General features: G+C 38.2%; 1 protein-coding gene and 1 long non-coding RNA gene across 2 annotated transcripts; one reads left to right on the top strand and one right to left on the bottom strand.

Annotated features, from left to right (window-relative positions):
• Positions 1–8,885: 8,885 nt before the first annotated feature.
• snap25a (synaptosome associated protein 25a) lies at positions 8,886–55,443 on the top strand. The gene is made up of 8 exons (XM_059355746.1): positions 8,886–9,046; positions 29,735–29,878; positions 33,785–33,826; positions 39,645–39,693; positions 43,572–43,689; positions 50,492–50,611; positions 52,187–52,331; positions 53,855–55,443. The coding sequence occupies exons 2-8, from the start codon at positions 29,807–29,809 to the stop codon at positions 53,921–53,923; spliced, it is 615 nt and encodes a 204-aa protein (XP_059211729.1). The 5' UTR covers positions 8,886–9,046; positions 29,735–29,806; the 3' UTR covers positions 53,924–55,443.
• LOC131990663 (uncharacterized) lies at positions 37,069–39,635 on the bottom strand. Its single transcript, XR_009396076.1, has 2 exons — positions 38,361–39,635; positions 37,069–37,836 (listed from the first exon to the last, which is right to left on the bottom strand). It is a non-coding gene; the product is annotated as an uncharacterized LOC131990663 (long non-coding RNA).
• Positions 55,444–69,528: the final 14,085 nt, after the last annotated feature.

The raw sequence follows: 69,528 nt of genomic DNA, 5'->3' as shown, positions 1-69,528 counted from the left end.
GCTAGTGGGTGACGGTTTATACTTGATCCTGAGCGGTGTACCACATTTCATGACGAGATGTTTCACAAAAAATTCACAATCTATATATATATATATATATATATATATATATATATATATATATATATATATATATATATTTTTTTTTTTTTTTTTTTTGGGGGGGGGGGGGTCCTCTTTCTAAGAAATTAAAAATGCAAAAATCACTTTTAAAGCTCTCTCAGGCATCGCAAACCAACAGGCAACAGTGTTGGATAGCAGCTGTCTCATAGCCAGAGCTATCTACACAGCACTGTGTCAGCTCGGCTGCACCCATTATCATTCTGCTCTATGATAAATGTATCCAGCTTGTTTGTATTTCTTTAAACTGATCACAGTCAATCGACATTGCCTCTGTAAAACAAATATCCAAGATAGCAAAAGGGGATGAATATACAGGTGCATCTCAATAAATTAGAATATCATGGAAAAGTCCATTTCCAGTAGTTCAAGTCAAATAGCCCCAACCAAGTATTGAGTGCATATAGATGGACATACTTCGGAGGCCAACATTTAAAATTTACAGGAAGCCTATACTCCAACTAACTATCAAACTAAACTTGTGGCACCTTAACCTAACCAAACTGCAGCCATTGAGAGGATGTGTCATATAGTAAGCATGTCCTGTAGTACTGTGCACCTACAGATACATCTACTTGAGTACATGCACAGAATGGATGTAGAAGTGGGACCATAATGTACAAAATGATGTTTTGAAGAAGACTTGAAACTAGTGATTAAGACCATAAAGTCGTTATGAGAATATTTGCTGAGGTAATAAATCATATTTAGTCATTTAGCAGACACTTTTTTTCCAAAGCGACTTACAGAAAAAGGAAAACAATCAAGGTATAGTGTGATAAGAGCCGTTAGCACAGCAGTAAGTGCCAGTGACAATTCTTTAAGGAGTAGAATTGTCGTGTAGTGCTAAGAGAGAGTAGTAGGGTCATTTTCCTTTGGACTTTTTTTGTAACCAGTGAAGTCGCCCCTTGCTGGCCATTAGAAAGAATGCAGATTTAAGATACTTCTGCATCTTCTGATTCACTTTTTAGGCCTGGAGGTTGGGGATGCAGCCACAAACTGTGTTTACTAAAACAGTGATTAGAAGTGATCCTGGGCCCGCATAGTAATTTCCAATTTACAAGTAACTAGTGACTTATGCTGTTAAATAAATGTAGTGAATTGAATCTACTTAGTTACGACCACTAGAGAAAAACAAAAACAGAAACCAAGCTGCATTACATATGTTCAATCAGCCCTGAGAAATACTGGTAAGCTTAATCCGATGGAACATTTCAACATGACAGCCAAATCACATGAGATGCACTGTCGTGACAAGCTCTCCAAAGACTGATGAGAACGAGGCCTAATAGTGTGTTTGGTACGATGACTAAGGACTGATATTTGAGGGAGAGAGAGAGGCAGATTTTAGTGCTGAGTCACAGCAAGGCTGCTGCTGCAGCACCCTCCCCCACACGAACCACACAGCCTGGCTGACTGGCTTCATCTCTCATCCTGCCCTGTTTCTCTTCATACACACACAAATACATGCACACACAATCCCCTCTCTGTACAGCCAATGGAGCGTGTTCTATCTCTGCCTCCTCATCTTTAATGTTCTGTCTCGGTCAGTTTTGTCCTTTCCGTATCTTTCACACCTCTAATTCTGTTTTTAGCCTGCGCCTATTGTTTTTTTTTCGCCTCGTCACTCTTTCACAGCTTACCCCCCATCCTCTTCACCTCCCTCCGTTCCTCCAGCCTCCCCCCTTTCCTGTGAAGTTTAATTAAGAATGAAATCAGTCAGAGAGGGAGATCAGAGTGCGCGAGCTTGTCTGCTACAGGGTTGATAATGGTGCGGCTAATCTTCTCCTCCACTTGCTGTGTTTTGCTCTTTGACCGTGAGACGAAGCACTGCTAAAGCCAAGCTCTCCATCCCCCCCGAGTTCCCCAGACACTTCATTCACACACACACACACACGCACGCACGCACGCACGCACGCACGCAGGCACACACACACGCACGCAGGCACACACACACACACACACACTACACACACACACACACACACACACGCACACACACACACACACACACACACACACACACACACCCTTCACCCTGTGAATACCAGTTTGACTTCAAAGGCCTCTTCTGAAAAGTTAGTAATTCTCTTTAATCTCTGCAAAAAAGCAAAAATAAGCAAGCTTTAATGGATGAAAAGAAAAAGTAAGTGAAGAAAATATGAGTTTCATTATCTTTAGTTCATTTATACTCTATATAGCATCACAATCTACAATCTTAAGGCATCATATACTCAATTACTGTAACCAACTCACTCCAAAATCCATAAGCCAGAGAACTAAGCAGTTTCAAGACTTCATCGAGTTGTTTAATCTGGAGACGCTCTGTGGAGAATAAAATGTCACCGATAAGCAGCAGCACTGCCACGGGGATGTTTCCTGCAATAAGCCGACAATGTCTGGTTCAGACGACTGATAACCCTGTTAGACAAGAAATAATATTAATTTAAGACTCTCATAGTATTAATAGAATAGCATTTAAAATGGGATTAACCTGAATCAAGTCTGAGTAATATTCTCTCACAAATCTGGTGAAGAAAAGGAGATTTGTTTTAAAGAATATGCTGAGTCATTCAAAGGCATTCTGTTGAACTCTGTTGTAAAATTAAAAAGAGGTGCATCACCAGATGAATAAATAAAATAAATATACTCCATTCCAGAATACAAAAAAATAGTTAGAATTTGAGTTAGACATGGCTCCAGGTTTTCTGCAGCTCAGGGGCTTTTGGTACTTTGATTAACTGCAAAGTTGAATAAGTGTGTTGTTAACACCTCAGTTATTTTAGTTTCTACTGCACGCAGATACATCTTATTTCCAAAAGTTGTTTTAATCAAATTACCGCATTATAACTGACACACAGTGGAGGTCTCCGAGTAGGTTAATCCGGCCATATGGGCAGACTTAAAATATTTGTTTTTGAATACTGAAAGTTATGATGAAAAGAGTAATGTCAAAGAAATTGACCACATGAAGATCAAAAGACTACTCCACCACAATTTATGAAAACAGTCTGCAAAACATTTGTTTGATTATGTTTTTTTCAATCAATTCTTTATTTAATGTATTCCAGAATTTCTTATACAACTGAGCAGCTATGGTAATTCATCTTGACTTAAAGAGCAGTTAACAATAAAATAATTTCATTAGTCTGAGTTCAGTCAAGCGTTTCAGTGAAGCTTAATGATCTGAAGTCTCTCTCAAAGGCCTTTTCACCCTAATAATGTGTACTGAACGGAACCTTAAAAACCCACAGTTAAAGAACCAAACAGTTGACATGATCTGGTTGCTTTAAAGCTAGATAAGACTGGCAACAATGTGGCTCTATGGCATTCAGTTTCTCTCAAACAGTGAAACAGTGACCCAATCTCTGGGTCTCAAAAATTAAGGGAAACCTGCATTCTTGGGGATGGCCAGCAGTGAGCAACTCCACTGGTTGCAAAGAGAAGTGTGTCTGTGTATAAGTCAGTAGGAAAAATACCCTGCATCTCATAATGACATTCTGGTGAATTGTTTTCCAGTCTTCTTCAATACAACAAGATGTTAATTTAGCTAATTATGATCCCATTTAGAGAAAAATAGACCATAAAACAAAGTATGGTTAAAGGCGGGGCTACCTCTTGATTGACAGGTCACTGACCCATTTACAGTGTTTTTTTTGCTTCATCACATTTTGGTGGCTTAAAAATGTGTTCAGTGTGCAGTTGGACTAAAGACACTCAAAAGACTGGACTGTTCATTTTGAATTTCATTCTGCGCAGTTGCTGGTTGCAAAAAGCACTGTGTAAACACTTATAAATCATGATGGTGACGGCCAAAATGCCAAACCTGAGGCTAACAGAATTAAGGATGACAATGACCTTTTTTTCACCTAAGGTTGCCATTTTTTTCCTCAATGATATTCAGTTTCTTTATGAGACCATTATGCCTTTTACTGGCCAGTTACTGGATGTGTTATTATACTAGGATCCATGGACCTGCCCCAGGACCCCTAAGAGGCCTGTGGCCCCCTATTACTCTAAACTGATCCGACATGTTTTCTGTTGCACGCCCTTAAACAGAATCCTATCCTCAGCTTCCATCTATTCCTAATTGGTTTGTTATACTCCTGTGATATTGTTTTCGAGGAGAATGAATGAATGATACCTGTAGATCCATTCTCCTCACTTTGTCCACACACACACACACACACACACTGAGAACACAATACTAATATACCCCCCGCAGACATCCATGGAGTCTGTACACACACTCACATACTCCTTCCTCTCTTTTCTTCTCCTCTGGCTCTCCCTTCCAAATGGATTTTTCATGCAGAGTTATCATTATCATTAATTTAGGAGACAGGTTCACTTCAGAGCAATTGAAGACACATTTGTTACAGTGCCAAGCAGAGACAGCGGCTGGAGGAGAAGAGAGGGGGGACATTCCCACATTGCTGAGTCCACAGACAATTCAGTATGGACGTGCCCAGAAAACAGTCAGACTCATTCTGTATGTTTCAGTTATTGATGTGGATAGACTTTAACCCTTTTCATGTGAAGCAGTCATTCTTTGAGTACATGACTGTTTTTCTGTGCAAATGCAAGTATTCATAGGATGGTTATGATGCAGAACAAGGTTGAACTTTATTTTCAGTTCAGTGACAAATGCAACGTTTGCTTCTGTGTAAGGTAGGGCTAACTTTTTCTTCTGACTAACAGATGGAGAAAATGTGATGAATGACAGGTTTTGCTGATGTGCAGGAACTGATATGTGTGTCTGTAAAACCCATTGAGAACAGAATGAAAGTCCAAACAACATGCATAGCCTTAAAGTAAAGCTGGTGATAGGGTATGTTTTTGTCAGTGTTTACAGTTCTCATGAAAAGACCAAAAGCAAAATTGTTTTAGCCCATCTCTCAATTCTTTCTAGCCCCTTTCATCGTGCGGTCCCGCAAATGTCCTGCTATATTGCCGGAAAGATCTGTGCCAGCTTTTCGCCTGAGAGCATTCATAGTGATCCCGCAAAGCTGTGATATTCGTGCCCTTTCATAGATAGATAAATGAGTGACAAATTTCAAACAAATGCAGCTAATCTGTAACACTGATTATCTTTAAAAACTGTAAATATTCACTAAACAAGCTTAATTTGGCAGTGTTTTATTTGGACCTATTGTCTCCTAAGTACATGTATAAATTTATTAATGAATTAGTCCAGCGTCGCGGAACGAGGTGGGAGGATAGTGGGAGGAGACTCCGCACAGTAGCACAGTGCTAATAGGCTACACAGTTAGCTCTGTAGCAGTACAGTGTGTATGTACTGCAGCAGTATGTGTTCAGTTAGTGACCTCCGTAAGCGATACAGATTTGTTTTCGATCAGTGGCGGATACTTTGTGTACAGTTAGCATGCTGGTTTGTTTACAATAAGCGGTGGGCAATGTGCAAGGTAAGCGACGGCGGCCGCAGTAGTTGTGCATGCTGCTGATTCGATGACTGTCAGACCAAGTGGTGGCTGTGTGTTAGACGTCACGGCCGATGTCAAATATTCTGCCTTGGACGGATGGCCCGTTCATAGTGTTCCCGCTTCCAACAGTCCCACCAATTTTCTGCCTCTGTGACTACCTTTGGGGGCGGAAAATTGGTGAGATCACTTGATCCCGGCATCCCGCTTCGGGCGCATTCATAGAGCAAGCGAGACGTTACAGAACCGTAAATGTCCCGGCATGAAATGGCAATATGAAAGGGGCTTCTGACTTCCCTAACCTGTCTGTGGCACTCAGCCCCAAGCCCCTTAATGAAGACATGTCCAAAGAGAAGCCACAAATATTGCTGGGAACTGTATGATTTACAGACCTCAGTCAAACAAAAGTAAATAGTACATAGCACATATTTTACACTACTGATGGATTGATCATCTGTGCCATCACAGACTGTCATCTGGCTGTCATCATCTTTGTTTTTTGGAACACTATTTGCATAAGTGTCAAGCTGGGGAGGAGGATGCTAAGTTATCAGCTAAGGCAAGCAGTAGCTAGCTAGTTTTTTATTCAAAATGAAGATCCAACTCCCTGGTGTTTTTTATTCAAACAAATGCTGAAAAAATCTTGACGCGACCAAAATATTACAATGTTACATTGATTAATTAAAACCCTAGACAGTATAAATAATGGACGTAGTGACTCCTTGTAGTGTCTATCAGTCCAACCAAACGCTGAAGAAGACTTTTTTTTCCCCAAGTCATTAAGTGAAAATGAGTCTGAAAAGTTATGAGACCAAAAAAATTGTAAATAAATATATATATACGCATTGTTCTGCTTCTCTCCTGATGACGGCTCGCTTTGTTAGTGTCCAATCAAAGATAGCCACACCCCAAATCATACGATTCTTTATCTTCTATTTTCTTCTAAATGGGTCCATTATTTACACTATGAACATCAAATTGTCTTGAAGAAGATTTTTTAACTAGCGAGTGAGACCATAGTGTTATCCTAAAAAATAAAATTCTGAGGTAATAAATCAAGTTAGAAGTTTTCCCAGTTTGTATTGAAATGAATGGACCCAAATGCTTCTGCAGCCATCGTCAGCACCCCCTACTGGAATTTATGGTTAAATACAGCTTAAGGCGCTTCCTGGTTTGCCTCACTGCTCAGGCCGGAGGTTGCTGCCTGATTAAAACACACTGTGAAAAGGTCAAACTTTTAAGATGAAAACACAAGGTAACATAATTTGCTAATTAACATCATGAAGCATTGAAAAAGACTGGAGCTTTGTCATTGAGACCATAAACTTATTATTACTGAGGTAAGAAATCAAGTGAGAAGTAGGGGACTTTTCTCATAGATTTTTATACAATCTGCAACCAGTCTGGCCCTTGCTGGCCATTAAAAAGAATGCAGTTTAAAGGCACTTCAACATTGTGTTCACTTTTTGGGCCTGAAGGTTGCCGCTTAGTCCCTCCATGGACTTTATAACCGGAGGTTGAATCTTGTAATAATACTGCTTCCACTTCTCTATTGGCTTGATAGTGAGTATTTAGAGCAGCGAGACGGTGGCTGTGTGATTGATTAAAAATAATCATGCTATGGTACATGACAGCTAGTGTAAAAGACTCTTGATATTGATGTTATTAATTGTCATTGGACAACAATAGAGCACTATGGCACGAGGAGTAATATATATCAGGCTACTTATTGTTTCTTTTGGTCTATTAATGGGATTTGTTAACTATGACAAATAAATATCACCAATGATTAAAACCTTGGTGGTGAAGCATCTACCCACGGACTAGACTTTTGAATATTTTTTTATATATTTTCTTTACCTTACTGTAAAACTTTAAAAGAAATGGCATTTTTCTCTGTGATTAGAGCTTTGTAAAATATCAGTTTGAACAAAGAATATATTGGGTTGTGGTTTTTTTCAATTGAATATATAATATTATATTAAAAAGGATGACCAAATTATGGCATTCTGTTTTATATACGTTTTATACAACGTGACAACTTTGTAATCAGGGTGATACACACTACAGTGATGATACAGCAAAGTGCTCAACATAGCTGGACACCCACAAGACTAAAAGATGTCCCCAAGGTCATTAGGACTGCAATATATCTGCCTCCAATATGCATACTGCCTTATGCTTGCTTAAGAAAGCAAGAAGTCAGATTTACCTCCAATGGACTTTCTTGGACCCCTGTAAACCCTACCGTTTTTTTGAGTGGTGCATATTCCCATATTTGTAAAGAAAAAAAATAATTAATCAAACTACCACCAATGAATGGCAACACTGAAGCATTGGGGGAGCTGAAGCCTCGAGGAAGTTGCCCACTTTGCCTGATTGGTAATCCATCCTAGGTTACCACAAACCCTTTCACAACAACCAGTGAAATATAATTAGTAGTGCTGGTTGTGAGCATCGAATAAAAGTAATTGTGCTTTGGTTTAAAATTATTGTGAAATTCCCCGTTCAAATCTATTTTGGCTTCACCTTAGGGGAGCTTTCAGGACTTTGATCATTATATGTACTCTGTATTCATTGCCTGTGTCTATTTACATTGTTTGAGTGGTGCATATTACCATATTTGTACAGAAAATGCAATTAATTAATCCATCACAAATAAATTGCCACACAGGAGCATTGGGGGGGCTGAACCTGCAGGGCAGTTGTCCACTTTTCCTGATTGGTAATCCATCCTTGGTTACCACAAACCCTTTCACAACAACCAGTGAAATATAATTAGTAGTGCTGGTTGTGAACATCTAATACAAGTCATATTGCTTTGGTTTAAAATCATAGTGAAGAATTCCCCATTTAAATCTGAAGAGGAGAGCAGCTTTGTAAACAGTGACAGTGCAAGACTTGTATTTTTGGCATATGGCCACATTTTTTTGTGCCATAGTGAAATAACACTTATAAGGTTGCAAAAGCGTAATATTATAAAAGCTTAAACAAATATCCTATGACATCATAGCGGGAAGTGAGAATCTGATGTCTAATACCAGGATAATCTTGTATTAAGTAACAGGTGTGTTTGAATATATAAATCGGATCTAATCATGTGTAATTCATATGCTATTGATCTATATGTGGCATGTCTGTGGCTGGGTTCTGAAACATACAGTCACAATTCAAAACATCTGAAATATTCAGCTGCTGTAAGCATGCAGCTGTGCCCATTATAACAAAGTATTTTTTTGAAGTCTATCTCCCCTCTCTGACAGATATCTATTAAAAGCTTCTGCTGACGTCAAAAGTGTCCGCCATCTTGGCGAGAGCTGCACTGCTTTCCCCCCCATTGAAGAAGAAGTGAGGAGGAATCAGCCGACGCGCAGTGCCTTTGCAGCATCCCAGTCATATACAGAGAGAGGCTGGTATCGGTTAGCTGTTGATATACGCAGACATTTCCTCCCATACTGACTGCGGGACACCGACAACAGGCACAGGTAAGACTCGAGACGTTTTCTACTCGATTTTTTAAAACATTTATATTAACAAAGCGGTGTTTTCTCTGTACAGTGAACCAGCAGGTTTGAATTATTCTTAAAACCAGAGCGTTGGATTTCGGATTTCTGCCTGAATGATGCTTTTCATGATTTTGGGTTTCATCTTGTTTGGGAAAATAGCGGATAATGTGCAGCATGGTTAATGGGAAGAGCAGGGCTAAGGGAGGAAAGGAGGAAGCGAAGAAGCGTGACCTCCCGGGCGATAAATCTCAAACGCGCAGTGGATTGCTGAGAGGATGCGGTGCGGTATAATGCGTATATTCAATGTGGGCGTTTTTCAACATTTCAGCACCTTGGACAGCGCCAGAGCAGGGAACCACACCGATGAGGTGAAGTGAATCTCTCCGCAGGTCCATTTTGTGTCTAAACACCGCAGTATGAACCAATCAATACTCAGGGCCATTTTGGATGCGATTTCTTTTTTAAAATCAGTGTCGTGGCTGACTGAGAACCTCATCTATCACCTCAAAGCTGGGAGACGCAGCAGGTAGACTGCTGATGTCGCAGCAAGATGGTGAATCATGAACAACAAGCAACATCTGTCGCGCTCATGTAAGCCAGAGAAAAAAAACAGCATCCCTGCTGATTTGAAAAGTGGAGTCGGGGTGATTGCGGTGTATGTGGTCTGATGAAGAGGATGTTATAGTAAACTGCGCCATGGTGAAAGTCGGTGGGAGGAGGGTAGCAGATACAAACAGGAGGGGAGGGGAGGCATGATCCAGCTCCATGAATGCGTCGCTCCCCCTTTTATTTCTTTCTTTACGCAGTGTCTTTGCATCACAAAATCTCTTTTTACGTGAATTTACGTGACCGTGGCATGGGGGGAAATATCCTGCTGGTGTGACAGTGGGTGGGCGGGGAGGGAAGGGGTTTAATGGGGTAGAAGATAGCCGGGGAGGACCACGGTGAAACCCGCACTATGACACCCACCCCTGCACCCCCGTCCCTCTGGAGCCATTCATCCAGCCGTCTCCGAGGAGACGCACATCACTGTCAAAGAGCCCCGCACGCGCTGTCTATCAATCACGCACGCCGCATAAAGACTGTCTGCTAATATGGCAAAAGCACTCCACATGCGCAAGTGTGTACCCGTTTGGAGAGCTGCGTCTTTAAGCTATGACAAAAGTGTGAGATTGCTTTCAAATGAGCTATATTTGAAAAGCACGCAGGCCGGTTTTCCCCCCTGCGTGCGTCTGTGCGTGCCAATTACTATCTTATATGTGATGATGAACTGCAAAAATGAAATAATGGAAGACTTGGTGGATTCCTGCAGGTTTGGGTGAGAAACAATAGTCGATGTCTAGGTTTTGTGTGTTGGACTGACGCCCCTGTGCTGCCTGTCACGCACACAATACCATGGCTGCTGTGAGAGCTACCCGAGCCTCTTGATGCAGAAATAGAGAGGATTGTTGGTTATCCTGAGGTTTGTCGATGCGGCAGATTAGATAATGAAGTTGATCACCTGGAATCATTTCATCTTACCACACATGGCAGTAGGCTGGCTGATGGTCACCCACAGACACCTGAGGGTTGATTGAATATTTGTCACTCTGAGCTCTGTGGCATGATGAAGTGCTCACATTCCTTTAGTTAGTTTGTTCTGATTTGAAATTACCTTAAAAATGACAGATTTTATTGTCGCAAACAAATATGAGTTTATTTCCAACGGAAGAATAGCCCGCATGCTTTGGACACTGACAGCTGTGTATTCATTACAATGGCAGATTATAGCCTGCAGTATATAGAGAGCACAGTAAAGCCCCTAAGGATGCTCCAGTTGCCATGACCGCTATACCATGTCGCGTTATGCGGCGTGCACTGTTTGGACTGCAGAGAGGGAGAGAGACAGAAACAGGGAGGGGGTGGCGGTGGGGGAGGGAGGGAGAGAGTGGGGTGTCAGGCCTATGCTGCACACACAGTGAAGGGGCTGCTCTCCCTATAAATGGTGACTCACAACACCATCACCATCCACTGATTGTTTCTCAGAAACACCCTGGCCATTGTTCATTTCACATGGGTGCTTTTACGCCTGTCGGTTTTGTGCTGCTCTGAAACGGAACTAAAGGCTCAGTGATCGATGCTGGCCAACAGTGAGCTGGCTGCGCATTGCGTGTTTTGGTGCAGGTACAGGTCTTACTTGTTTGCTATATCTAGAAGCTCCTTTTCGGATGAATCTTTCTGATTCTTGCTCAAATCTTCAAGTGCTCATCATTCCATAAGTATGCAAAAGTCTAAAAAATGCAAAGCAACATTATTCTTTCTGGAGTTTTTATGGTTTGAAAGGTCTTTAACCAGCCCAACCACTCTCCTCAACTCTATGTATGCATAAACAACCAACACATACAACAGCCACTCTCACATAACACGTAAATAACATGAGTCCGACCATCACATTCTTAGTTAGACCTTTCTCGAGCTGAGATGATGATCTGAAAATCTTTGTATATGTAAACCTTCACATATCAAACCTTAAGTATTGTTTCATATGTCACACTAGCAGTCATTTGGGTAAACATTTGTTGCGTATTTTGCATGTCTCATTTCAGGAGCCATGTTTCCCTCTACATAATGATTGATAACCCAGCAAGGCCAGGCGCACAATGACAGAAAAGCTGTTTACATTTGGGCTGGAGATAGAAAACAACTGTACCTGCCCAAATCAGAGAAAGAGAAGCATCCACCATTCTTTGTTCAAGGGCATTTTTAAAGTGCCCTTGAGCAAAGAACTAGACCACTGCCCGCTCTTCTGTAAAGTCCTATTTGGGAGTGTGAACTGAAAACTCTACTGCAGTTTTTTCTCGCCGTCACAGTGCAGTTCAGGTTTGATCTGCATGACAAACAAAATCATCCTCGTGGATTCAGCCGAGCTTGTTCTGCTGCTGTCGCATTAGTAAGTCTGAGATGTCCCAAATAAAACCCTGTGGTGGTTAAATAAGCTGTTCTTTCTGTCTTTTTCTGAATAGTAATTCTCGGTTCAGAGGAGACATGGCTATTTTAGGGTAGGGATTGTGTCTGGTTCTTGGAGACATCATAACATCATAATCATTATTATATTTTCTCTAGAGTCACCATGAAGTGGAAGAGAACGTTTTATAATCATGATTTAAAATCTTTACCCTTTTTTTTTTTTTTTTTTTACTTAACCAGGTGGTCAGCACATCACAAGTCTGCTCCTGTTTTCATCACAATATCTGACTTTAGGTTTAGGTGCTTTACTCTCAAAAAGATAAATTCACAGAGCTGTATTTAGAAACTGTGCCTTTAAACTAGCTGTCAGAACATCAGTAAGGTTGTGATGTTAGAACCGTACCATATATAGGTAGAGAGTGCTGCCACAATGACATTACAGTCATTCCCCGGCTGCAATGATGGTGCAGAGATCCAGAGAGCACAGATGTGGAAGAATCAGACAGGCACAGATATATTCAGACAGCCAGTATGAGAAAAATAATCTGTTTTTTGAACATTAAAGTATGGAAATATAAACTATTCGAAGCCCAAAATACAAGTATCATTTTAACAATGAGCTAAATATATCCCCTTTAAAGGAAAAGTTTGACATTGTGAGAAAAAGGCTTATTAGCTTACTTGTTGAGTGTTAGATGAGAAAATAAATATGAAGCTGCTTCTATCAACTGGTTAACTTAGATTAGATTGGATTTATTTGCACTATAACAAAAAGAGCAGAAACACAGCAAAAAGAAAAAAGAAGCAAATTGACATTTAACCCCCCTCTTACATTTTTTTTTACCTCAGTAAGCATTAACCAAATACAAAAGTCATGTAATCAACAAAAGTAAACAAACAAACAAAGCTAAATATGCTTAGCTTAGCACAAGGACTGTGAACGGTGTAAGTTTTGTTTTACAAAATCCAGAACATAATTTTTGGTTTGTACTACTGTGGAATGCTTGATATAATTATGATAACTTATCATATTTTTTAATGGATTGAACAAACAAGACATGAGGTGACATTAGGTGGGATTCCAAAAAAGTTGGGATGCTGTGAAAATGTGATAAAAACAGAATTCAATGATTTGCAAATCCTTTGTGACCTACATTCACTTGAATACAGTAATAAACCAAGACATCTTATGAAATCAAACTGTGAAACTGTTTTTTTCTCAGCATATACACTCATTCTGAATTTGACACACTATATATTCACGTTTTATACAGCATCACAACTTTTTTGGAAACAGGGTTGCAAGCTAAATGGCTGCAGGTTGTAGCTTCATATCTAGCAGACAATAAGTTCCCAAAATGTCCAACTATCCTGTTTTCTTTTCCTGATTTAGCAGAAAAACTGAATCCAGTCTGAAGTTTTGTGAAGAAGGCAGAGAGTGTTTATTTCTTCCACGTGAGAGTGAGATTTATGAGAGCAATGGCTGAGTGGCAGCAAAAATAGCACGTCAGGGTGAAAGGCAGGGTTGAGCTTTTTTCTGTCCAGTCAGCCCTCGCGGGACAACCTCTCACTTTCTCAGAGACACTCTGCATGTGAACAAAAACAGAAACAAAATGGCTGCCCCAGAGGCCTCAGAGCTGTGACGAAGCAATGAGAAAGACTGTAGTGGTGCATTGCTCCGTAAAAATTATCATAGAAATAATTATCTTTAACCATGAGACAGCAGGTTGTTGCATTTATTAGTTTTTATTAGAAAGAGACAGTGTTCTTGGTTTTCTGTCTTTTCACTTATTGGGTTTGGGTTTTTTAAACTTTTTTTTTTAACTAGAAGGATCAGGCATTATGTAGGGTAGTTCAATAGTTATTTGTGGAGATAGGTCACAGATATAAGCAGCGTATTTTAGTTGTCAAGACTCTTTTCAGTGCTTGCCCAAAAGCCTGACTCGTCTAAATTTAGTTTTATTTATGTTACCTCAGTTGGGCCTCCTCACAGATGGGATGTGACAGTTACAGAAAGTTGATATCAGCTCCCAAGTGATGCTCACGCTTTTGAAGCTTTTCTGGAACTGAAAATTAAAAAAAAAAAACCCTCTTCTATCATTTTACCTTTTAAAACCCCATTTGTGAGACAGTTATGTGTGAGACCATTCCACTGCGCTGTCAGGTACTGTCATCATTCTGCCATCTGTCCTCTCCCGCTCTCAAAGGGTTAGATTATTATTCTTTTGATTGATGAAAGGAATTTGGGGAGGGAAAGTGATTAGAAACAGAGGGAATGAGAGAATGGAGAGCTTAATATAAGCGAGAGAAAGTGCAGAATGGAGAAGAAATTGCCTTCAATACAGATAGTTGCTGGCCTGAAATCAGATATACCTTATATAACAAATACCCATTAACTTTGGGTCTCAGATTTTACTACGGCAAGCTGATATTTTGGAGTACAGTCACTTCTATGCGTGCGTGTGTAGGATATGATGCATCCGGCTCAAGTTTCACATTGATCTGTAGCTGCAAACATATCACTTTCACTGCAGCATTAGCCATCTTTGCTTCTATTATATACTAAAGCTTCTATTTCCACAATAAAAGCATGTATAGACATTTTATCCCTGCATCAGTGAAGCATAAAGTCACCAATTAATCTGCTCGGGTCAACATGAATACGCCCTCCGCCCTCTACATTACATGGCATTGTGTGCTCAGGTGCAGGGACAATACCACTGTATCAGTCTTGTGCAAACATGACACTGTGCGGACTGTAGCGACGATTTTCATTCAAAGATCACTGGAGTGTTATGTGGCGTTTCTTTGGTGATGTTGTTGCTTTAGGTCGGGTAATTTATGATGCTGCAGTGCAGACGAGCGAGATTGTTGGTGCGGGTTAGCCTCTGCAATGCTTTATAAACAGGAGGGTTTGTATAGGGTAGAGGATATAGATTCATGTGATGGGAAGTTTGTCACAACTTCATTATACAGCACACATACTGCAGTACAGTGTAATGACTGCATGCATTAGAGGGCATAATGGCATGCATGGTGTGATGCATTATGCATTGACTTTGTAATGGATTTGTTTTTAGCTTCACGGCTACAACACAGATATTAAACCTGTCAGTTTGATTAGTTTATAAAAAATGTTTTAATTGTTCTGCACACTGGAGGTGAACATTGCCCTCTGCACCATTTACTGTATACCATAGCTAATGACTGCCTTTAGAAAAATGTTGTACCATCCTAAACATGACATGAAATGCATGCATTATATTTTTATCTTCCACTGTCCATTTCAATACTTTACTACTGTACTCGGCCTAGGGCGGCGCCATATCCGATATATTTAGGCTGAACATCGATATACGATATATATATCTCAATATTTTTTATCGCAAAGTGAGAGCAAATGTTCAGTCAAAGTCAAATACGACATGTCACAAGTAGTTTTATTGAAACCGTTTATTTAAGTTAACATAAATACTGTATAACAACAGGAGAACCTTTTGTTAAAATCAAAGCTCCATAAAGTGCACATTTAAATAAAAAAAATATCTTACATAAAAATAGCTTATGAAATAAAATCTTTTTCTGAAATAAATAAATTTATTTGAGAAAAGAATAACCAACATTACAAAAGAACTAAATATGACAAAGTAGTAGTATAGAAATGCTGCCTAGTGAGGGCAGCATTTAAGAAACTGAATTATATGATATATGCGATATGGTCTAATTCCATATCACATTTAAAATATATCGATGTATTTTTTTACATCAATATATCACCCAGCCCTAACTCGGTCTCTGCTTCTGCCAGTGACTGCTTGTATAAAGCTTCTGGTTGCATGGCAACTCTGTCACCAAGGCTAGTGTTAGGTAAAGTTTTGGTGGATTACTTGCAACTGCATTTTTTTACTGTGCGGCCCTCAGTCATATGCTTGGATCATAAACTGGCACTGTGTCAAACTTTGAACTCCCCTGATGTTGACACTCAATTATGATTATTCTGTGAAACCATTAAGTCATTTTGAAGGAAAATGAATGAATAAAATGTAACTTCTGCCCTTTTTCTACATCTTCTTAGATAATAAAACTGAATGTCTTTGGTTTTTGGACCACATATCAAAGAAGGCGACACACATTGAACTGCACATTGTGATGGGCATTTGTTATTATTATTTTATACCTTTTCTATATTAAAAAAACAATTGATGAATAAAATAATATATATTTCTAACATCCATCTCTACAATGCATTATTATCTGCTCATACCACTGTATAATTACTATCAGAACTCAAAAATATTCATAATGCTTTATAGCAATTATCACAATACATTAGAAAGCATTTTATAATGACTAAGAAGGGCCATAATCTCATAATTGTTCATACATAGATATATTATTTTTGCTTTTGGTATATAGAAATATGAATATTTATGAGTTCTTATAACTGTAATTATAAGCTTAGTATGTATATACACAGTGGCTCAAAAAGTTGGATTATAATTTTTTTTTACCTCTTTCCATGAGGTGATTGCGACAATGTAATTTGCAAGTGTATATCTTCTTCAAACTTGCTAAATCAATCTCTTAAAAACGTATCACAATGAAAATGAAACCACTATTAACAGAGCATTGTGTCTGAAAACAAAATTATTCCAACTTTATGGGTGAGCGTGTACTTTGTTCTGCATATGGATGATGGTTAAGCATTTTCCAAAGTTTATTTTATTTTATTTTTTTATTATTTCACAGTTCTTCAGTGGTTTGGAGAGATAAAGAAGTGAAATTAGATTTTTATGACGAGTGTATTCTGTCAGAAGGTATGTCTCATCCTCTGGCTGCACCTAATTGCCTGTCTTTGTTTTTAGACAAAGACTTCTCAAAAATCAAACAGGCTCTTGTGTGACACTGCAGTGGCCTGGCTGCTGAGGCCCGTGGCCGAGGGTGAAGTAGACACTTTATAGCACTGCATGTGCCCTGTCGGACTGTGAAATAAATGTCTGGGACTGCAGTGTCATGTCATAATCCCCAACAGTACAAATATGCTCCTTTCCAAACAACTGTGACCAAAGGACTAATGAAAGACTATTGAATATTGATCAGGGCATAACAGGTCATTAGTCTGTTACTTTAGCGTTGCCAGAACATCAGGAATTCTGCCTTTGGCTGGCTTGAACATTTCCTGCCTGGGATTCCATCAAACATGTAGATATAAAAAGGACATCTGCTGCGTTTTTCACCCAGAGAGCCTTCGATCTCTCCACCCTGACGTTTATTGCCTCGTAAAACACGAGAGGTTGTGCTTCTAATTCAAAACAGGCTGCAGAGGCCTGTACTGAAATTGCTTGTTTGATTGTTGGTCATATCTTCATCTGCACCGCCACCCCCTTTAAACCCCTCACCCACTCTCACACTTATTCTCCTTCCAGCTTTACGGCCAGAATCAGCCCATGAGCACCCCTCCCTGTCATGTTGTGCTTGTCAAATCGGCCGCGAGCAGCCAAAACGTCTTCTGTAATAGCCACATGGTAATAAATGCAGCTCTGGGTGCTCCCATGGGTGGGCAAATGTTCAGCCAGGACCCTTTTTACCATACCAGACCATAGAGGTGACTGTGAGCACGGGGCTGAAGGGCATTGCTCATATTCAGTGTGCTACGCTGTGCATACTGAATTATGGCCTTATTTTCTCTCCTTTTCATCCTTGTGTGTGCACTCTGTTCTTCTCTTCCTCATACAGGAGCTTAAAATAAACACCTCAGTCTACACCACTGAGATGCTCTTGTCTCCCCATCTATTGTCCCCTCTTCACTTGTTTTTGAGGAGACGAACGCGGGTTGATAAGGCGCCAAGCAGCTCAGGACCAATAAGGAGAGGGATGGGGGCGGGGGGCAGTCGGTCTTAAATCACCAGGCTTGCCCTTGTCTTCACCCTTAGTCTATCTGGTCTCTATTAGGAAATGCAGCAGCAACGACACCTTTGAGATACAATAAATTGGATCATTGCTGGGCCCAGGGGAGGCGCAGGAGGGGCAACCACTCCTTTGGTGCCCCCATGTTAAAGAATGCAGCAAAAGTGCCCCCTTGGGTGCCCCAATGGTAAAAAAAACATATTCCTAATGAGTGGTGTAAAACAGAATGCATCAAATTCAGAATTGAAAAAAAGTTTACCAGTTTCAACATTAAATAGATTGTCTTTTTACAGTTTCGACTTGAATCCAACTATGAAAAAAAAACGATTAGGAAATGATGGCATTCTATTTTATTTGTATTTTAAACAATTTTAGCATTTTAATTATTTCTTTTGGAATTGTGGTTGTAAATAATACATGGTAAAGTAGCATTTAGGGTGCTCTGAAATTGAAAAAAAAAAACATGATGAAGTGACCTGTAGGGTGTTCTGCCAGTGGAGAACACACAATAAAGTTATTATAGAGAAACATGATAAATTCTCCTTTGGCTGCGGCTTTAAAATTAAGTAGAGGTAATGCACTGGCATACATGCTAGAAAAGTTTCTGTGCACTGAAGCGCCACCATATTTTTAATTTTTTCCCCTGCCCCTCAGACAGCGACTGAATGGATGGTGATATAGTTTTCACCTCAGTGCTGCATGATAATGGAGGACCTGTACAGCAGTATTTACAGCAACATAAACACAGGTCATCATGTGGTCAGAGTGAGTGGTCACTTTGGTGGAATAGAGTTTAAGAGAAACAGTGTGTAATAGGAATACCAAGTGTGTAACCTCCCATCAATGAAAACATGTGTCATGTGACACCACAGTTTACGCTACTGCACATTGTGGTTGAAGAAGCTGTTACCAGTTTGTCCTCGCCATTGACGGTGAATGTGGTTTTGAGATATAGGGAGTTACAGTTTACTGCTTTCTGGAAGTGTCAGTGTTATATGACACGTATCGTCATTGATGGGAGGTTACTCACTTGGTCTTCCAGTCATCTCCCACACTGACTGCACCAGAGCCTGTAAATAGCTGAGTGAACAGCCACAGGCATAGTTAGGATATGTCTTATATGATTTACTCATGTGTTGTGTAACATGCCTTGTAGGATACTATGAACAGATCACATTTGAATGTCTCTGAACATTGAGAACACAGCATGTGGAGTCCTCACCTACCCAGTGGTTATAGTGTATCATACAGTAGGGGATTTATTAATTCCCTCTGCCTATTGACAATAAAATCCTCAAAAACACATCAACAGAACATCAATAAGTATTACGTTTCAGGCAAATGTTTTGTTCATGATGTTATCATGCCATAGGCAGACTCAAAGCATTATCAATCATTAGTCTAATACTGTATGTTTAGCTCATTTTCTAGACAATATTTATCGAAAATGCTTTTTTGCACTTTTTTATTTTATACTCACAATGAACAGAGTATGTGGCGAAACTGAAGTCTAATTAATTTGAACAGTTTGGTCCGACCAAATAACTGTACATGTTTTCTACTTTCTGTAACTCACATTTGGAGACTGGTTTTAGTTTTAGTTCATGTATATATAATATATTGTAGTATACACATTTTTCCAATTTACTGACTAATGGTTTGGTTAATAAATTGTAAAAAAAAATAATGATAATAATTAAAAAATAGAAGAAAAAAAATGACCAATCAAATCACCAACAGTCCAAAATATATATTCAGTTTATTATTATAGAAGACAAAGAAAATTAGTGGATCCCTGCCTGTCTGTACACAACAGCAGCTCTATGTGACTATAGTTAAATCATTACAATGTTATATTTTTTCAAAATGTATTGTTGATCTTGATTGCTAGTTTCACGTCTTCTTCAATAAATCATTATGTTCATTTTGTAAATGATGGTCCCATTTAGAGTAAAATAGATGATTAAGCAGAATATGCTTCAGTGCGAGGCTACCTTATGATTGACAGCCTTAGTAACCGTCAACAAACCAATTGGTGATGTCACGCTGACTATAACTATACAGTCCTGTTTTGCTCTCTGTTCTATGTCACCTGACTTCTTCTTTTGCTTCCTTCATAAATACTATGGCCACTAGAGATCACCACTTTAGAAAAAAAAATCAATAAATATGGGTCGTAATAAGCTGCTTACACAGATGACTTAGATTTTTTTGTGGGTGAGGACGGTCTGCCATTTTTGGTAAGTCTGTTAATATGCTAACATTAGACTGACTTACCATCCGACCTGCCCGACACACTGACATTCCCGTCATGTCAAAAATGAAATGAAAAAAAAAATCATCAAAATACTTTCCGACTAATTTCCTATAGATCAATGAGTAGACAAGCTCATGCACCTCTAGTTCATTTTTCATTCTTAAATGTGGATTTAAATGTCTGGAGCTACCATGGAGATGTGCTTCACCTCTTTTGAAGTGTTATTCTCAGTTTGGAACAGGCAGCCTGCATTGTTATGATCCTTCACCTCCTGCGCTTTAGCCATGTGTTTCTGAGATGGTTACAGTGAGGCTAGATGAATAAGTGATGGGGTCTTGGTCTTCTTAGGTCAATAATGCATGGCATTCTTTCTAGAGTGGGCCACTGTTAGCTCCTCTGTGGAGAAAGAGCTCCAGCTGTAGTGACACTTGGGCTTACTGTGTAATGTTACATCACTGTTGTTATTCAGGCTCATCGTGGTTCTTGGAAGGGTAGTGTCATCTTGCCGGCATTGGTTGTACACTTCCAGATAGAAGAAGCATTTTAGGGTACACTTTTATTGTTCTTTGGAGCCCCTCAACTGTAGTCAAATGATAAATTAGCTTTGTTAATTTAAAAACAAACCAAACCACTCATTTTACTTCAGTGCTTTTTGTACGGAGCGATTAATGCTGCACCAGGTGAAGAGTTCAAGTAACCTTTACAATTAAGTCGTTTAACGCAACAAGATTTATTTTTTCACAAGGCAAGTCACATCTGTTACTGTGGTAGATGTGGCCAGATGACCCAACTAGATAACCTTCAAATCCATTTATTGTTGTATGAATGCAGAATTAATTCAGCTCTGAGTTTGTGCATATCATTTCATCTTAAGTTTCTGCAGCAGAGCAGAAAACAAGACTCACAGCTCACATCCCACAGCCTGATAGATATTTATAAAATATGTGCCTAACTGTATCAATCTCACCCGAGTGATTTTTCCATATAATTTTATTTCTATCAAAGATTTCTAATCAAAAAGACAAAGAAGAATGTTGGATGCAGGGACAGAGATGGAGCATCTGAAAGCAAACAAAATGGCAGCTACACACTTAGAGCAGGAGAAGAGACACACACAACTTGATGTGTATGAAATAGCAGAAAACAAAGATCTATTGTCTCTCCTGCCACAAACCACATCAAACCCTTACAGTGTCTTACAGCCGTGGTCATTTTAATTCACATCAATAAGACTTGCATAATGAGTCTTCAGATAAAACCATAAAAGGGCTGTTTTGTAGCAAAAACAGCACAAAAGTAACAGAAATAGCCTTGTAAGATTTTCTATAAACCACATAAAAATGGAAAGGGGTAATATTTTCTATCCTGACGCTGCCAGATGGTTTGTTACACAGAACCATCTGAGAAGGAAACTGGTTGAAAAAGGGCAGACACTGCTAAAAACTACTTGGCAGGTGATTGGATGAACCATCTGTCCATCGCAGTATAGTTACCGTCGCCTTATTGTTTTGAACGTCACCTTGTGTCTTTACTGATTGTCACACAGACCTAAACCAGATGCATCTCAATGAATTAGAATATCATAGAAAAGTGAATTTATGTCAGTATCCAATTCAAAAAGTGGAAAAAACACATTATATAGATCCATTACACACAGAATGAAACATTTCATGTCTTAATTGATTTAATTTCTTCTAATTATAATGATTATGGCTTACATTTAATGAAGACCTACAACTCAGTGTCTCAATTTTTTTTGAATATTTCAAAAGACCAATTTTAAAAAGTATGTTTAATATGGAAATGTTGGCCTCTGAAAAGTATGTCCATCTATATGCAGTCAATACTTGGTTGGGGCTGTTTAACTTGAACTACTGGAAATGGACTTTTCCTAATTATTCTTTACTAATTCATTGAGATGCACCTGTATAGTCGCCAGTAGCTCCTCACAGCATCCCGATTGGTAGTAAAATAGGATGGATTTATGATCTGGTGATCTTGTGATATCGCAAGAATTCAGATGCAGTGCAGAGTTAAATATTCTCAGCATTATAAAATACATCACTGCTGATAGGGCATGACATGTACTACACCTGTAAGGTGTATACTACAATTGACCTATGGCTAAGCCACACCCCCAAACGCGATGAGCCAATCACAGTGCGCATAGCTAACTCAATACACTCGGACATTCTCTGCTTCCACATCCATTGAAATGCATTGGAGTTAGTCCGTTTTCAATCGTTTTTATGTGTTTTTTGTTGAGATTTTAAGTTTAAAATGGTCAAACGGTGTGTATGGGGTACATGCAACTCTGACACAAGGTATAGCCCAATAATATGGGAGCAGTAACCCGGTTCCCTATGGCAGTGATTCCCAACCGCTGTTCCGCGGCCGTAAGAAATCAATATCTATCAGTATCAAATCCAGCGACTCCGTCTTAACGAGCGCTAAAGAGGTCGGCCTGCTTGTTAACAAGAGCCTCTTGTTAACGAGCCGGCCTACCTCGTTAGCGGCAATTAGCTACAGTTAGCTCTGTAGCAGTACAGTGTGTATGTGCTGCTGCTGCAGGAGGTGTTCACTTAGCGATCTCTGTTTGTTTACAACAAGCACCGGAATGAGCGGTGTCAGTGGGGTGAAAAGACGAGTGAAAACCTCTAACCTGTTATGAAGGCCCTTTTGGTGACTTCGAGATGATATTTCATTTTTCTGTCTCCAAAAGTGATTAATTGCCTCCTGTGAAATTTCTCTGACTGTCACAGCTGCCATAGCGCCCGTCACCGAATGTTGACAGTTTGTCCGAGTGAGTGGAGGGGGCGGGGCTTAGCCATAGGTGAATTAGAGCTGCAATGATGAATTGAACAATCAATTAGTCGATTAAGAGGAAAATAATCACCAGCAATCTTAATAGTCCATTAAAGTTTAAAGTAATTTTGTGTTTTCATGCTTTCGATATGGATATTTCCTGCCGTTCTCTGTTTTATTATATTAAAGTGAATATTTTTGTGTTTTTCACTGATCAAACTACACATATAAATAAATAATCTACTACTTTTAATTTATTTTATTTAATCAACCAAACAATATAATCACCAAATTAAATGATAATGAAAATAATTGTTTGTTGCAGCCCTAACTATAAAACACTATTTTTCAATCTTACTGTGAGATTCAGTCAAATACTTAAAGCTAAATGACTGAATTTGGCTAAGGCGGCAGGTGTGGTCCAGTCCATGTTTTCTTTTTTTAATACTTAAAAAGAAAAGAAGAAGAAAGAGACATGGACAAAAGAGGGAGAATATGCAGGACAGAGGAGAGGAGGGATATGGAAGACGAGAGGAGGAAAATAAATGAGAAAGTGTTATGATGGAGGAGAAAGTGGGGGCTGGTAATATTCTCCAGGTACAATGTGATTGGACAGGGTATGAAATATGCTGTCCTCAGGGGTGGAATGTGTGGGGAATAGAAATAAGGACATCTTCATATCTTACGTTATTGCTCCCATGGTGTTTGTACTGCAGGTCACACCTGAGGAAGTAAACATATGATGGTGGCTGGATAGAGAGCTGGAAGGATGTATGTTCCTGGAAACATGCACGGAGTCATTGTTTGCTACAGAGTGTTATACAGTACTGAAATGCAGGTATTTAGCCGCGTTTTATTGTGTGAGGCCTTACTTCAATGCCTTGAAATCTGTAACAACTGTCACACTAGTCATACATCACATTTTATAGCATCTTTTCTCATGCTATGAATTAAATCACACTGCTAATCAGCAGACCTTGCACTGCAACAGTCCTTGGGGCAGCATGTGTGTAATAACGTGTGTATGTTCCTGCATATATAGTACTTAGACGAGTTTATGTGTTTAGTGCAATGGGCTACAGCCAAGTTGTGTATTTTTAATTATGTAGAGGTGATTTTTTTCCTGTTGTTTTTTATTACCTTCCTGTTGACTTGGAGTCAAAAGGTCACATTGTGACTGTCACAGTGTCAGCGTCATGTGTTACGCATGACGGAAAACTGATGTGTGTGTGTGTGTGACAGTGTGTGACACACAGTGGCAGACGCTCAAAGATAGAGTTGTTTAAAATGGACTTTGTCTTTGTCAGTTGTCACCAGCAGCATAGATTTGAGATGGTACAGGGTATTGTGCACAGTATGTATCGTCTTACCGCCCAGCCCTCTATGGCCCTACTCTACAGTACGTCCTAATTGGCTCAGTAGGCTATTATCATTTATTAAGATGTCAGCTAGATCTCACCAGGGAGCTTCAAAAATCCTTAGGCAGCTACCTCTAGTGGCTGTAGTCATTATGATGTAAACAAAGGAAGAAGGCAGGTAACGTAGTATAAAGACAGATAAAGACTAACAAAGTCCGGGAGCCAGACCCAGGATTCTACTCTTCATGTGAAGCAAGCAGCAACCTCCAGGGCCAAAAGTGCCAAAAACTGCAGTTCCCAGAAAGGACACTTGAGGCTGTCTACAAAAAGGAGTCAATCCCCATAGACTCCCACATCTAAAATGCCCAACTTTACATAAGAAATAAACAAATATATTATATGTTATATATACCATCCTCTGTTGACTATAATAGTTCCACTCAGAACTGGTGGAAACATGGGTGGTATGCTCAATAGCACCAAGGTTCCAAGAATCCTGTAAGGAGTAGGTTCAAGAACCACAGCATTTTGGTAGAAAAGGGGTATAATATGGGCGTCATCATGTCCACATTTTATACAGTCTATGTGTGAAACCCTTATTTTAAGTTTTATACACAACTTACATTTTGTACGTAACATATTTAACTTATGTCACGTAACCCAACACGTGGGTGTTTTCTGCCAGATGTGTGGCAGATGTCTTGTGGACATGAATGAGTTACTAACCCAAGGGATTCAGTCAGTGGATAGCATTTCTTATACTGGCAGATGAAAAGCAACATGCAATACATTAGTGTGTAAAGATCAAGGAGAATATGCACAACAGGATTGCTGAAGTGTGATTACAAGATAAAGTGATTACTGTCACTGATAAAATTAAGTAATTTAGTTTCATAAGTAAAGCAATTACTCATTTGAGTGGGCAATGTATTAGTTCCTAATTACATCTGGTTTGTAGCAGCAACTAGACATAAAAAAGATTGATTACTTGTTTGAATAGTGCATAGGTCATAAAAGTGTGCCTGCATGGCAGTTGATTAATATTTTTATGTCCTTGCAAAAGCATATTATATTTAAAGATATGTTTAATGTTATTATTAATATTGGACATGCAAACTAGAGGTACAAAACAGCACAGATAAACATCCAGATTAAATATTCCTGGTTTGTCTGGTCATAAATGTATTTTTAACCCCAAAATGCTGACAGTCTTTCAGTGATTAGTTAAAAATTAAAAGTGTCTCTCAAGTGGGCTGGCCAACATTTAATCAAACAGGAATCTCCAGATAAATGAGTGTGCATTAGGAGGGAACATTTTATGGATGAAGAGCCAGCCTGTTGGTTAAAGATTCTGTAACTGAGGTCATCAGATCGATCCTTGCAATGGTATCTTTCAAAGCCATTTAACTCTGGTCTTTTATCATTGCATTCATGCTGTTGGGCTGTTTGTAATTTTTTTAATGGCATTTATTTATATCAAGTAGCAACCTTGAACTTTCAAAATTCAAGCCAATTCTGAAATGCTTTAATCCTGCATTCTTTCTAATGGCCAGCAGGGGCAACTTCTCTGATTGAAAAGATCATAGAAGATTATGATCTCAATCACAAGTGCCAAGTGTTATATGTAATATTACGTTTATTTTGTAAGTTATGGTTCTATTTAGTGTAAAATAGTATTTAATTAAAAAAAAAAAAAGTTCACAAACCAATGGGTGACTTCATGGTAGCTAAGTCCGCCTCTTTTATAAAGCATAAGATTTCATTTGAAGAACCAGAAGCAGCAACAATCGTTGTGAAAGACATATCAGTAAAATGTGTCTAAATCCATTGATTTATTAGCTTTTTCCAGACACTATCTCATAGTCTACTTCAGCCGAAAGCTCTGTGAAAATCCTTGTTAGCGAATTGAGTTTAGAATATTTTGCCACACATATATCCAAGGCTAAGGAGAATTTTCCAAGCTTGTATGTCAAACAGAATTTAGAAAAAAACAAGCTACTTAAGATCTATTCTTTTTAAGCTACATGTTTGTTTAATGAATAATAAATAACAATCTTTTTCATAAATGTGAACAACTCCTTACTAGAAAGTAATTGTTTCTACTGTCAAACAAAGAATGCTTCTCCTGAGGCTTATGCTCTGGTGAATATTATCAAAAATTCTTTACTTTAACTGTAATATTATGTGACCCTGAAACATGCATACTGATAATGCTTTGATCATAAAAGCGTGTTATTACATAAACGCTGATCCACCACTGTTTTGCACAATTTCTTGAGAAAACCTGATGATGAACTTGTTCCAGTGCCGGAGCAGGCAAAATGTGAAGCTTGTAATTGAGACATAAAGTAAAAGGTCAGTGTGGCCTGTTAAAACTAATTGCCTGAATTTAGTTACGTAACCAGACAGGCAGGCCGTGATGATCTCTCTTCCTTCAGTGAGTCGTTGTGCAGAGTGCTTTGGAATCTGACTCGATTCAGACATTAAGCACTGCACTGCACGGTCTGATTGGAGGTTTATATAACCCAACATGGCCGCTGCTGTTGTGAAGCAGTGCAGGAGAGCGAAAGGAAAGAAGAGAGGAAGAGAAGTCAGAGCAGGGAGAGATGAAATAAACATGATGCATAAATATAACTAACTAAACATAAACATAGGATCTTTGACTGTGTGTAACCTGGCTTCTGAATGAATGCTATAATAAAAACAAGCCTGTAAACGGTGCAGGACTTAATCATTATGATGCAGCTGTTGATCTGAGGACGTATACATGACTGAATCCATCTGCTGAGATGAATGCAGATGAATCTATATACCGCCCTGGGAGGCTTTAATGATTCAGACCATGACGTGCTGGGATATTGCCTTGGCAGTAAAAAATGGCTTCATATCCTGTGTATGTGCCGCGAGTGTGTGGCCAGCAGATGTTGTTGTGAACATCTCTGGACACACAAGTGGGTGAAGCAAACACAGAGGGTACAGCAGGACCTCCGAGGCAGAATATCAACCAGACTGCTCGCTCAGTCACCAAGATGAGACATGTCCAGGTGGGCCAAGCCGTCTGTCCGAGATGATACACAGACTCTCACTCCTTACTTGACGAGTGTTTGCCTGATGTCTTGCTCCTGTGTTAAGATTTTAGATTTAGTTTTTTGTCGTAGAGATCACTGAGGATCTTTTGATTGTGGTCGATGACTTCATGAGTTTCATTTTTTCTGTGTTGGTGCTATTTTGGTTAGTTGTCTTTAGCTTTTTTAGTGTAATGGATGGACCTTCACTTATATAGCGCTTTTCTTGTCGTTTTGCGACCACTCAAAGCGATTTACACTACAGACTGCGCTCATTCACCCATTCACACTGGTGGCAGAGGCTACCCTAAACGGTCCCACCTGCCACCATTGGGAATTCATTCTCACACCGATGAACACAGCATCGGGAGCAATTTGGGGTTCAGTATCTTGTTCAAGGATACTTCGACATGTAGGCTGCCATGGTCTGGGATCGAACCACCAACCTTCCGATGGGCAACCCGCTTTACCAACTGAGCCGCAGCCACCCTTGAATGAATCATTACAATTCATTCATTCAGAAAAATGTTTGTTCACTGAATCCTTCAGTGCCTGACCTGAGCTCCAAATGTGCAGATAGTTTTAGGAAGTGATTCAGTTGAGTTTATCCACCAAAAGGATTTGTTATTTTGAATGAATCATTTGTGAACAACAAAAATGCTAGTGGTCTTATGAACACACTTAATTACATTAAAGACAATGATTTCTACATGGTAGATTTGGGAGATCGTCTTTAATCTGTGTGTCTTGTAAAACGGCATATAGGAAAAAAGCATACACTCCATTCCTTTTTCAACGGTTGCAAAAGGATCATCCAGCCTATGGTCCTTCATCCTCCCACTCATCTAACAGCAGACCTATGTGAAAATCATATCGCTTCATCACCAGAAAAAAAACAGATCAACATTTTTTGCAGAAATGTAAAATGCCAAAAGTTTTTGCTGGTGACTGGGCTGGACTTCCCACCAATGCCAATCAGTATGTGAGTCTGACCATACACTTTGCTTTAAATAGGTTAGGTTGTTTTATATTCAGGGATAAAAAAAAACACGACCTTCCAAAATAAAAGGCCAATAGAGCCTCTAAACTTACCAGTGGTCATATCATATTTTAATCATTTATGAAACTTTGCAAGACACATATTTTTGTTTACATGACAGTATGCTGCTTTGTATTTCAACCTAACAGCCAATGATTCATCATTATTCTCCCCTGGGTAGTAAAAGCCATTATTGTAGCAGGATTTTGACTGAGCCAGAAAACTGTGGGAAGGAATTATATTTGATTATTAAGGGGTTTAAATCATTTGGATGCTAGTTTGTTGGGATGTCTTGTAGCCTTATATTCCTCTGCAAACATCAGTCGCCCGATTTGTTCCCATTCATTCCCCAACAAACAAACACTGCTGCTGCAGCTTCTTAATCCTTCATTATGCAGCCTGCAACTGTAAGGAGACTTGAGAGATAGAAGCTCCAATTCCTCCATTTCCTTCGGCCCATGCAAATCGCATTCCCCTGGCCTGAAAAGTGAATCAAATGCAGAAGCACCAGAAACCTGCAATAACCAGCAGGGGGCGTCAGATTTAATAGAAATCATTGAAAATTGACCCTACTTCTCTTGATTTACTACTTCAGTGAATGTTTTCCCAATGAGTTTATGGTCTCAGTTGTTAGTTTCAAGTCTCCTTCAATGTAGCATTGTGTTCATTTTGAAATGATGATCCCAGATAGAGTAAAATAGATAATGAAGCAGGGAATGCTTTGGCTTTGGCTTTCAGAGGCTGCTATCCATGGCGAGTTGAATCTAGTGGGTAGGGTTATGATGGATGTATTTAAAATAAAAAGGAGAATAACAGGAAAATATTAGGAGGAATTTAGATTCATTATTTATTAATTGGTCTGAGTTTGTCTGAAATAAGTCATAACACAATTAGCAAATGTACCATAAGTATGCGTTTCTAGAAACATACTGTTTTTGGCTCAAGTTTTGGTCAACACTGGCCTGTCTGAGCCTGAAATTCTTCTGCAAACATTGTCTGCCTGCTGCCACTGTTTTTTTTTTTCAATCCTCCATTTGCTAGTAGCAGCCGTTCCAAGTATTGTCATTGCTAAGAGATGTACAGGAAGGAGAGACCGTTATTGTATGATGCTGTGAATTGGAATTCCGTCATTACTAAACCATATTAGGAAGCTGTCTTTTAATCTTGTTGACTTTCCAAATGACAGTAGCCTGCTTATTTCTATTTCAGTGGTCAAATTATTCAAGTTATTATCCATTGTACTGAGACTGTTTATGTCTCATCCTTCCTTATGTTTTGTCTCTCCTCCAGCCTTCCCCGAAATCCCACTAGGATCTTCTCTTCCCTGTTGGAGACCTTCTCCACCCCCCACATCCAGCAGCCATGGCAGATGACGCGGACATGCGCAATGAGCTGTCAGACATGCAGCAACGCGCTGACCAGCTGGCCGATGAGGTGAGAACAACAAGCTCACGGCACCACAATGTTTTCAGTTGTGATGGTGCACAGACATGATGGCATGCAAGCATTTATGCAGACTTACTCACAGAGACTGGTCTTGAGTAAATTTACACGCATTCAAATGTGAAGCACATGAACTGCACATCAGAGAGACTTTGAAATGGCAAATTTAAGAATGTGTCAAACATTAGGGCCCAAAAACAACCTTTTTAGACTGATGTCAGAGGGGGAAAAGATCTCATATTCTCAAAGTGGTAAAGTGGTAATTATTAATGGTTGATATGGTTAATTTTCAAATTGGAATGAAACGTTATTATTTATTATGTGGGTTGTGCGCCAATTGTGCAGCAATATGACTCTGCAAAGGTATTCAGAAGGCTGCGTTCTTCAACAGCTATTTTATTAAAAAGTATTTAACATTTTTATAATTTATACATATACACAAAATTAATTAAATTGCTGACCATATAAATAAAGAACATAAAAAACTAATAAGCTATATTAATTACCCCACGCTTAATTTTCTGCATTTATATTCTAAGTAAAAAAGGTCAACAGATGTATATCAGTCGGACTCTTAAACATATACTAAGAATTTTGAGAATAAGTATACAATAAATAAGTAAAATTTGTTTCTATAATGGTGACAAGAACATACACTCTTTTGATACATTTGTACACAACTAACTGCTATTTTAATCAAACAAAATTATAACTGTATTCTCATAGTGTGTGAGAAAGCAAATCTGAAAATATTCTTCAAAATAGATACAAATCAGTCAGTCCTTAAATGCATAATAATAGAAGTGTGCAGGGCTATGTAATTGTCTTCTCTGGCTGTATGTGTGTTTGTGTGCATATGGGTGCAGCTGAGTAGACCTGCATCTGACTTTATATAACACATAAGCAGCAAGGGAGGACTCACACAAGAACAGAAAAGAGACTCAGACTAGAGTCTGGATCTTATTTGTCTTTGATACACAGAGCTGTACAGACAATGAAAAAATTTGCAGAATTAACACTTTCTATAACGCACATCTATAATGCATTATAAACATACTTATAGTGCATCATAATCTGCTTACAGCACTTTATAAATATAGTTACTGTATAAGCACTCATAAATATTTATAATTCTTTCTTACCGTAATCATTACAAAGCATTTTAAAATTACTTATAAGATCAACTATCATAATACTTCATAACTTTTTAGCAAGGATCATGATGTGTCATAATTGCCATAGTTGTAATCCGTTAAAGTAAATTCATTGTAATGTGATACATCCTACAATTAACATGTTTATAACGCATTATAGACATGCCCTTGCAAAAACAAACAAATAACCAATCATGAAGTATTATGATACTTGACATTATAAGTGTCAAAACACATATTATATATATATATATATATATATATATATATATATATATATAATATGTGTTTTGACAATTATAATGTTTATAACGCATTATAGACATGACCTTGCAAAAACAAACGAATAACCAATTATGAAGTATTATGATACTTGACATTATAAGTGTCAAAACTCATATTATATATATATATATATATATATGTATATATATAAATATGTGTTTTGATTATTGTTAGTAAGCATTATAAATATTTAAGTTGTTATTACTGTTTTAATAAAGTGCTTTAAACAGATTATAATGTATTATAGACAAGGGGTTCAAAACGAATGTTACCTTAGTTTTAATTTTCTTAGTTTTTATTTTTTTCACTGTCTGTACAGCCCTGTTATGTATCAAATAGAAACATTTAAGATCCAGACTCCAGTGTATGTCAATCCTCCCTTGCTGCGTTATATTTTTCCCCTTACTAATGTACCAGAGAAGAAGAAAAACAAAGTAGATTTATTAAGCTCAGCCTTGCGAACCCATGTGTGTGAGTGCACATGACACAAATGTGCACTCTCATGAGCATGGATTGGCAAAGCTAATTGTGCTATTCTGTTCATGTGTAGGAATGAATCTACATGCTCGAGCTTGTGAGTGTGTGAATGTGTGTGTGCATGTCTCAACAGCAGAAGACTCAGTCATGGCCCAGAGCAGATAAGCCTGCACCCCTCCAGCTTCACATATGACTCACGCTGGCACAGCTGAGCAGAATATTAAACACACACACATGCTTGAACATAGGGCATGCACAAAATGGCGGTGTCAGAATAACAGTTTTTGCCTCTGTTTCACTGTTTCACATGAGCCCTCAGATCCACAGAGAGGACGGTAGCTCATAAAATGGCCATTTCACATCAAAGAACACAAAGACAAGTGCCTAAATGTCAGTGCAAGGGTATTTGCAAGGGTTGCTTGACTTCAAATGAAAAGAGAAAATGGGTAAAAAAAAAAAAAGAAAAGAAGAAGAACATAAAAGAGGTTTAACTGCAACAAATATGGCAGCTCAAATCAAGGCTATGCCCCATTCAGTTCCGTACCCAAACACCTTCTGCAGTCTGCAGCGCCCCGGGGATCAGCCGTACCCGCAGCGAGCACAGCAAGGCGAAGCTGTGTCATTGTAAAGAGGACCAGATATCACGGAGCGTCGTCCCTGCAGAGCGGTTCGAGCTAGCAAGCTGTGCTACAGCCATGCTCCCGAGAGAGGAGAAAGGGATAGAGGAACTCAAAGCAGGCTTTTATAACAAGAGTGTAGTTATTTTTATTGTCAGAGCTAAGAGTAATCTTAAGTAAATCACTAGTGAGTTACTGGATCTCAAACATGCAAATTCCATCTATTTGTAATTTTAAGTAGAGCCGAATGATTTAGCATCCAGCCAATATTGTAGCTGGTATATTGGTATCAGCATATACAGGTGCATCTCAATACACCCATAATCATTATAGTTAGAGTAAATTAAATAAATTAAGACATGAAATGTTCCATTCTGTGTATAATGGATCAATATAATGTGTTATTTCCACTTTTTGAATTGAATTACTGACATAAATAAACTTTCTATGATATTCTTCTTACAGAAAATAAAATGCAAGCTTGGGGTGATTTATAAATGGTGTTAGCTATTTACTTTATTTGTATTTATTCCTTATTTGAAGGGTAAATTTTGATGTTACAACCCTGATCCCAAAAATGTGGGATGTTATCTAAAATGTAAATAAAACTGAATGCAGTATTTTAGCTGATCCTTTTCCTATACGAGGCCAATACGCTTTATGTTCCAACTTATAAACTTTTATTTTAAATATACACTCACAGATACATGAAGATGCTTGAAGATACATGAAGATACATTCCGTTTTTATTTACATTTTACACAGCATCGCAATTTGTTTTGAATCGGGGTTGTAATTTAGTTAATTTTAGTTAACTTCTTTATTTTCTCAGTTTTTGTTTACAGAGTGGGTTGATAATGTAATACGTGCATGCAGAATGCTTAATAAGGTTAATTATTCTTAAAAAAAAAGAAGAAAGCAGCCTCCTGAGAACATTTGCAAAGTCATATGGGTGCAAAATTAGAACTATTTTTAGTTTATTCAGTTTATTGGCAGCTATAATCTGTGAAGAAAACATGAAAAAAATCTCACATCAGTCGGGCTCTAATCCTAAACATTAAACTCCTCAGAAATCAGTCGCTGTCACAGCTACGTTCTAAATTCCCATCATAAGGCCGGGTATATCCAATACTTGGTGCAGACACTGTGTCTCTGTAAGTTCATATTGAGTTCATGTCGATAACCGTCAGATATTGATCCTTTTTGTGTCCCGCTGATTGTTCAAATTGACTCCACTTTGTTGTGATACAAGCTCGCTTATGCTCAATCCAACGAACATACATGCTGTAGATGAGTAATCATCGTGACTGTAACTTTATGAATCTGTCAAGTGGAAATTTACTGTATCTTTTATTTCTCCTCAGTCTCTGGAGAGCACTCGCCGTATGCTGCAGCTGGTGGAAGAGGTAAGAAGTCATAAAACTGTTCATTTGTTCATGAAAGTTGAGAGAAAATATGCAGTGACATTGAATGCAGTGTAACAGGAAGTCTATCATGTCTCTTCGAGCAAAGTCTTCTGTATGCAGGACAGGCTGATATATGTTTGATCAGAAAGAAATTCTTACACTTTTAGTAGTTTGAATTTTACAGCTACTTTTCTACTTTTACTACTATTACTATCATAGTATACTTTTGAACGGAAAGAACAGGCACAAAGCATTAGTATGAAGTTAAAACAAATGTTCATACTTTCTGCATAGTCGCTATTGTTAAGTCCTTAGTTGAGAAGTACACTCTTCTAGATGAGATCCTTTACATTTTACAAATTACAATAAGTTGTGCTTTCATTGTGAATCAGAGGGATCCAGCATTACTATTTACCGTTTTTTACACAAAGTCCCCATTATTCTCATTTTCCAACAAAGAACAACATGCAACAGTTTACACTAGAGAAAAGAGCAGAACACAACACACATGAAGCACCCCAGTGGAATACAGTAGGTTGTCTCAGAGGGGAGGAGCTGCATGTATGCTGGTACAGCAGGGACAGTAGGAAGCTTTTCCTTATCTCTGGATAAATGTTTTTACTACAGTAAATCTGTCTGGAGTCATCTCGTCCACATCTTCTGAAGTGTGATTCAGTATCCCATATTGTTACTGGGACGATGAAGTTGCGTTTGATTTTTTAATTTTTTTTTTAACTTATTCTAGTCCAACCCAGTAGTCAGTATAAATGTTGGCATGTGCTTTTCCACAAACCACAGATAATGCTGATTTGCTTCATTTTTTTTAACCACAGCTAGGTTGAATATGAATTTTTCTGAACTGCTGAAACCTGTTCTCATCACTCACCACTACTAGTTGTAAACATGTGATGATCACTCATTTCAAACCGTGACGATCACTATTTTAAATACTTAAAAAAAGACTTTGATTATGGTTAATCACCAAAACCACTTGGTTATGGTTAGGTTAAAACAACAGGGCTAATTCCAGACAAAACTTCCAAGTACAGGACATAAACACTGTCCTCCCGGTTCAAAGTCCGGGAGCTTTTTTGTTTCACAATTCACAATTCAAATTCAAAGCTAGGGATGCACTATATATATCAGTAATACATTTTTGGCTGATGATGTTTTTCTGATAATTACATTATAGCTGATGCATTATTGGTCCATAATACAAAGCTACATTGAAAGTATTTAATTTTAATTGTACAAAAGCCGTAGTGTGTTTGTGATGTTTTGTGTTTGACAGTAGTCAGAACGGTTGTTTGTTAATGATGTCAGTTAGATTTGGTTAGGTCAGAGGTATGGAATATGAAATCCTACATATTTACTCAATACATCTTAGCCTTTCTTACCCCCAGATGTGCATACACTACATTAACTTCTTTTAATAAAAAAATGTGAAATTATTAATTATCATAGAGAAGCAGATAAATATCAGTTTAAGAATACCCTTTAAAAATGAATTGTCAACTGACAGGGAGGCTTGAGACAGGTGCTGGTCACCTCATTGATTTTAAAACTGCTCAATCCAAAATCAAGATTGAAGCTTTAACAAGCACAAGATTTTCAGTTCTAAGTGCTTGAATCCTATATTCCTGTCAGGCAGGACTGAGTGAACCGTGAGTCAACTGAATGACGACATGAAAAGAATACAAAATTAATTAATGTCAAAGACAGAGGATGCACACACACGCACACAGACTTAGTCGATTTTTATTTGTCCATATAACAGTCATTCTGTAATAGAGTGAGAGTGAAGCACAAGGAGAAAGAGGAACAGAAAGCCTGGGAGTGACACATCGACAAGCAGACAGACTATGGGAATGGGGAAATAAAAAGGGAGGCAGTGTGGACAGCTGGGGGTGGTGGTGTCTGACAAGCTCTTGGTGCAGATCTCAAGGTCACATTGATCATCCGTCGACATATCTCACCACGCAGCCCCACCTGTGCTGCAGGCGGGGTTATTACCAAATTGCTTTATACGCCATTATCACACAAATAGCTACAGGGCTGGTGTTCCTTTCTTTCTAGATAACATTGTATTTTATGATATCATTCAGGATTTCTGATATCTATTCGGAACCACAGAAATGTGTACTAATGCTATTGAACGAGGAGATGATGGGTTAGAAAATTGCACTTTAAATTTTTTTGTGAAGGGAAAATATTTTCTGAATAAAAGATAGTTTTCAAATTTGTGCACACCCTTTATGTTGCAGCACATCAAAATAAGTACATACTTCAAATCAGCAGCCCGTAATAAAATGTATGACTTTGAATGAGGAATCTGTATTGAACCAGCTCCAGTCCTGTATGGGATCATGGTTGATTATTCCTTGGAATTTCCCATGGGACACATTTTGACTACTTTGGGATTTGTCCTGGGTGGAGATTTGCTGAATTACAGAATAATTTATACACCAAAGTTTCCTTATTGCTCCCCTCTCGCCTCTCAAATATCAATACGGCTTTCCTCCCAAATTGCTGAGAAGGCAGGGAGGGATGTGTGTGTAATGTCGTGTTTGTGTGCATTCAAATGTGTGTGTGTGTGTGTGTGTACACTGACACACCATAATCTTATTTATGCCTATCAGGCTGAAGCAGGTGCCACATCTTGGTGTGGCGGGTCTGCATTTCTAAGAAGCAGAGAGGAAGAAGAGTGGCGTATAAGCAAGTGTCGCTATCCACCCCCTCTTCACACTCTTTCTACCAGCATGAAAACCTGTAGCCAACCCAGCCTATCTATCAGTGACTAATAGCTTTACTGTTGCACTCCTGCAGGCTCAGCCAGTCAGATGGTTCACAGTCAGGAAGGTATTAAAATGAAAATCTGAAGGCTAAAAGAAGTTCAACAGACAATCTACTTTTCAAATTTTGGGGAAAGGAAACATAGTGTTACTAAAAGGATACAAGAAAACACTAATGCATGGTCCAAAGGTCACACAGCTGCTGAGTCTTTGACAGGAGGGGTGTTGGGATCTTGGGTTATTAATTGTGTCATTTGTACAAGGAAATCCAATGGCATTTTAATGAGAACTCTCCTTTGCTGTCAGCGTTATTTTGTTAATCTCCTGGGGCCGGTATTTCAAAAGTGATCAGATAGGATTATCCTGGTCGGATAGGATTAAATCTAGATCTGATCTGAAAACTGGGTATTTCAAACACGGATCCAGATAACCCTGATCCTGAAGATCAGGATTCCGCTCCGGTAATCCAATCCTCCCTTGAATCCAGATAAAAGGCTGGATTTGGGTATTTCAAAACTCAAGGCAGATATCTGGATCAACTTGGTACCAAAATTTCAGGATCATCCTGATCCCACCTCAGAGGTGGATTTCACTTAGATTGACAAAGTCTCAGCTCCACTTCTCCTAGATATTTTTAGTCAAGGTGTTCATTTCACTTAATCAAGTGTTAGTGTTTTACTTTTAATAATTAAAGTAGCCTAATTGAAAGAAATTTAAAGCATAGTAAAATATTTGACCCCACTTTCTGAAATTGCTGTAAATATATCATGCAGCACATTGAAGCACTTTCAAGGTATATTTTCATGCTTCTGATTATTGAAGACAAATTCTGTCAAACTTAAAAATGTACCTTTAAAATGTCTGGAAATAGCTTGAATGTGATTTTTAAAACATGCAGGAAGGTGTTTGAGTACAAACTGATTATTCTACTTCATCAAATCAGATTATATTTTGCTATAAATGACCATAATTATGTTTAGTGAGAGTCTTCTATATAAGGGAGACAAATTAGGATGAAAAATGTTTCTTATTGTGTCACTGACCAAGCTATATAGCATGAAAGTAATGCAATTACAATTTCAAGCAGTTTCAATAACTTTATTCAGAATCCAATAACATTGAATGGATCAATACAATTAAAGTGTTTCCAAGGATTTCCATCACTCATAGAGACCCGGTTGTCCTTAATAGCTGAGAGGTCCATGGCTGTGAGTGACTCTGAAAGTAAGAAAGAGAAGGTGTATGAGTATATCTTTATGTACACAGAGCATGACATCATCCCCAGCATTACTGGAGCATTCTGACACTTCTAAATGACCCGTATAGTTAATACCGTGTAACGTTACGTTTCCTAAGTACTGCAGCAGCCTGCTCTGTACACATGGAGCAGATTTTTTTTTTTAAGTCTGCCGTGTTGCCAATAATGTAACGCTAATAAACTCTAAACAAGTTGGTGTTAGTTTAAAGAGTTAAGGTATGATGTACGTCCGATTAGTTCCTTTATAAGTTAAACCATAGACTAAAATTAATCAACAAAGCAGCTACCTCGCTAGCCCGCTAGCTACTTAACACACAAGTCAATGAAGCGGAGTTAGCTACCGTTAGCACGGCCGCGTCTCAATTAGAGATCGCTGCGGCCTGGTTTTAATTAGGTGACAATTCAAGAAGTTGGCTAGCATGATATGTTGGTTGGCGTTCGTATGGTCTTAAAACCGCTACACATTAGATGACTGTTAACTTACACTTTTGACGTGAAAGTGGTGCTCACTGCTCCTTTCGTCAGGTAGTCCGCCATGTTTCGATCCCAGAGTCGGAGACACGACAAGATTTGGAAATCCAGATCCGCCCACATGGACGTCACGGTGATCCACTCTGCCAATGTTTTGAAATACTCAGATAAAGTCAGCAGGATCACCTTGATCCATGACTGAGAAAAGGAGGATTTCGTTATCCGGATTATCCTGATCCGGATTACAAATTTTGAAATACCGGCCCCTGGGGGCTATTTTCATGTTTTGCTCCTTCTAATCAATACCAGCCTAAATGGTGACGATGGGGGAGCAAAATATTCTAATTTGTTCCAGTCGGAGAACAGTAAAATCAACAAAATGATCCCAGGGTCTAGTGATGCTAAATTAGTCACTGTTTGGCTTTACAGAAAAAAAAGGTCAACTTATATCTGATTGTGTGTGACTCAATGGATTTCTAATACAACATAGGTACCAACAGTTATGTTGCTGATTTGTGATTCTCCCCCTCTATGATTTTAAGATGTATGCTGTGGATATTTAATGGAGCATTTTGCGAAATAATTTGCTTTCTTGACAAGAGTAGCCCTAAGAAATGATTCCACTTTCATGGCTGTATGCTAACTTCTTGCTGGAGCCAGGGGAGGATAGCTTAGCATAAAAGCTAGCCTGTTTCTGTTAAAATACCAACACAGCCCATAAAATTAACATGTTATTTTACAGGGAGTTACATCCTGGAACTATTTGTTGGTTAGATTTAATGCTAATCTAAGATAGCTAGCTAAGATAGCTGCTGGCAGTAGCTTCACGTTTAGCGTACAGTCTTGTGATTGGTGTCAATCTTCTTGTCTAACTATCTACAAGAAAGCAAGTATGTGTATTTTCAAAAATGTCAAACTATTCCCTTAGTCATGTCATCATAAGCCTCATCACAACTTTTTAAAGACATGCAAGTGAAGCTTTATTTTCGTCCCTTGTGCTAGCTGAGAGTTGAATTGTCTTCCGTTAATTATGTGTTTGCAGTCAAAGAATCCAATATCAAAGAAGGCAAAAATAGCTATAAACAGCTGTAGCACTGTAACATTTTTCCAACTCTGCTTTCTGGTGACAGTGAAGAAGGAAAATGTGGGGAATAGGGAAATTGCTTATTACAGCTTGTAGGTTTCATTAGCCACTAATTCCCAAAGCTGTTGTAGGCTATTACTGACCTCTATTTAATTTTTATTTGTCCCCCCACCCCTTCACCTTTCCTTCGTCCTGGCTTTCCTCGGGGAATAGAGCAAAGATGCCGGCATCAGGACTTTGGTTATGTTGGATGAGCAAGGAGGTAAGTCTGCGTTAGTCACAACATGTGGGTATTATAACTAAGCTTTTCACTTCAACAACACTCATATAATGAATCTGTATTTAGTAAAAAAAATAGATTATTATTATATTTACATACTAGCAGCACCACAAGGGACATTATTATTTATGGGTAGTAATGTTGGTAAATTTATGGAAGCAAAACACTTGAATTAATGGATTGATTGTTTCATATGCAGTTGCTTGTTTTCATTTAAATACATTTTCAAACTAATTCATTTTCTTCCTAATTTCTTCAGAGTAATCTTTTCTGATTTGGGTTTTGATGTAACGCATGGTTTATTTATTTGCCAAGTATTTCTCTTTGGGGAAAATTCCTTTCTTTCAGCTTCCTTTAACCTTTGTTTCCTTTGGCTAACATTTTTCTTTTTGGTTTGCCTAACTGCCTTTGATTTGCCAGCAGCTTTTACATTTTTTATAAGCTAGCAAAGACAGTGAAAGGAAATCCTGAAAGTGCCAAAACATACAGAGGAATATTTCATGCCAGCCACTGCAAAACCCTACAGCTCAAGATTATTTATTCACTGTTTGGAATCCAGTGGGATGAATGTGTTGTCCCTGTGGCACCCTATGGCAGAGTGACTTCTGGGCTGTTCTTAGATCTGTTTGTGCTATAATCTTCTCCATGACTACAGAGGAAAAACTGATTTTGGTCATGTTGGTGCATACTTGATAACATTTAATGCCAACAGACATTTATAATTTATCACATCAACTACTGAGCCTTAATGAAAATAAGTGGCAATGCATACCTCTATAAATATACCCTCTTATATGGTCCTGGTTAAGGTCACTTGTTAAATTATTACAGCTTGGCTACTGGCCATTTCCTCTAAAAATGAGTGGAAGCCTAAATGCCCAAACAGGTGCGAGAAGAGCTAAACTGGCAATGCCACCCTGCTAACACTCCAGAGGTGTAAAAATACAAGAGGTGGATGAAAGAAAAAAAAGAAAAACGATCGATTTAGCTGGTAATGACAAAATACTCACTCCTTTATCAACTCATATGTTGCTTCGGTCCCTGGTGACATGTTTATTAATGAGCACCCCAACAACACACATTGGATTAAAATTAAATAAATTAATACTGGATGGCATGTAAACATGTTATGTAAGAGAGAGCTGTAATTGCACCAACACGCTTGTTCACTGAGGAGGATGAAAGCTCTATCCCTCCTCTGACCATCCATTTATCCCCTCATCCCTGGTGTCCACACTACTCTGCACCCGCTGGATCACCACTCCAAAACCAATTGCAACGGCTGGCTGGACACAAAGGAGGCTGTAAGCCTGAGCTGACCTCTGACCCTGCATTATTGACTTTGTGCAGGCTGAAGAGCCTGTAGCTCTCAGGCACTTGATACTTGAAACAGTTATAAAAAGGTGTAGAGTGTTTTTGAATGTTTTTTTATTTTTTTTAAGAAATAACATTTTCAGGCCCTGAACATTTTTTCTCAACAATCACTAATAAGTGCTGCATAGTTAATGGCCTTACCCCACTACAGTCTAATAGCACTGACTCAACATGGACTCTTTCTTGGTTGAATATATTTACATAAATACATGCCAACCAGGGATTTTACAAATCTGAAAAAGTCAATGAACTACTTTTTGAATCAGCTCCATATTTAACTGTGCCTCACCCTTTCACACTCTGCTTGCACCATATTTCTTTTAATCACAACCAGGATGATACAATTCTTTGTGCTGTGGAATAGTCACCAGCGCACCATCCACCACATCCGCATGACAAAGGCCCTCACGCCCATAAACCAGAATCTTACCATACTTGAAATCCTTTCAGTTACCTTGAACATTTGCCAAGGCAGACAAAGCAACAGTTTATTCAGTAAAATAAGCCAGCTATTTTTGTTGCATTGTGGCAGCAAAATTTTATTCACCAACGCTGGTTTTAGAAAGAGTTTTGAGCCTCTTCAATGGTAATAATAATCATTCCAGGAACATTTTTGGTTCATATAGAGGTTCTTCTATGGCTTGGTCAGACCAAAGAAAAATAAACAAATAAATACATAAATACATAACTATTATTTAACATGGACGCATTATTTTGCCTTAGATTATACTGATGCCTTAACAGCAAAATAGGAGCAGCTTTAGCTCACATTCTTTGTGAATAAAAGACATATATAATGCTGGCACCACATTAAGCAGCTCTCAAGTGCGATTTTTTTGCTTTGGTCTGATGAAATTCTAAAATATGTGCTCTGAACACACAGAGCAGTCTCTTATTGTCTAGGTCTTCGACACTTAATGTATCATAGAGAACAATTTATAGGGAAGCTTGGCTGATTTTCAACTGGCTCTGTGTCATTACAGTTATCCCTTACCTGCCGGCAGAAGCCTGCCAGATGATGCATAATGATATTGTCTGGTGGGCTTTTGTTAGTGGGAGAGTGAGGAGTTACAGACTCTGGCAGCACAGAAAGAAGCGGCTGCCATTCATGTGCATATACTGCCAGCAATGCATTGACACAGAGCCGGTCAAAAGTTGGACTCGGAAAAAGTTCCCTTTTAACCCATTGAAGCCTGGAAAGCGGATACGTCGTTTTGTAGTATTTGTATAAGTTCTCAAATACCTTTTTGTATTTCATTTCTATCTGCTACAGAGGCTGAAAAATCTATTATTTAGTAAAAGAGTTGACAATTTTTTTTCCAGAATTTCCAGAAAATTAGAGGCTTATTTTATCGCCCAGCGATTTTTCAGGCCTCAATGGGTTAAGGAAAACCATTTGATACCCTTCTTATATCTGTACACTAAGTGCGAACCAAGATCCAGGAGACGGTTAGCTTAGCTTAGCTCAGTATAAAGTCTGAAAGCAGGCGAAGGGGGGGAACAGCTAGCCTGGTCTGACCAAAGGAAACAAAATTCAGACACAAATAGCCCTGAAGAATTGCTGTGGTTTTACTGGGGTTGTGTACAGTAGCTCGTCTCCCCTGAATCCAATCTTTAATATAAGTTGGTGCCAGAGAGCATATTTTGTTACCTTCTGACAGAACCAGGCTAGCTGTTCTAAGCTTTATGCTGATCTAAGCTAACCAGCAACTAGCTCTAGTTGCTGGTTAGGCCCATATTTTGCATAAAAACATGAGACTGGTGTCAATCATCTTTTCTAACACTCAGCTAGAAAGCAACTTGTGCACACCCCATTATCGAGCAATTCCTCGAGCATCAGTGTAAAAAGATTTTAATATTAAACAAAATTCTCTAAGAACATTGGGAAATAGTATTCACTGTCATTTCTTTGACTTTTTTGAGCTTTTTATACCATTCTCTGGCCCCAAAATCCGCAAGTGCACATAATTGTCATTTATCCCACCAAGTCAGTGCATTTATTAGAGACATACTGATCTTTCACCCTAACACATGCACATACACACCAGGGTTCACACACGTGACTCAATTACTGCTCGTCATAACTCATATATCTGTCAACCAGTCAATGAAATTCATTCCACTACTGTCATTCCTTTGTCCTGACCAGAGCAACTCGATCGTGTTGAAGATGGCATGAACCATATCAACCAAGACATGAAGGAAGCCGAGAAAAATTTAAAAGATTTAGGGAAATGCTGTGGGCTTTTCATATGTCCATGTAACAAGTAGGTACTGACAATGTGCCCCAAAGGTTCTTTACATATGTGGTGGCGTCCAGTTCTCCTCTTTTTTTTTTTTTTTTTACTTTCTTTTGTCACAGTGAGTGTCTGAAGTTGTTGTCTTCTCTCCTTTGTTCTCTTTATCTCTCTCTTCCTCTCCTCTTCCTCCTTCTCTCTCTTCTCGTGCTTCGTTCTGTGGGGGATAAATGACTTGTGTTTAATCAGAGCAACTGGAGCGCATCGAGGAGGGAATGGACCAAATCAATAAGGACATGAAGGATGCAGAAAAGAATTTGAACGATCTAGGGAAATTCTGTGGTCTTTGCTCCTGTCCATGTAACAAGTAGGTGCTGCTTGCCTGCCTGCCTGCCTGCCATTTAAAAATACGAAAAATATCTAATAAATCAAAATATAACCGAGGTAGAAGTGACATCACAATGGCCATCAGCCAATAGTCCGCTCTGCTCCATCTTCAAATGAAGTCTGACTCTGTCCCTTTCACACTGGAGGCCATGATATGCTTTTAAAGACTTTCTCTCCCATACACACAAACAATACACTGTACTATTAAAGTTGAACTGAAATTAGTATTCTACAAAACAAACTGCAGCTAAAGTGCGCAATTTTCCATTTGTCAGAAAAAGAATGAAACCTTTTTTGACATATGCTTTTGAAACAGCGCCTATAATGCAATAGGTTGGTGTTTCCCACAGCAGTGTCTGATTTGCATTTTAGGAAGAATACGCTGTTAGTCCACATAGTCCACATATGCCCCTTTACAACATTCTACATTTTTGAGATTTGAGATTTTTTACATCATGCTAGTTTATATTCTTCTTGCTAAGCTAACTAGCTCCCCGTCAGATGGTGGAAGGTACTAAGCATAGCTTTGCTAGTACCTAAAAGTAACAGACTCCCTCTGATTACTTTTTGTTCCTACAGAGTCATGAGCAACTTGTACAAGCTCCTCCCCTACACCACCAAAATATCTCTGGTTCCTGAACCAGTCCTGTTAGGGATTCTTGGAATTTTGGTGTTATCATGTGAACCAGCCCTTGTTTCCACCAGTTTTTTAATAGAGCAATTTTAATCAATTATCATGGTCATCAATGGTGGGCGATGCACAAAGCACAACTGTTACTGATAACAGATTTTTTGGGCCGATGCCAATGCCAGTATTAGGAAGTAATAAATTCAGATATCGATATATGTCTGCTGATATAGTATAAAGTCATGTAAGATCACCATTACACTCCTGTTGGTGTTATAATGTGTTTGCAAAATTAGCTAAGTCCTTTGTTAAGTTTGCTGTTTCATGCAAATGTAACATTTGCTGATGACAGCTTTTTTTTGCTACAGTGACTTTAACCTCTTGTCCCCTATGTTGATATACATTTATAGGATTGGAATCGTTAAGAATAACTTTTTTAATGCTCATTCTGTTGTTTGTAAGTCTGAGCGAGCTCTGCTACTGTGTATGAAACCATTTCTAAATTCCCCAAGCATCTTTTTCTGCATTATAATTAACTGGATTAGATGAATGCCTTAATCACTTAAGGCATTCATCTAATCCTAATTTCTAAGCAAAAATTAATTTAAATTTCAGTTCGACTTTAATGCAAATTCAGACAATATGCAGACATATACTGTTGATAATTGCAGGCACATACAGCAGTCTTGGGTTCTTACATCATATCTCCCCCAGACTGGCCTCTGGCCACAGTATCGCAGAATTCATTGCCCTCCACGACTAGCATGCATCCAATAGTCCAACAGTCTGAGCCATCGCTACTTGATTGGCCTCTGACCCCAACACACTTGTTTATTTGCTGCTACTTGTTCACTATATATGTCCAAATAGACTGGGTTAGGCCCAAATTCTATAAAGACAAGTTCAAAAAGTCCAGTCCTTCACATAAGCTCTTCTCCACTCAGCCAAGGCCATGGTTCATCAATAAGTGCCTCTCTTAACACCCTTCTACCAAGGGCCCTTATCCAAGTGCCCTAATCTCTAAGCTTCCACTCCTCCAAACACCTTTATAAGCCATCTACATGCAGGTGTAGCCAGTGTAGAAGTCCCACTTTTAACATTTGTACTGATTCCTCCAGAAGAAGATTTCTTTTTTTAATTTTTAATGCAAAGTGACGAGTGGAGGGGACTTCTACAATTACATCACTGTAGCTGTTGGGCTTTCCAAATGTTAAATCACTAAGATTCAACCAAAAGAGCAGGGCTAGGGCTCCTGAAGCATCTTGGCACTGAGATCATTTTATATGTTGACTCCAGATGGAAATTCAGTGATCTTCGTCCCAAAATGCCTTTGGTCAGCCTGGTCCAGGACTGTTTGACACTTCTCCTCATCTGCATGATCTCTACCACCACCACACCGCTCTAACATCCAGCAGATCCTCACCTCTTTGCAGGCAACAAGACCTTTTTGTTTCCCTCTGAGCACCCCCCTCCCCCACCACCATTTTTGAACCACCAAGTGCCAAAGACATGGAATGACTGACGAGCATGACCCTCTGAATGCTCATGCATGCATGACAATGCAACTCATAACAGCAATGCTCCTCATGATGCTGATATTAACAATGAAGGTGATGTTGATGATGTTGATGGTGATGATGAACAAATCTATGTTTTATTTACCATGAGCAGCACAAAGCCTGGGGGCTTCTCTTCTGCTAAACAGGGGATAATCAGCAGAAAGATAAAAATAATTGATTTATTTGTCTTTTTTTTAAATGTTCTCTGGGAAGAAAACTGAGAGAAAAAGATTTTGTCAGCTTGATTTCCAAGTTGTTTTCATATTTGGACACAACAAAAGTTTCAAAAATTATACCAAAATATTCAAGCAATATACTTTCATAAAATTGGAAGATACTTTAAGATAATTACAGCCATAATTCTGTGATATTATTGACTGGACCAAATCCAAAGCAAAAATTAGACAAAATATGTCAATTGAAGTCCTTTTTGTATGAGAAAAGAAGGCAAGGAAGGAAAAATGGTTAAAAAAACGGAAGAGAAAAGAGGAATGCAACATGACAACATTGTCAAATGCAAGATGGAAGGCAGTGAACACATCACAGGAAGGCAAAAATGACAGTATGACACATTCAAAGCGAAGGAGGGATCTGTGTTGTTCCTGGGAGCTGGAAACTGGGTTAGGACACATGCGCAGTGAGATGTTTTCAGGGATATAGTCATGTTTGATGTGTAAATGGGTACATCATGTCAGACTGCGCATGTACCTCGTACTACCCGTGTTGTTACATGGCTCCGCGTGGCGATCCAGCCCACTGCCGCCTTGTTTTTCCCCTCTGGTTCTGCTGCAGTTTCTCTGCAGTGCCACCTCTCCTGCAGAGCGCTGTGCTAAATAAGCCTTTATCCAGGCTTTATCCTGTTCAACATTACTGTTCGCTAAGCTCCCTCTCCCGCGGGGAACTCGCTCACATGTAGGTCAGCCATATCAGAGAGTGGCATGATAGCCTGCTGGGAAGTTGACTCAAGCTGAATGCACATAAAAAGACAAAGACAAAACCGACACATTTTTGTTGGATTTATTTCACCACTCAGGAAGTGCGACTTAATTCCATCAAACATGCTGGGTTTAAAAAAAAATCCCTTTAGCTTGCTGGCTGTCTGTCAGAATTAGCCGACTCCTGGTTTTCTGACACTTAATACATTTGGATTCTGGAAGTCTGCATACCACCGTTAGTGGATTTTGATTGGTGGATAGCTCAACTTGCAGGACACTCAGGGAATGAATTAGATAGATTGAGTTCTCAGTTTTACCACGGGATCCAATTGTCATATGATCTAATCAGATCATTTCAGTTCAATCACAGCAAAGCTGATTAGAGAACTGCATTATACCCATTCTGAGACTGCAGGGAAGCAAACTGCAGGGAGACCGAACTGGATATAAAATTAAAAGAAAGTGATGTAAAAGGAGAGGAGAGGAGAGGAGAGGAGAGGAGAGGAGAGGAGAGGAGAGGAGAGGATCAAAGGGAAGGGAACTAAATAGCTGGAAAGAAATAAGTACAGAAAGAAAGGACTCAGACATGGGTAGCGTGTGTGTTTACCACACTGGTGTGTGTCAGCAGGGAGCCAAGCGGAGCCTTGCCTCAGTCCATTTGTATTAATAAAAGCAGTGTAGGAGGCTGAGCCATCACCATTCTCTGATACAGGGAGAATACATATACACTACAGTCTAAGGTTATACAAAACTCAGCAAGTGATGCTACACTACAAGCAAAGAATTGATTATATTGCTGAATTGATGAAAAATATGCATATATATGACATTAATTTAGAGAGAGAGAGGTAAAAAGTAAAATCAAATATTCATCTCTTACTACTTATGAGATTGTTTTGGTTTGACTTGTCCAGTGTGGGAGGTATCTGCTGTAGAGATGTATGCCTTCCCTCAAAATGGGCGTTTCTCAAATCCATGAATGCAAAGCAAACGGACTTGTTCTTGCAGTCCTTCTTGGAAGAATGAGCTCTCAAGGTCACAAGCACACAGAATGCTGTGTGACAGAGTGAGGCGATGCCCAGCACAGAGACCGATGATGAACAGATGAAAATGTTATTCTTTTTTGTTTCAAGTCATTATTATTATCATGATAATATTATTTATATTGTTTTCTGGGACCTAAATTTGCTCAATATTGATTTGTTGATAAATAATTAATAAATAGTTAATAACTATATACACAATTGTTTTGTGTATACAGTTATTAACAGTTTTATTATGATTTAATAGATCACCAACTTTTTTAGTTAGAAATAAGCCACATTTGATGACTGTGTACAAGTTTTAAGAAGTGTTACAACTATGTTGCAGATTCCATTTAATTGAGTAATCAATGAATACAATGTATACGCTTTTGTGTCTCCCTTTTAAGTCTAAAAAACACATGCCTTCCCTGAATGTTAACACTTTAAGTATACCTTTTGATTTATCTATCATACAGACTGGAACAAAATATTTATTTATCTAAGAGAAGAGAAGCGAGCAAGCAACTTTTGCAGGCACTTGTCAGTTTTCATAAAACTTTTGATATTCAAAATTTACACAGTTGATTTCTTGGCTAAGACAGTCTCAGAAATGCATTTAGTGATTTAGTGAACATACGAAAATTGTAATGTAAAAGAAAAAAAATTGCCCCAAATTTAGAAAGAAGGCAGACATCTCATGGCTGAAACCTATAACACTCGGTAACCCACACATTCTAGACTGATAAAAATCATCCAAATATGCTTTTGATTTAGGGTGAAGCTTTAAAATTAGTTACAGATACCATAACACCAGAACTAAAGAAACTCTAGCCCCTTTCATAGTGCCGTTTCATGCAGGGACATTTACGAGTCTGTATCGCCTCGCCTGCACTATGAATGCACCAGAAGCAGGATGCCGGGATGATCCCACCAATTTTCCGCCTCCAGAGGTAGTAACAGAGGCGGAAAACTGGTGGGACTGTTGGAAGCGGGACCACTATGAAGGCATGACATCTAACAAACACCTCCCATCTGGTCCAAAGTCATCGAATCACTGTTCACTGCTGCCGCCACCGCTAACTGTGCACATCGCCCACCACTAATTGTAAACAAACCGGCATGCTAACTGTACCAATGGTGTCATCCCCTGATTTTGAACAAACCGGCATCACTAGCTGTGCACAGAGGTGGTTGGTGAGTTCGGTGCTTGTTGTAAACAAACGGAGATCGCTAAGTGAACACATCCTGCTGCAGCACATACACATTGTACTGCTACGGAGCTAACTGTGTAGCCTATTAGCACTGTGCTACTGCGCAGCACTGCTGCTGCTCTGTTACACGTCTCCTCCCACTATCCTTCCACCTCATTCCGCGTTGGCAGACTGCACTATGAAAGGGCACGAATATCATGCCTTCATGGGATCACTATGAACGCCCTAAAGTGAAAAGACGGCACAGACCTTTCCGGCAATATAGCGGGACATATGCGGGACCGCGTTATAAAAGGGCTTCTAAAAATGAACCTCTATCTGTTACCTTCCACTCTATCCCTGACTCTTTTATGCCAAAACAGACACTGAGTCTGGTGGTGTGAAGTTTGACAGGCAGAGTGAGGTGACATTTACAAAGCCATGCAGCCGAACTGTGATTGCATATCCTGTTAGCACAGCTGTATTTGTCTTTCTACTTTCTACTCTTGAGACAGAAGCTGATAGAGATGAATCCATGGGATGTGTCAGTGCCATCCTTATCAAACTCTTCACTCCAACTGCCTTATAATATCTAACTCTGAGAAGAAAAGCAGTGATCTTTTAAAACCTCGAAGCGAGGGTGGGGGTGTTACAGTAGGTCCAAGAGAAGTTAACCATGGTGTTATTCTCTGTTCACTCCCTCCAGTTTCTTGTTTTCTTTTGTTTTCTTTTGTCGTTTGGCAGTTTGTTCTCCACATTACTCGTCGTCCCTCTTAACAATGTGACAAGTCCTGTACACTCTGTGTTGTGTGTCTGCCAAAAGCTTGTCTCTTCTCTGTTTTCTGTCACACTGGGACATTTTACTGTGGGAGTGGGGGTGGTGGGGGCATAGGGGTTTTATCATTGCTCAACACAGAAGTGCTAGTTTGAATACTTAAAACAGAAAAGGGAAAGGGAAGGGGTATTGTAAAACACTGAGTCAACCCACATGTTAAAGCTATTAAAATGCATGTCTAGATTATACCAAACAGACAGATGTGACTTGTGCCTGATTCTGAACAGTATGTTATATACCTGCAAGCTATAACATCACATACATTATTATTGTGTAACAGCAGAATGAGCCTGTCCCTACCAAGTCCAGTCTACCAACCAGTCTGTGCCTGCTATGCTTTGCTTGACTTAGTCTAGTCCCCACCATATATTTATGTGCTGAATGCATGAAACCAAATAACACCTTTGTGTCAGCTGATCACGCTACATACTGATATATATATATATATATATATATGTTTATATATATGATGTTGCAGCACCTCCAATCCAAGGCTCTCTGTAGATTTGACTAATGGGAAGCCAGCATGGTTGAGGTACATGGTGAATCGTTAAGTCAAACTGTTGAGTAACTGTCCCTCCTCGTCCACCCATTCGCTGTCGGCGGCCAGGATGAAGAGTGGAGCAAGCAAGGCCTGGGGGAACAACCAGGATGGGGTGGTGGCCAGCCAGCCCGCCCGCGTGGTGGACGAGCGCGAACAGATGGCCATCAGCGGAGGCTTCATCCGCAGGTAAGAGGGGAGCTTGAGATTTACCTATTGTAACACCTAAGATGGTGCTAGGGAGTGTAAAAGTATGGACAGAAAGAGGAGTGGATGTGGTTTGTACATTTGAAGGTGTAAGGGCGCTTTCACAACCCAAAGTTTAGTCTGTTTCAATCGGAATCTGGTGCGGTGAGATGTAGAGAATTTAATATTTCGAAGCTTCCAAACTAGAGGACAACAAGTCAGGAAATCTTCTTTATAGCAACACTCGTGGCATCAGCTGTGTTTTGTGTTTAATGTTAGTATGCTAACACACTAAACATAATTTCTACTTCACATTAACATGTTAGCATTGTTATTGTGAACATGTAAGCATGCTGACAGAAGTGTTTACCTTAACTTACCGATAGGTTCGGAGTACAGTTTAGAATACCCCTTTAAACTAATTTGGTGTGCAAATGAAGGTATTTCCAGTACAACAATATCTGCAAACTACAGCTAAGAAATGCTGTTTCCATAGAACTGTTGGACTTAAACATTGCATATTTTTCATCAGCTTTAAGTCTTGTGAAAAGATCACAAGAGAAAGCTGGATTTAAGTGGAAATGAGTAGAAGCAGAGGCGAAGTCAAGAGATTAATACATTCTCTCCCACTCACTTCTTGTCTCAATACATCAGTATTTTCCCTCAGAAAACTTGTCACTTAGAGTTTGCCCGTATTATTCTGCATCATTTTGTCCTAGACATCATTTTGAATCAAGGTTGAGACCTTGGAAAGTTAGCTTGAAGATTTCATTCCATTCTCTTATGTGTCTTTGGTTCGTTTTGGTTGTTGGCACATGCAAACATGTAGAGCCATAATAGCAATAAGACATGAATAAAATTATCATTATTACAATAAACATGTTTTTTTTTTTTTAATACTTACAAGTTAGCAAAATGATGATACAACACAAAAAACACATAGAAAGCACAGAGTTGAAAACACATAACTATAGAACAACAAATGACCACATGGTCAAGAATGTTGTGTGTTTGTTGTGTGACAATCAGTACAGATCATAGTTTGTATATGTAGGGAATCTGCAGAATCTACTGCCAGTAATATAAGTTTGTGTTACATAGCATTGTCTGTTTCAGATGTGTATCTCTGATATGTGTACATGGATTTTCCAGTGAACACAATGGTGTTTAGAAGTCATATTGCTCTATAAATAGAATCAGACCAAAATAATGGTATTTATTACTATGACTGTAACATTACAGTCATCCTGTTCGTGTTGTTTTCTCATGAATGAAATCTTTATTGATACTTAATCGCAAAATGAGAATAAAAATAGATTAAAAGAAAAAGAATACAGTAGTAAGATTGAATACAAACTGCACTGCCCAGGATCCTCCTAGTGTCCAGATGCCTGGTCTGAGGTCAGATAAAGATCTTCAGAGACAAGGAAAATATCAGAGGTGAAATGTGGCCACAGAGGGAGAAGGCAGCGACTTCATAACCTGGTCACCACGGCAATATGTGCTGTGTGTGACTTGGTGTTTATGCAGATGTCACAGTATTTAAATCTGCCCTTGTGTGTGTTTATGTGTGTTTAGGGTAACAGACGATGCCCGGGAAAATGAGATGGACGAGAACCTTGAGCAGGTGGGAGGCATCATCGGTAACCTGCGCCACATGGCCCTGGACATGGGCAACGAGATCGATACCCAGAATCGCCAGATCGACAGGATCATGGAGAAGGTACGACTCAGGACAAGATCTAGATTTTAGAGCAGTTTATTTTGAGGTAACATTTATTTTTTGTACATTATGCATATAATGTAGCTTCATTTAGGCCCACTATGATGTGATACAGGATTTTAAATGTAATATTTGTAAAGATAAAGGTCACAACATTTCACATTTCATTTTAAAACAATGATGTGACATCAAAAACATCTCTTTTTTATTTATTTATGTCAGGTCTTAATCTCTTTCAAGAATACATTTTAGGAAATGTAAAGCGCAGGACTGCTCTAATTTTAACTGCAAATAAAAATGTGTTCATTCACATATGCTTCCCTGTATTTCTATTGATATAGCTATCATAACTAGAGGTTGTTTAAAATAAAACCATATGTTGACTTAACATGCTGTGCAAGAACACTGATATTCATGATGTTCATGTAGTTATTGTCCTATTAGTATAGAGAATGCGAGTACGGGGCGGCTGTTGGTAGAGCGTACGTCCAGTAACCGGAAGGTTAGTGGTTCGATCCCCGGCCATGGCAGCCTACATGTCGAAGTATCCTTGAGCAAGTACTGAACCCCAAAAATCGCTCCCGATACTGCGTTCATTGGTGTGAGAATGAATTCCAAATTCCAAATGGCAGGTGGGTTGTTACATACTGCAGCCTCGGCCACCAGTATGAATGTGTGTGTGAATGAGCGTAGTGTGTAGTGTAAAGCGCTTTGGATAAAATCGCTATATAAGTGCACCCCATTTACTCACAAAAAAATTAAAAATCATAGGGCCTGAAATGCCTTTTTGATGAAATCTTAAAGTGAATGATGCATTGCTGCCGAGGGTTATGAGTTTCATCGGTACTGATGACAGAGAGACATTACGCCTTCTGTTCTTACTTTCCCAATAAAAACTCTCGACATACATTGCATCACAGCTTTCCAGAGAGAACTTAAATGTACTACTATTGTAGTATTATACTGCTATATTATTATACTTATTTTAATAATAGGCAACTCAATAAAATAGCTTGCAGTATAAACACTTAGCGTTTTAGTACACTTTTCAAATAGAGTAATTTAATTGTCATACAATAGCTGCAAGCAATGTTAGCAAACATTGCCATGCTAAGTTGCTAACGTACTATTAACATTAAATGAGTCGACGACAGCTAAATAATCTAATGTTATGTATTGAATTCAGTCATTTGGAAGACGAGAGCTGTTATCTCTGGTCAAAAAAATCATAATCAAAATAATATTGAGCATGTTGAATGTAATTGGCAAATGTTATTGTGTCTGTACGTATTAGCTTGATGGCTGGCATGAGCCGCTTTGTCACAGTAGAACAAGAAAGATATTTCAAGTTACAATGAAAATAAATGTGATATGACATGTGATACAAGTGCTAATGTACAAATCAAATCAAGTACTCAAGTATTCCTGCTCATCCCTACTAAATCCCAATGTCATCAGTGGTTCTGTTAACTTGCATTCTGATACTGCTTTCTTCTGTCTTTGTCCCCTTTTCCTTCACCCAGGCTGATTCCAACAAGACCAGGATTGACGAGGCCAACCAGCGCGCCACAAAGATGCTGGGCAGTGGCTAAACGCCCAGAGCACAGAGCGTGATCGTCCCGGCGTCCCGCGCCGCACATCTACAGGCGCCGACATGCTTTCATCATGGTATTGACCTTCTAGGTTTGCACACATGCACATATCACCTCCCCTTCCCATTGTAAATGTTGTTCTGTGTGTTGTCTGTCGAGCTTTTTCAAGATGATTGTCCTCGTAAAAGATGATTTCTTATACTCCGTATATCATTCTTTCCAAAGGTTGTATATAGTGCTGACTTGATGGCTCTCTAGCTCACCTGTGAAGTTTTTATTCTCTTTATCAAAATATATATATATCATAAATTATTAAATATCATATATAATATATATATATATATATATATATATATCAAAGTACACTGCTCTGGATGACAAGTATATAATAGGAATGCTATACAAGCTGTTTGTTTTTATTCCTTTTCCTTTTCAGTATCTCAGTATTGTCTTAGTAAAACTGTGTCATTCCATTTAGGCTACTGTCATGCTCCTTATTTTGGTGTTTTCACTACAAAAGGGAGGTGGCTGATGGAAAAACAGGAGTAATGATTTACTAAGCGACGGTACAGATGAACGGGATTGCAAAAAGCACTTACAATCAAAAGGCAGTCATTGGTACATTTTCCTTCATCGCAATCATACTGAGTTACTGTTTAGACAATGTGCAACTAGACTCTCTGTAGCTGTATTAGACATTGCATTCCAAGTGATGTGAATTGTGCGTTTTCTGCATGACAAATGGTAGATTTTAGTCTTATAAATAAAACCTGTCTGAAAAATATATATAAAAAACGATAACATGGCAGTAGCAAATTGACAAAACGCATGCTCAGTATTAGGACACAGTTGATCGTTCCATACTCCTGCAAGTTTGCAATAGTGCCACTCTTTTTGTCTCGATATATTTACCGACTGTGACCATCTTGTTGTAAAATAATGCAAAAGGGATCAAAAAAGTGTGATGAAGATGAAAAAATATGAGGACTTGGGGTTGTATTGCAAAAAAATGACCTGTTTTCTAAATGATTATGCAGTTCAGTGATGATGATGTTGATTATGTACTGAAAGATGAGGACTGGTTGTGTACTGTAACATAGGTTTTGGATGCTCTGAAAAAAATAAACGTTTGCAATGTAAAGCAAAGACGCATATTTCTGAGAGACCTTACTTTTATAAGAAGACTGTATCTGTAAGTTTATTCTCCCTGTGTGGTTTGTTATTGGTAAAAATAATGATCATATTGAATAACAATAACTATACTCTGAAACAAAAAAAACATACAAAAGGGTTTTTTTGTTGCTTCTGTACTTTAGAGCTATGCACACCAAATCGCCAAAATGTCGAGTAGTTAGAGTAAGGTGATTAAATACCTAAACCTGAATGACACAATAGGTTAAACCGTGAGATTGATGTCCTCAACGCATGTAATATTAAAGACTCCCTCTCTGTATCCTGTCAGTGTGTGAAGTGGTGGACATTTTGTAGCTAGCTGAATTGATTAAAAGTAATAAACCCTAGTTGCACCTGTGTCTGTCTTTATTGCTCCTGTGAGTCGAGAGTCTCTCTCTCTAAGGTCCAGGGTGATATTTACAGAGACACAACACTCAGGGTACGCATTTGTGCATGTAAAGTAGTACTGATGTAGCAGACAGTCCACCCAATATCCTAACTGCAGATCATGATTTAAACACTGACAGTCAAGTTTATTTCTATAGCACATTTCATTTCAGACTCAGTGTGCTTCAAAATAAAATCAAAGCAAATATCATATACATGATGGTATATATACTCGGTCGCCCATAAAGTTTAATTGTGGTTTCATTTCCACTGTGATATGTTTGGAAGAGGTTGATTAATAAACTTTTTAGAAGATATGCACTTTATCTGTCAAGAATAAATCAAACTCACAATCATTTCATGGAAAGAGGTAAAAAATGTTTTATTTCAACTTTATGGGCGACCGTGAAAAATAAGAACATACAAGAAAAAAGGTATTGCATATATAAAACATTTTTTAAAGGATTACAGTGAAAACTACTTGTACTTGACTTGAGTATTTCCATTTTATGTAATTTTTATACTTCTACTCCACTACATTTTGAGGCAAATATTGTACTTTTTACTCTACTACATTTAGCTGACAACTTTAGTTACTTTTCAAGTCAAGATTTAACATGAAAAACAAGATCAATTTAAAGTGATAAGAAATTTTTGTATATTAAGTAGTTAAACTGAGCCATATCTTTAAAAAATGAAAATGTTGCTTATATAAATGCATCAATACAAATAATCCAATAATATATTTAGAATATATAAAACAATCTGATTGGGGACATTCTGCATAACAAATACTCTTACTTCTAATACTAATATGTTTTTACTTTTACTTAAAAAAAAGTGTGATATTAGTACTTTTACTGAAGTAAGGGATCCATTACTTCTTCCAACACTCGAGTTATATAATTTCATTTCATTTCATTTTCGCTAACCCTAACCCCCAAAAATCATTCTGCTTAATAAATATTTTAATTGTTCAAAGACACCATATCATATTCTTGGTTATTAAATAATGAATTTGCAATCACAATATCCATGAATACATACACAAATAATGAATGAATAATATAAAAAAATTCTGGCAGCAACCAGGAAACAGTACACAATATAAATACATAAAGCAGCTTATGTCACACAGGTAACAGGTAAGTTATTAGAAACAGACATCGCTTCACGTGATTAGATTTCCCAATATGTCTCTGGTGGGAGGGACTAAGACATGAGAAAAGACACAAATGAGGAACCATGGAGGCAGTTAGGAGACACATCAATGTTGACACACCTAAGTACCTCTAAACTTCCAAAGGCAATCAAAAACCACAAAAGAAAGCTGACACCTCCTGCACAAAGAGGACTTATCAGTACAGAGAGCCCAATCACCAGCACTTACTTATTGTATGTTTCACGACATGGGTCAGCAACCTTGTTAATCAGTGTGCCATATCAACATTTAGGTTTACATTAAGTGTAATTATGACACTACATCAAATTGTATATCTGCAACGGATCTGTTATTTTATTTGGCTTATTTATTCCATTCATATAGGCCACTGGTTCCCAACCTGGGGGTCCCAACACCCAACTAGGTCTGGCCAAAACCTCACAGGGGGTCAAGAGGGTTTCTTGATTTGAAGGGGTGTAAAGCTGCGACTAATGAGTCCATCTGGTACTTTTGGAAGTACTAAAAGGTTATGAAAAGGTCAAATAAGAGTTGAAATCTTTAACCCTACTAACCTTCTAGCAATCTTGTTAATCAGGAATAAACTTAACATATAGTTGTACTTTTTTTACAACTTATATGCACAGTTCCCATTTTCCGAAATGTTTGTATGTTGGCACAGTTCTCAAACCCCCCCAAAAACCTGAACTTCCTAGTAAACAAACATAATGGGCTGTGTACACGTCACAAAATTCCTATTGGCGCCAGCATCAGCTCTGCAGTAAATTGGGCACAGTCTTTCAGACACTAGTGGCTCAGAATATCATATTAATCACACTGTCAAATTACCATTTCCTCATCCTCTAATGTTACCAGAAAACATTTTACTCTCTCTGAACTGGGGGGATAATCGATCGCAGATGGTGTTGTTCTTCCCTGCAGATTATTATTATTATAAAATGGGTTGCTAGATATATATCTTGCTGTTATAATACCTTGGCATCCCACCCAAGTACAGTCTTTGTGTGGAAAGCACTGTATGGTGGCAGATTGTTGATGGGGAAATGATGAGCAGGAGGACGTCCAAATTCTCAGTTTAAAACAATTTATTACAATACGTCAAAAAAAGTGCATTATAAAGAGATCTCCGGGTTCACTCTCCATGTCCCTGATACAAACAGACGAGTGTCAGTTTGTGAAGTCTGAACCCCGTCTCATTTCCCTGAACCCATTAAAATACTAACATTTGTTTACTAAACATGCTGGCAGATTTCTTCCAGGAATTTCCACCTTCTTCATCCGCTGATTCGCCAGTTTTAATCAATACAAGGGCACGTCATGCCACCTGGGCAACAATCTTGCTGCCAAGGCCTCCTGACCTGGCTTCTTCTCCAGAACATTCAACAAAAACCTCCTGCCTTGTTATGTCTTACAGAGATATTATGTCTTACAGAGCCAAAGGATTTTCACTGTCTTACATGGAAAAAAGTCAAAAAAATATGAAACAGACAATAATATTCTTTGTGATCATAGAATCTTAATCAGTTTAAGCAAAGGAAATATATGTAATCAAAGTAATCACAGTTTCTAAACCAACATTAACACACAAACATAATCATTGTATCAAAATCATATTGCCTGATTAATATAAATGCATAGATAGATATTTACCAAGGCTGACCTGATAGTGACCTGCGTCACGCACAGAGACAGAGAACAGAGACAGACAACAGAGACAGACAAAATAGACAGACAAAATAGACAGACAAAATAGACAGAATAATAAAATTATTTTAACAAAACATGAGAGGGGTATCAATTTTCTTATCTCACTATCTGTAAAAGAACAAGCGTATTTCCCAAAATGTCAGACGAAAACCAAAAGTTTTCCATGCTTGATGATTACCTTACTACCAATATTAGCGCTTACTGTGGGAAAACTACTCAATGCTACAATGTTAATGTCAGAGTACTGTCATATAGGGATTGCCAGAGTTTGGCCTGATGCTGATCTATTAGAAAGGTTTTAATCAGGCTGGGGGTAAACATGGCCTTCATGCTTGTAGGATGATGACATTAAAGTGCTGCTCACTCCTCAGAATGGACATCCATTGTTACAATAAAGGGACACTTCACTTAAGTAAATCATAAATAGTAATAAATAATAATATCAAGTTAGCTAACAACTTGTTCCAGTCCTCACATAGTGCTACACACACACACACACACACACACACACACACACACACACACACACACACACACACACACAAACACACATACCACACACACAATTGTGCATCAAAAACAAGCTCAAAACTTTCTGCACATCTTCCTCAAAGTCCTGCCAAGTATCTGTTTACTTAAAGCAGATGTGGCTGAGATAAAACTCATCAAACCACTTTGTGTGTGTTTCATGGAAAAAACAAAAATTTTCAGCCGAGCAGGGAACTGGAACTGGCAGTAACAAGGTGTGTCTGTGGTACATGTGGTAATGCCATTAAGGCCATCACCCTGCTCCTCAACACAGCTGCTGGTCAACAGTATCAGAAGGATGGAGTTTGTTCTGTTATGTGTGAGTTAATTTTAACTAGCCAGAGAACTCTGTTTTCTGATTGGTTCTTGCTCTATGTTGCAGTAATCAGAATCTAACAGGTAAATATTGGCTGTCCCAGATGAACTGCTTTAGTGACCAGAGTCACCAGGACTTTTTTTGTTGATTATTTTTGTCTGACCCTGCTTTTCAGTTTCTGGAAGGTTTGAATAGTTTTGCAAATCGTTTTGACATTTGATATCCAATAAATGACACCTGCACTAGTGCACCAAATAAACAATATGCACACAATATGCAAACATAATAATAACAATAATGATTATAATGATATTCTATAATGGTTTAGTGGTTCTAGTATTTCATATCTAGGCTTGTGTATGTGCATAAATGTGTGAACCAAATTCTATGCTGCTTTAGTCACTGTATCCTGAGATATGTCACACAAACAAAACAGATGGACAGAAGAACTGAAGAACTGAAGGACGGACCAAGGTGATCACATACCTTCTGCTCACTGCTGAAGGGAACAATATTTTCTGTAATTATATAGGAAAACTGGAAGAAAAAATAAAGGGCCATCCTCTACCATTCCTTAGTCTCAAAAAATCTAAAACTACCTTTGCTTTCCACATTTAGCTTTCAAGAGTACACAGTCTGGATCATTTTTATAAAGGTGCATTTCACCCAAAGACACTGGACAGAATACTGAACCTGTATCCTCACACACACACACACACACACACACACACACACACACACACGCCTCTGAACTCCAAGACCAATCAGCTTCTGTTACAAGAGATAAAGTGTCCTAATCCAGTGGGTGTACATGTCCTGGGAGGACTACAAGGTTCCATATTAGGCCCAATTTGCTTTATATGTGCTACTTATGGGGTCTATCTTCAGAAAATATAATATTTCCTACACATTGTTCTGCTGATGACACCCAGCTGGTACCTACCACTGAAACCTGGTGATCCATGCAGTCTTGACTCTCTTTAAATCAACCTGGTCTCACAGAAATCCGTGAAATAGCCACGTATTTGCTTGACTCAAAATCCGTGGAATAGCCACGGAATCACGATCAAATTTCCGCGAAACTGACACGGATTTCGCTACAATGCAAGTTAATGACAGTCATATCCCAACCTGGTATTTTTTCCTATTGGTTTGTGTCCAAGTCACGTGACTTTCAAGGTTCCGGCAGTTCTGTCATTTGTAGTGAAAAAATCAATATTTTGACTTTGTTTCTGCATAAAAATGGATTTTGATTACATTTCTAGCGAGAAATATATGTTTTATTTTCTAAATATATATAAATATAATGTACATAATCACTTTGTGGCGAAGATCTCGCCAGAAAAAGACGATCCGCTGTGTGTTATTTTGAAATCTGTTTTATTTTGTAATATACTGGATGTGCTGTGCGATCCTACTGGATGTTGTGCGATCTCATTAATTCACGCTTCACTGTAAATGGCCCGGACTCTGCTCTCCTGTTTTAGTTAAAATATCTTCATTAAACAAACATTATTGTCTTTATTTAGCATAGATAATATACATAAACTATAATTATTTATTAGACAGTGTGTGATATTCAATATATTGGGGAGAAATAGGTTTTCACAACCCTAATACGGAAGAACTACAAAAAGATTACTGGGGTCGAGTACTGAAGAGAGGTCTAGGGAGCTGTAGTTTTTTTTTTTAATGAAACAGGGTTTCCCCTAAAATTGGAAGTTGGAAATACTTAATTAGTGGCTTTCCAGGGGTTTGAGGGGATGTCAATCACATTTTTGGCATCAGACTTTAAATATTGTCTTGTTCAATGGGGGATTTTTTATTTCTTCAGCATATCCTAAAGCCCCCCCACTCCCACCCCTTAGTGACTATGCTCACATTATAGTCCATGTCAACACCTTTCTATAACAGTAGGTCTCATGTCTGTAACCCTTTTTGTCTCTTAGTTATAATCATTTAAATATGCCCGAGGGTTAAGATTCGAAGGACAATATCAAAGCAAGAATATTATAGAGGCTTGAAATTGATATATGTTACTCTCCAGGCCAAGACCTTTGTTTAGCTCTATGACAAAGTTTTCTTTTTTTCAAACCTTGGAAATCTGCCCTAACAGACTTAGATTCCCACAGCCTTTTGTATGCTCTGAGTGCAAGATGTGAAAAAATAGACTGTTATTGAAAGACCAGCCTTCTCATACTCTTTAACAGCAATTGTGTTGAGCAGCAGGGAGGCGGCCTTAATGGGGTTGTTGACCTCGTCTCTCTTGTACCACAAGAAGACCGGGGGGCCTCGGGCCCCTTCATTGAGGTTAACATTTACTGGCTGATAATTCTGCTGCTGAAGGGCCTGGCGCTCGATGTCATTGGTGGAGACATTCAGATCACGGACTGCACCTTTGGGGTTGGTGGTCTGACGGTACCAGATGAAGACAGGGACTCCTCCTGCACTTCCGTTGGTATCTTCATCCACATGGATGTAACCCTCATTAAAGTGGTCGACATCTGAGCCGTAGGAGTCAGTCGCAGTGACATCACAGATGTAGGTTTGTTTCTCTCTCTTCAGCCAGAGGTTCACCCATTTTCCCGCAGCCCTGCGGTTCAGATCACAGGCCAGTCTCTCCCAATCTTGGGCAAACTTCCTGGCTCCATTTTCTTCATCTGTAGTGACATCAATCTCCACTATGGGGGCATCATATGCTGAGTTCCCTCTGAAGTACCAAAGGTAGATGACACTACCTCCGGCTCCAGCATTGAGATCTTTGGGGATCTTTGTGTACCCTGCATTGATGAGTCCAACAGCCATGTCATCAGTGAATGTAAGTTGAACCCTGGTGATTGGCACTGACCCGTTTTTGTACCAAATATAGATGTCATTTCCTCCTGCCCCTTCGTTCAGATTAACATTGACTTTCTTGAAGCCTTGTGATTGGAGCTGTTGCTCCTCATCTTTGTTAAGGGACACGTCAAGGTGTGTGATGTATTTGGCCATTGTGGATAACTGCATTAAAAAAGACACATCATGAGGAAACAGACAAGTTAGCATCACGTTTCTTTTCAGATGAGCTGAACAGTCATGAGAAATTAAGTTTGAGTTTTCAAATACAGATCACCATAATGACACCAAAAATAAATTACATTTTAAATGTTCATGAAGAATGCACCTATTTAAACTATTAACACTGAATGTAACCAAATTAAGATCCAAACTCGAAAAATGTTTGTCCAAAAAAATGCAAGAAAATAAATAAATAAATCTTAAAATACTTACATGTCCTGTGACAGTCAATGCTCTGCAGTAAGAAGTCAACTGATCTTCTGGATCCTGTTGGACCGACCATATGTCAGCTGCCTTTATAAAGAGAGCAGACATGTTGTGGTTCAGTGTGTAATCAATATCAGTGAAGTCATATTCGAGAGAATTAAGTTTTTCTAAAAACCTTGTGACATCTGATGAATAATTTAATTATGTCAAATTCAATTCTTGTACACTCAACCTCTGGATTTAATAGTTATATATTTTTTAGCCAACTTCATTACAACTCATTCCAACAAATGTTTAATTTCTTTTACACCTATTTTTATGGATAATAAACCTACAGGTTCTTCCTCCTCTCTCTCCTCCTCCGCAGGGTTCAAGATGAAGTCAAGAGCCACTGATAAACTGATGCTGTACTTATAAGCTCAGTTTTTTTGTTTATTGTTATCTTTTCTGCAATTGGGGAAAGGCATATCAGAAGTTGTATATTTTACAAATGTACAACTTCTATTATCCAAAGGCATGCACATCTGAGAGTTGGAAGTTGCAGTTGAAGTGTATGTGAGTGTGTGTGTGTGTGTGCGTGTGCATATATTGTGCTGGAAAATTGACCTGGGAAGACCACAGATGCTATACATTTTATTAAAACACACATAATTTAACAGATATTAATCTGACTTGCAAAGAGGATAGTAGGGAACCATCCATGTAATTTTCAGTGAATTATAAGGAAGAAAACCAAATTATATTTTAAATTTCGTACATTGGTCATGTTGACGCAAGGTCAACAGGAGGGTTTTAATATTGTTTTGAAAATGTATGTTCTATGAAGAATAGTGCTGTTCCATGTTTATTTCTTTGTATGCATTTGAACAGAAAATAATGAAGGAATCAACTAACCAAATGATGTGCATTAGCTCCATCTGGTGTGCACACAGAATAATACTTATAATAGTGCATGTTACACCAGGGCACACAAGAGGTTGAACAGTTCAGTTCAAAACAAGCTTTACTGAGCTTTAGTCAGTACATAGTCAGACAACCTGCGAGGCAAAGGTATCCAAAGGGTACAGGCAAAACAGCATATTACAAAACAGAGTCGATACACACAATGATAGTCATGAAGGGAATGCTTGTTACAAAAGAATAAAGACAAACTGGCATGGAGGAGAAGAACACACAGGATATATTAACACACAACTAACAAGACAGAGTTGAAACTAATCAGGGCACGTAATGTAATTACAAAGTCAGGAAGACCCAGGAAGCAACACTAAAGATAATCAAGAAACTCAACACATGCAGACAGTTTACATGTGGAGATGTGGTTACATATAAATTATAGTACTCTGAATATCCCTCTACTATCAATAAAAGTTAAAAAATGCCCAAAACAATGTTTTTATAAAAAAAACTGCAACTCACAAGCTTTAAAAAAAAGGAAGCGGAGTTCCACCATTAAGAGGGAGGCCCTGGCCCTGTTCTGGCAGTCCAACATTTTCAGGTGTTTGTCTCTAGTCTTGGACATGATCTTGTAGTTCTCATGGATCACAACCCTCTTACATTTCTGTCAAATATCAATAACATAGAGTCCTAGAGCATTCCATATAAGCTGATGGTTGTGTTCAAAGAAAAAGTCAGTTGAGGAGGTAGTGTTGACTCTCTGAGTCATTGATCAGAGGGTCAGCGGTGCAATCCCTACCCCTGCAGTTTAAATTTTGAGAGTCCTTGGACAACATACAAACCCCCAAATCGCCCTGATGGCTGTGCCACTGGTGTGTGCATTATATAAATAAAGTCCATTTTATAAGAAAGTTTTCTCTCTATGGGTAAAAAAAACATTTGTTCCTGTCTCTAGATTCCACAAATTACACAGTCAACCTCTCTGTATCCTCATGGACCACCTTAAGCATGTTGTTGGCATTCAGGTACTGGCCTTACAGTGGTTTGCCTCCGAACTCCTAGACCGATCAGCTTCTGTTACAAGAGATAAAGTGTCCTAATCCACTACACACACGTCAAGCGAGGACTACAAGATTCCATATTAGGCCCAATTTTCTTTATATGTGCTTCTTATGGAGTCTATCTTCAGAAAATATAATATTTCCTACACATTGTTCTGCTGATGACACCTAGCTGGTACCTGCCACTGAAACCTGGTGATCCATGCAGTCTTGACTCTCTTTAAATTGCATTGATGATGTTAAAGCCTGCATGGCAAAAATGTTTCATCAGCTAAACCAGAATAAAACTGAAGTCATAATCTCCGGCCCATTATACAACTCTGCAACCACAACCATTGATAACATTAATGGGAATAAGAGAACACAGTAAAATACAACAATGTTTCTATTGTGCAAAGAGTCACTCAACCTCCGGATTTAATCACCATTTTTTTAAAGCTAAACACCGCAAAATGGTGCAGCTGTACAATTAAAATAATACATAGCTTGATATTTTAAACCATATTTATCTGTTTATATAAAAATGTCTTGTTCTTTTAATGCCAAAAGTAAAGTCGCATCGGGAACGAATTTCACTACAAATTTCGAAAAGGAGTAACGTAACTATTGGAAGTGACTAGTTATGTCATTTATGTAAAGACATTACACATAGAAGTTATGTGACGTTACTCTAAATTACATTGTTTGCTTTTGGTTTGCACATGAATGCAGGTCCCCTGGCTGAAAGTCAAGGGTTGATCCACACAGAATAGCACTTCAATAGTCGTTCATATGTGATGGGGTTCATTATAAAGGTTTGTTTGTTGTATGTCTGTTTGGGTGAAATACACCTTTTAATGATTTAATGATTTTAATGATTTCCACTCCTGACAGAAAGAGGAATAAAAGCTACTGATGAGTGGGCGAAAAACGACAATCTGTGACCCCACTGGTTGCAGGATAACTAAATCTTAACCATTCCAACATCTCATACATATGATAATTTTTGCTTGGTAAGCTTCTCTGTTTCATCCTTAAAAATACACCTGAAGTAAGTTTATCCAAATAAATGAATTGCCCTGCGTATCACCTGCACTCTTTCTGTGACTGTGGAGGAGCTTCTCAAAGCTGAAGCTCATCAAGACCCACCTGACGTCATCCATGAGTCAGAATCGCCTCACTGGGCTTGCGGTAATCAGCATCAACAATGAGATTAGCTCATGAAGATAATGAAGACACAAGAGTGTGATTCCATTTAGATTAGATTTTTAAGAACATAAAAACTTTTTTTGTCAAAATTTCAAATATATATATAGTATGTAATTATATACAGTCATGGAAAAAATATTGGACCAACCTTGTTTTCTTCAATTTCTTGTTCATTTTAATGCCTGGTACAACTAAAGGTACAATTGTTTGGACAAATACAATAAAAACAATTTTAAAAAAAATGCTCATAATAGTTTAATTTAAGAGATTATATCTGGCCATTTCCCATGGTTTTCTTGATCATGATTTTGGTTATTACCAAGAAAACCATGGAAAATGGCTAGATATCATCTCTTAAATTAAACTATTATGAGCTATTTTTGTTGTTATGTAATCATTTTTTGCAGGTTTTATTATCATTGTCAGTTAACATTTGGTCTTTTATCATCATTTTCTGTAGGTTTAACTTGCTTGGATCAACTTGAGATGTTTAATTTGAATTTCAGAGAGGTTTTACAAATCTAGTCTTTTTTGGCTTGAAGTGTAACAGATTGACACATCACCAAAGGTCATCTTAAAGGGTTTGGAATCCATTGTAGTTTGACAAAATAGGGGCCCCCAAACAGCTAGTAACAGCCCTGCTGCCAGGATACAAAGATAAGCTACTAAAGCTTTCCCCCCAAAAAACAGTTTATCATTAATCCCAAACATGTGAAAGCTAATTATTTTTTTAGAAAAAGTGGGATTCAGAGAATAAGATGATAATATGCCCAAATTTAACTCAACCTAACTAAAGCATGTTTCAGAATACACAAATAAAACATTAACAATATAATATACTACATATTATCAATACATAGATGATGAAAAGAAACATGATTCAGATGAACAGCTGACATTAAAATAAGCAAACAGTTCACTCCCTAACTTGCATCATAGCTTTTTATCAGAGGATTTCACAATTAATGCGTGCATTTTCTTCGTGAACTGGTTTCAAAACTGATGACACATAAGATAAACTTTTGACTTGTCCTTGTGTTATGTATTAAACAAATGTTCAGCTGGTCTCTGCAGACACATGTTAACATTTGGTCTTTCAACTGTAGCAATATCTTTAACATTTAAAATATATTTTCTCTGTTTGAACGCACACAAAGTCAAACTATTTCTAGAAGTTCCCCTCATCGTGGTTAACACTCCCTGCAAATCAGTTTTTTTTAATCTAAACAGAAGTAAATATATACCAATGTACTAGGCAATAGTTTGATGAAGACGTGCAGATCAAAAAACTTCTATCTTGCTTTTTATATATACTTCTTCTCATGTTCCTCAAGTGTGTGTGTTTGTGTGTGTGTGTGTGTGTGTGTGTGTGCGTGTGCATGTGCGTGTAGATTGTAGCTTGAGGGACAGAAAGGGACTCATACTGTTCCCCTGTTTCTCATTATTAATTTCGGGCTAATTATTAAACCTCAAGGTTTTTGACAGCCAGTATGTTCTGAAGCCAATATCAAGGGTACATCAGCTGTACCTTTAAGGGTACTGCCCCAGTGAGAAGTGGACCACTAAAGGTACAAATTAAGGACATTTTCTGAGAAAGTAGCTAATTTACCAGCAGCAGAATTTCCTTCCCGCTTCACTTTTTCTTTTCTTTTCTTTTCTTTTCTTTTCTATCATTATAATATTCTATTATTTAACCTTTTACAATTCAGACAGCCCACCGACGGTACTTTCACGGTTTTAAAACACAGCATGGATTTTCCTATGTTGTTCTAAAGGTCTCAGGCATATTGCTGTAATATTCTGGAGGGTTTTTTGACCATTCTTTCCCATTCTCGATATCAATAAAATTGCATAATACAGCACCAAATGTGTCTAACAAATGGTATCAATCCAAAAAAGTTGCTGCAACAACTGATGGGAGATAGTTGAACATGGAAATGGACTTCAAAGGGTCATATATTAATGTCATGAACCCTTTTACACCTTATCACGTGTCTCAAATTAGTCTTCAGGTTCACAGCTTTCAGATGATGTACGCCGAATCTATGTGGCATTTATTGTTGTCCTGCTATTTCCCCCGAAACATCTGCCCACAACCCCCAATTCTCCAAAAACGGATCTTGAATGGTAACTGGTTAATCCCTTATTATAGCATTATTCCCTTGCTGTATTACAATATAATGCTTTCCTGCTGTACTAAATAAAAACTAAACTATATTAGTATATTAGTTTATCATTTTATCCTAAATCTTTAACTTTATCTTACATCTCATATTATATAGTAAGTCATACCATTATTTTCTTACGCTATACTGTTTTACAAAAGTAAATTCTATATTCAATTCTGTTTAGTTATGTTAATACAGACAACACTAAGAACTAACTAATTAACTTACTTTTCATTGCTTTAATTGTGTCTGCTTCTTATTTTTACTTCTAAACTAGTGTGTGTGTGTGTGTGTGTGTGTGTGTATAATTATAATTTAATTATTATTCTAATTTTTTATTGAACATCTTCCTTACATGAACTGCTGCAACACCTGCATATTATGAAAAGCTTATACTATCTATGAAATATGTTGATTATATTTTTGTGAATTTTCGACTGAGAAAGCTCACATATTCAAAGTGATTTTTAAAAATTAAGATCGTTTGGTTATATTTGCCTGTCAGCTTCTCATTTCTAAAAACAGTTTGACTTTGTGTGCCTTTAACCAGAGAAAATATATTTTAAATGTTATTGATGAATGATATTGTTACAGTTGAAAGACCAAATGTTAACATGTGTCTGCAGAGACCAGCTGAATATTTGTTTAATACATAACACAAGGACAAGTCAAAAGTTTATCTTATGTGTCATCAGTTTTGAAACCAGTCCACGAAGGAAAAGCATGCATTAATTGTGAAATCCTCTGATAAAAAAAGCTATGATGCAAGTTTTGGGAGTGAACTGTACTGTGTGTGTGTGTGTGTGTGTGTGTGTAATGATCATTTTCTACTGATAGTATCACTGATGTTTGGCAGATTAAGACAGCTAATTAGAAGTTTGCTTATTTTATTGTCAGCTGTTCATTTGAAACATGCTTCTTTTCATCATCTATGTATTGATCATATATAGTTGTTAATTTGTGTATCCTGAAACATTCATTAGTTAGGTTGAGTTAAATTTGGGCATAGTATCATCTTATTCTCTGAAATACACTTTTTCTAAAAGATAAAGCATCTTTCACATGTTTGGGATTAATGATAAACTGTTTTTTGGGAGAAAGCTTTAGTAGCTTATCTTTTTTATCCTGGCAGCAGGGCTGTTACTAGCTGTTTGGGGGCCCCTATTTAGTCAAACTGGTAATGGTTCGATCCCTGACCGTCGCAGCCTACATGCTGAAGTATCCTTGAGCAAGATACTGAGCCCCAAATTGCTCCCGATGCTGCGTTCATCTGTGTTTTTTAAAATTGTTTTCATTATATTTCTCCAAGCAATTGTACCTTTAGTTGTACCAGGCATTAAAATGAACAAGAAATTGAAGAAAACAAGGTTGGTCTAATCATTTTTTCCATGACTGTATATATATATATATATATATATATATATATATATATATATGTAATTTTGAAGAATACTTCACTTTTGGCATTAAAAGAACAATACAATTTTTAAATTAACAGATAAATATGGTTTAAAATATCAAGTTATGTATTATTTTAATTGTACAGCTGCATCATTTTGCTGTGTTTAGCTTGACACAAGTGATTAAATCCAGAGGTTGAGTGTACAAGAATTGAATTTGACATAATCAAATTATTCATCAGATGTCACAAGGTTTTTAGAAAAAACGTAATTCTCTGGAATATGACTTCACCGATATTGATTACACAATGAACCACAACATGTCTGCTCTCTTTA

The sequence above is a fragment of the Centropristis striata genome, chromosome 18 (assembly GCF_030273125.1).
Source record: "Centropristis striata isolate RG_2023a ecotype Rhode Island chromosome 18, C.striata_1.0, whole genome shotgun sequence".
NCBI classification, from domain to species: domain Eukaryota; kingdom Metazoa; phylum Chordata; class Actinopteri; order Perciformes; family Serranidae; genus Centropristis; species Centropristis striata.
The sequence above is the reverse complement of the archived record's forward strand: the minus strand, read 5'-3'. Positions and strand labels throughout refer to the sequence as shown.

What these genes read in the sequence shown, in the direction of transcription:
- snap25a (XM_059355746.1), top strand. Translation starts at nt 29,807, where the DNA reads ATGGCAGATGACGCGGACATGCGCAATGAGCTGTCAGACATGCAGCAA. An exon ending in TGCTGCAGCTGGTGGAAGAG is followed by an intron (nt 33,827 to 39,644) that starts GTAAGAAGTCAT and finishes CTCGGGGAATAG; the next exon opens with AGCAAAGATGCCGGCATCAG. An exon ending in TGCTCCTGTCCATGTAACAA is followed by an intron (nt 43,690 to 50,491) that starts GTAGGTGCTGCT and finishes GTCGGCGGCCAG; the next exon opens with GATGAAGAGTGGAGCAAGCA.